Source organism: Pecten maximus, chromosome 7, assembly GCF_902652985.1.
Source record: "Pecten maximus chromosome 7, xPecMax1.1, whole genome shotgun sequence".
Classification (NCBI taxonomy): Eukaryota; Metazoa; Mollusca; class Bivalvia; order Pectinida; family Pectinidae; genus Pecten; species Pecten maximus.
This window is the reverse complement of record NC_047021.1, coordinates 14,723,064-14,783,421: the sequence shown is the minus strand read 5'-3', so window position 1 is coordinate 14,783,421 and position 60,358 is coordinate 14,723,064. Positions and strand designations below refer to the sequence as shown.

Here is a 60,358-nt window from a genome sequence, read left to right as displayed (position 1 = left end):
CAATTGCCTTTTTATATTTAACAGGAAAAGGCTTACTTAAGTAACGTTGCAGACATACATAGTCAATAATATGTTTATACAATGTGCATTTGGACGATATATCAGCCCTCGGCTGACATAAATCGATCTCGAACGCATACTATTTTATTGAACGATATCATTTTTAAAAATCAGATATAATGACTCATCAAGTCCTGCACTTAATGTCGCCTAACTAATTTACAGATGAGATTTTTTTTTAAGATTTCGCATTTACTTAAAATATGTTCTGCTGAATCTTGATTTGCAATTAAGATTAAAAAAAATATAAACAAAAAGAAGTCACCATAAGAAATGTAAAACAATAATAGAGACATTTTATGCATGTAGCAAATTTTTAACTGCTCGTTCATTTAATCAAACTACACTGTAAATGAATTTAAACACAAAACTGAAACAACAATTAGTAGAAAACAATATGCAAAATATTCAGATATACTCAAGTATCTGTACGTTATCACAAAACTTAATCTGTACTCAGCCAACATGTTGTTTTTGCTATATAAACATTACCTGCGTTTACCTGTGGAGAATGTAGGTATAGTCTGTTTCAGTATACGTATACATGGGACTCGATTTCAATTTTTTCAATTTTTTTTTTTATTCACTTTAGGCCATGCAGCCTATCAGTATATACAGAATTCATTTGTAACATCGATAATACAAAATATGGCATGCAGTAACTATACTAATATGACTTACAAGAACGCAAAATATGACAAAAATTAGTTAAGTCAAATGTGTAGACTAATGTTACTTAGAGTTATTATCCGTACAAAAATTACATTCAATATTTTCTGTAATACATCTACATAATCAGAACATAAGGTATATAACCATGTAATAACAGAATCATAAACAACTAAACTATACATTTTTATTGTTAAGATTCCATAAATAGTGGTCTGTCCGGAACGGGAACATTAAATATTACTGATCGGTCAGAAAGCCGTGTCTATGTGAAATAAAATACAAATTGACGGATTAAGTTAAACAATTCTACGCTTGAAAGCTTCAATAATAAATTTACCTAACAAGTATTCCTTTAGATTGTTTGATTTTAATAATTCAATAACCTTCCAAACTGAAGGTTTATCCCAGAAATACTTTCTGATATATTTTTTCCTGATATCAGCGTAGCACTGGCATACAAGAAGAAAATGATATTCATCTTCACCATCTAAAACATTACAGTTTAAACAATATCTAAAACGTCTATCAATATTTCTGTATCTTCCGGATTCGATTGCTAAATTGTGTGATGTGTGTCGTAATTTGGTTATCATAATTCTTCGCTGTTTTGGAAGAGATTTAGTTAAATACGATTGTAACATTACCTTGTCAACCATGTGCTTATAAAGATCGCATTTGTTCGACATATTGATTGAATTGAACAAGGATTGATTAGCCTGATCCATAATCCTCTGTTTAATTAAAGGTAAAAGATTGACATCCATATGAGACTGACGAATCCAGACATATCCAAAGCCAAGCTCAAATAACTTCTGTTTTAGATAAACTAGCCATTTATGCTTTGGATGATCCTTTAAAGTTTCACTGTAAAGGAAATCATACGCCTCGTTTAGGATACAATTATCGGATTTTAATAATTTAAACCAATATTTAATCATTCTAAAAAGTTGGGTATTTAAGAGAGGTTGACGACCAAGTTCAATGTATACCATCGCGTTACAAGTAGATTTCTTAACCCCAAGTAGATGTTTACAAAATTCCAGATAAATTTTTTTTATTTCTACTGCTTTATGGCTTCCCCAAATTTCGCAGGCGTAAAAAACAATGCTGCCGACATAAGTATCAAAAAGATGAAGCATTGTAGGTGACTAACAATAAAAGTGAAGAAAATGTTTAAGAATACCTTTAAAAATATACATTCAATTTCAATTTCTTTATTGACTGTAGGCCATACGGCCCATAAGTACATATTATAAACAAAACAATACATGATAATGGCATAGAACAGCAATGCTACAGTACAAATACAAAGTGGAGTACGGATTAAAGATATAAAGATCGGATTTTGTTTGCTTCAAATATAAATTTGCCTAAGCGACTTAATTCTTTGATATTTTGTACACTTAATAACTGTATTAATTTGAACATTGAAGGCTTTTGCCAATAGTATTTCTTAATGAGGCGTCTTCTTAAATTGGCTCTGCAGACTCTCAAGATGAGACTACGAAACAACACGATGGATGTGATGCAGCTTCACATCTTATCCACTTGGAGTATTAAATCCAGGATAATGACAATTATATACCCTTGATCATATACTTGTGTTTCCTGAACATTAACATTCAATTTCATAATGTGAAATTTGTAACAATAAAAGATATAAAAAAATGAATTATATATGTATATTTAGTATACATTATCTACAAACTGTTAACAGCATGTAGCACAGGTAATACAGGTAACACAGGTAACCTGAGAATCAATTACTTCTCCAAAACAGGCTATAACTTACCTGTAATTAGTGCCTATTGTTCTCTATTGTTCCTACCCCCAATGTTAAAATAGGATATGTTGGCTGAGTGGGAAGACACCATGTATCTTACTTCATCATATTATATTCTCTTACCCTAGACAGAGATGTCCGCAGTTTTACCGGGGTGAGATTTTCTTATCTCACCCGACACCCGAGGGAAAAGACAAGCTACGTACACGTGCTCTTTGAACGTGCTCTTGTTCTCGAGAGGGTGACGTCACTATGACCCGACTCGGAAAGTTGGAATGTTAATATCAGTATTATTCATAAAAGAAATCAAAATAAGTATTAATTATCAGAGTTAACTGAGTGTTTGGTGTTCTTTTTGACAAGCATCAACATCGTAAGGTGTAAAGCGTCTGCTGCAGCCTTATCACAACAGTCATCCGCCGTCCACGTTTTGATGTTTGTACATACGTTTGGATTTGGTTCATACTACGATTGGAAAACAGGGTAAGAGAAAAAATAATCATTCACCCCTTTTTGGGATGAGATAGGGGATCTCACTCGGCAAGCCTCGTGTTTGGGAATTTAACAATCTGCCCCCTCGGGTTGAAATCCCCCTGTCTCATCCCAAAAGGGGTGAAAGATTATATTAGTCTCTCATGTAAGAGTTCGTCAAGATAAACAATAAACTATCCCTTTCAAATACATAATGTAGTTTTTAATCATTTGACCATTGATTATGTCCAAAGCTAGTCAAGAGTCATTTAATGCGTTAAACATACTAGTGAATAATGAGTTGAAGGTTTATTCAGCATTGAAAATGTTTTACTTAGCAATTTAAACGGTAGATATGTTCTTAGCATTTAACGCGTTATATGATAAAACAAACATGTAATAACGTGATAAACAGCTTCGTAAGTCTACGCGTTAAAATTGTAGGTATTGTGTCACGCGATAAAATGTCTTAAATAACAGACCAATCTAATTGTCACATAATCTACGTGTACATAATACTGAAAATGTTGGAAGAAATTAGAATTACATGTAACAACAAACCAAACTTCCCGTGGTACCGTTTACCTTCATACGCCTTACCACAGTACCGTCAAAACGGCCTTGTGGATTTCATGTTCTCAATTGGCCTATTATGAAAATTCATTGGATAAAAGGTTATACCGCAAGATTATGGTATAAATTTTTCAGAAATTTTGGCCAACAACTGCATAAAAATGAACACTTTTCAATATGACATTGCGTGCACGTGACAGCATTGCTAGGATCAGACTATGCCATGATGTTGCAGCCAAGGCAGTTATTTTTGTGTCTACTGTACTGTACAGTCGGTTACAGTATAGCACAAAATCATAAATTAGACTAAATCTGATCTGATGAAATTATATCAATGTATATATGTAACTTTGAACGAAGATATCGAGCAGGCTGTTTATCAACGATGATCGACAAGGTCAGGATCTATTATCTTGAATAAGTCAAAATTAACGACATGCTACAACCATTCAAGTTTACCTGAACGTGACGGAAAGGGACATTCGTTGGTTGTCTTCCAAATGCCCGGTCCTTAAATCTCGGTGAACATCTATCATCTTTTCAACCGCATGTTGTTTGTTATGAAGTTGTGTTGATTAAGCCTAAATCATTTTTTTTTAAAGTTACTTTAGTAGCTGGAATCGGATGATTCCGTTTTAGTGACGTCATAGTCACAATGGATTGACGTCACAAAACCACAATGCCAACGTTAGTAGATCTGCACTGAGCTGACATCACAGTTCATGACAAGATAATTTGACTTGCTGTGTTAGTCGGGTATGTGGAGCCCCAGTGTTGGAAGGTATTATGAAGTCCATGGTGAAATCAAGTGCGATTAATTTAAATACTCTGCTTGTAGGCATTCTATCTCAATACTGAAGTAGATCAGATGATAGACATAAATTTGGAGTAGGGATGCTCCTACCAAACCAAACCAAGCATGCTGTACTGTAACCGACAAAAAAAAAAGAAAATCAGTCATGAAATCAAACCCAGATATCTTTTCAGTACCGAGACTTAATTGCGATAATAATTGTTTAGAATGGATTGATTCGACGACTATATTGATATCTTTTCTCGGCGTTTTAATTAACAGACATGTATTTCTTTTCACTTTGCCGTTGTCCACAATAGTATTATGCCTATATAGATGCTTTCGATACTTGAACTAACTAGTGAACATTGCGCATGTGCATTCAGTTGTTTCTGCAGTTGGGCCTCCTTCATGATGTTTCGATACTATCTATATGTAACAACATAGCAATGACCGCCTCCATCCATTTGAAGAAGTCATGCGGTAGTTGAGTGTTAGGCCAAGAGAAGAGAAGATAAAAAAAAAATAGTAAAAAAGGTAGTTATACAAGTCTGAAATATAGACGTGCTTAATTGTCAGGCGAGGTAACAAGTGTTATACCTGGAGGTAGGTTATTCCAGTCTACTATGGTATGGGGAAACGGGATTGCTATCGTAACTGTATTCTACCCGTTGATAAGAGTTCTGATGTGGTTGTCATTGTGAAAAATAAAACCATTCCGGATATTTATGTCTGGGAGTTGCTGTGCAGGTTTGAAACTACGTCTCCCAAATAAGGTTGGTGTGTGTTTCTTTTGTTTAAGAACACAAAATAAATAATGATTTCTACAGTCTGGTTTGATTTCGTATTACTTGTTGAAAATCTGTTTTCAGAACTTCATAAACAAAAAGTTCAGCCCTACCTACCTACCCATATTAAGAACTCCTGGTCGGGTTACAGCAAACCAAGGTATTTTTAAGGATGGTCCGACATATTCTATAGATTGTCTGCCTGAATTTTATATGTATGTTCCTTGAGAGATGTAGAGATTATCTTTGGATTTAGTCCAAGTTGGGTTTCCCAAAGATGTTTATTGATACAGTCCCACATGAGATTTTTCCTATACTATACCCATACAACTAACTTGTCTAAATCTTGTTCTAGCTGGGCACCACATGGTAAATAAGACGGACAATGACGTCATCTGCAATAGACGTACATTGGAGGCCAACAGGGGTGTCATTTACAATGTATATAAAATAGAAAGAGGGATGCTTCAATATAACTGGGTTTGAGGATACCAGATATATGATAATGACCTCCGTCAACAATGACAGCCTGTTTTCTATTACCCAGAAAGTTTCCAGTGTGTTTACCTTCTCATTTACACCATAATACCGAAGCTTACGGTAAAGAAGTGAATTGCTAACCTTGACATATTCTTTGGGAAAAATCATAATCAAAACGTTGTTTTCCCTCATCAATGCTGGAGCTGCCATCATAACATCAACAAATTTGATGTGCCGACTCTCACATGCTAGATATATACTCAATTTGGAACCGTGTTGGACTGGGTAAAATATGTTATGTTTATCGGCGTAGTTCATAATGTTACTTACCACTATGTGTTCTAAGAGGATAACAACAAATACACGTGAATTAAAGAGACTGGCCTTTACCTTCCGAGTTTAATATACAGCCATTTTAGTGACAGGAGAGACGTGTGCTAACTAACCTTCAATCGGGGGAACTGAAAAGAGGTTCGTTCAAGATGATAAAGAGAACGGGTAATTTCAGAATAAAGTTCTCTCGAAAGCAAGGGCTTCAACTCTAGCTGATGCGTTTTGTTTTCGTCATTTCTGGTTTCATTGGGCGTAGATTCGACGTAGTTATCGCCCTTTGAGAACTCTTCTACGGCGGCCTGTAGATGCCATACATTTTGCTGCAATTTTTATCATTTTAAATCGCTAAATTTTACATTTTTATATATTGATAGGTATGATATCTAGTTTATTTCAAAGCAAAAATTCTCTCTTGCTATTCCTTTGTGCCAAAACTGTAGACTGACTAGACTATAAGGCTTTCAGCCTTGTCAAGATGGTCACTTAACGAGTTTACCATGTGGTTATATAATTTCATCCGTTTTACGAAATTAGGATGAAATTAATTTCTCCTTGTTATGTTACGCCAATAGGTGGCGCTGTGGGCGTATTTACACGTGCGAGTGGTGCAAATACGGGCCTACACGTGGTTAATACCTGGGTTCGTCATTCAGGCGACACAGGTAGCGTACGTGGTACACACGTATATTTTTATTTTTTTAATAATGAAATTTAAATTTGCTGTCGACCGTTCGATCGTATAACTCATCGAATGAGAATATATTCATGTGTTTGCATTCTATTAATCCTATTGGATAAGTTAAAGGAGAATTAGAGATACCATATATCGTTGAAGTCGATAGTCTTATACTTTACGTATGACCAGAACGATACGTAGATACATTAAACGTATCACTATGGTCACATGATATAGGCTATGTCAGTTTGATCAATATTTAAAGGAGCCTGTGTATCAAGGGAAGCAACTCTTACTTTTTTGAAAATACATTGTGAAACTTCCTCCATATAATTATATGAAATATAGAAAACACATTTCTCATTCATCCATACAGGAATATATTGTTTTAATTTTTATATTTATATCTTAAATATAATCAGTCACATAAATACAGTTTTTGTTTGTATGTCATGATATATCACTCTTCTTTTCTGCCAATTTTCTCTCACAATATTTGTTGAAATCTTCTCTGATCTTCTCTTTTTCTTTTTCAACTTGTTCCTCAAAGCCCTGCAAATATAAAATGATAAATCAATTTTGATGACAAAAATTTGTATTTCTGTGGATGAAAATTGGAACAAATTAACACATACAAGAGATCTCAAAGGGACGTACATGTACACTTTTTATTTTACAACAATTGTGAAATAAGTTGTATCAACTTATAATTAAATCACTCTTGTTTGCCAGGAGGGAAGTGTGCAATGGGTGTTCCTGTCGAAAGAAACTGGAGCACCTTTAGGAAAACCTGTGTGGTTGGGCAGGTGACCCCATACCTTTTTTGCCATCACACCACCCTGATCTAAACGTTCCAAATCTGGTGGTGATTGTTGAGGAATGGTTGATGGACCAAGGTCTTAAAGAGCAATTTGAACAGTCCATCATCTGATGAAGATAGACTTTAAAATTCAAGGACATGTAAAAGAAGCCTGAAGCCATCTACTTGTAGCAGATGAACAGCCAGTCAGTTCATAGACTCTCCAGGTCCTAAACAAAATGTAGATAGTATTTAACTCATCATTTGACTGTCATTTTGCACTGCGATAATTCCAGTTAACCATCTCTCAGTATTCAGCAATTTCTTGGTAAAATTACACTACGGATTTGAAGTGTTGAAACTTGTCAATTCTGGACATCCTTTCCAACCCAATTGACAAAGCTGATTTGAAGGAGTCAAAAACATACTTAAGAGTCAAATGTTACAGGTAAATGGTTGTCTTTTCAATTTATCATTTGATGACCATTTACACATTATTACATTGCACCATATTGATTTGCAACAAATCCCCCCCCCCCCCCCCCCCCCCCCCCACACACACACACTCCCTCTCTCTATATTTGCAAAATCATCATGTTCAATATACATATATGCCCTCCCCAAACTTTATTTCTGGCTGAATTAGTATCTATAACTAGTTGCTGATTTGTTGAAGCCCTTTATGAAAATACAGCACTTAAATGCCCCCAATGTATAGCTAGAATCTCTAATGTAACAAGTCAAGATTTCTAATAAATCATCATGTTCCAATATTATGTTGGACAGCTTTTGTCACGTGTAAAGGCCACTTATTTATAATCAATAGGGATGTTGCAAAAACATTTACTTACTTCAAAAGGATTGTAAAATTTGAAGACAATTGTTGAACCAGCCATTGCAGTCGACATGAATGCTGCCAAAGCCGTTAAATATTGTGTCATAGAGACACCTGCCGGCATATTTGTTCCTTCCTATTTTGAACCACCACAAAACAAATATGGACCAAATACAGTTAATCAGCACCTCTCACTCTGGTCTCCGTTTTTCCATGAGATAGTCCAATGTAATTTCTCTGCTACTCATCAATTCTGAGATGGCTTGTTTTTTGGCTTGATTTTTCCTGTATGTTATATCTACAAAATAAAGGTAAAAGAATTGCCATTAGATCATAAAACACAATAATCAGTCACTGAATTAAAACACAACTGTTTCTTAACAGAAGTTATGTGTAGTACTGAAACAATTTAGCACAAATTCCTGACAAGAAAATTAAAAAGGTCCTTGTTTATTAATTGCATGTTTTTCTACCATTAAGTGTGTCTGATGTTTATAGTTCAGGTGAAAAATATCTATTGCTCAAAGTAAATGCACAGAGGTCACTACTGTTATTGTCTAAAATGATTGACCATGGAATGTGTAGAGGACTTTTATTGTGCACGTACAATTTAATTAATAATATCAACAGGGTTGGCTTCATCAGTATACACACAGTTCATACATACATACTTTAGGATTATTGGAATCACCCAGGGATAATAACCCAACACCCCACCCCCTTCCCAAACTACTTTATAAAGTGTGTAGGACTACAGGATACTGGTCAATTACAAGACAACAAAATTTTTATGATAAGCATCATCAGAGCTACGATTGGGTCCCATGCAGGCCTGGCAATGTAGCAATGTTGCAATAGTGCAAAAACATACAAATGTAATTATTATTGGCAAAAATAGTTTCCCCCACTAGTCTATGATACAATATATATCACAAATATTAAATACATCGAGAAATGACCTGCACCTGTGTTATTTACAGTTTTATTAACGTTTCCAGACATAACAGGTGGTGTTTGGGACATGCTGTCAAACATGAACTACAGTGGTGAATGCTTGTGATAGTTAAGGTACAGAAATTAAAATATTAATGCATTTAAGAACAATTAAGGCCGATTAATATAGTGCCAGAATGAATTGTACCAGAGTGATTCATTCTAGCAATTGCTACACTAGAGCATGACATGCCTCCATGGCCGAGGCGTTGGCTAAGATTAACAATCGTACAAATTAACGTAGCATAATAAAAAATCTGGTTCTATTTTTTTATTCTCATTCATACCGTACGTAGAGCACATCTTAGTATACAGGTGCTTATATTAGGATTAGAAATTATGTACTTTATATATAATCCCAAACACCTGTGTTTTAAAGGGGCATTCCTTCACTTGAATAAAGTTTAGGTCGTCATTACTGGGAAATATGTATTTTTTCCGATATATTCTTTACATTAATAAGGCAGTTTTACTCTCAAGATAAACCAAAGTTCCTCGTGTAGTAAGTCCTGAAAATTCTAATTCAACCAGAAGTATCACTAATTACGGCAACGACATACAGTATTTGTATGATACGCCTTTTTTCCTGTAGATTTTGGCATTAATTTCATTACTTGTAAGGACTAACGTTAGGCATAAACACTCATCATCATGTAATCATTGTTCAGACATAGATTTCATCAATAAAATTGTAGCTAAGTTAGTTTGTACGAAAAATGTATGTACATGAATTATCACGAAACAAATTTTGACAATATTTGATGCTCACGAAATTGTTTTTATAGCAGTCTAGATCACCATATTAAAAATATGACTCTGACACGGGGAAACTGAGACTGAATTAATATACAAATGATAGTAAACACCAGGGTAAAAATAATATTAAAATACAATATCGTATATACACATACTTGGTTAAAAGAATCTGTTGAATCAAGTTTTAGTTATGGAATATATATTATAAGCTTCAGTGTATACAAACATTGATATTAAAAAATCTCTATACTATATACGATCAAGTTGTAGTCATGGAAACAGACCATAAATATATTTACAAATAAATGCAACATACAAGTATATGAATGCATAAATTTACGCAAGGTTAAAATGATAATAAAGATATCTTCCAATTTATGTATATGCACTAAAAAACTTCATCAAGTTCATCAAGTCTGGTTCCAAATTGTGGGAACAGCAATATTTACACATAAATTACTGCATACATTTATGTAAAACACTAGTTAATAAATGCAACATACAAGTATATGTATGCATAATTATACGCAAGGTTAAAATGATAATAAAAATATCTTCCAATTTATGTATACACTAAAAAACTTCATCAAGTTCATCAAGTTTGGTTCCAAATTGTGGAAACAGCAATATTTACACATAAATTACTGCATACATTTATGTAAAACACTAGTTAATAAATGCAACATACAAGTATATGTATGCATAATTATACGCAAGGTTAAAATGATAATAAAAATATCTTCAAATTTATGTATATACACTTTTGGACAAAAATGTCAAGATCAAATAAAATGTAAGATTTATATAATAGTTTGACAACTACCCTCCTCGTGGATCCGCCTTCCAGACCCATGTGTTAACATGGACAGACAAAGTGATTAAAGCGACCGGGGGTGTAAATATGTGTATGGACAAGTTTTACCTCACAGACAGCTGGTATCGATTATATTGTAAGACAAATATGACCAGTTCACATTTTAGTTCACAAACAATATGATGTGTACATAGCGAAAGTGAATAATCATTCAATTAATTAAATCCCTAATACAATATCGTAGTTTAGGAAGTAGACAATTTTTTTTTTAAATCTAATTTTAATGTGATAATGCGTTTATCTCGACATTTCAGGGTGTTTTTGGGTAGGTTTATGGGGGCGGGTTTATGGTGTTTTTGAGTGTTTTGGGGTAGTTTTGGGTGTTTTAGGGTAAATCGTCCTACCGGAAATTGTGCATGTTTCTGATGTCAGAACGAAGGAATGCCCCTTTCAATCGCATTTTCAAATTTGAGTGTTTCTGCATTATCTAAAAGTTTCTGATGTACCTTTTCGGAAATATCTGCACATAACAAGAAACACGGTTAACACGGGAGAGCTATACTTTACAGTATGACAATCTGTTTTAAAAGCTTTCATCTTAAGTAAAATAAATGCAATTTTTCAACTTCTAAAATCTCTGTCGGCTTGCATGGCACGTTTCTATGCTGCTTTCAATCTTACTCAAGTCATGAACTTTTTTTTAATACATTTTTTTCTAAACTGCTTACAAAAATTTGTCGAACCCGCCGTCCAATGGATCATTGCATATTCTAACACTGCGCCTGCAACGAACATAAAAGGTAGTAGTCTGTAAACTCCAAAAGTTTTTTCCCCTGGAATTGCGTCTAATATTCTCGACACAACCTTGAGTCTCATCCTCTGCGGCTCTGTATGCTTCTACCATTCGTGTTGATTTGTTTATAAGAAACTATATTCTATTGGTGTGACTAAATATATACACCAATCAAATAATTCGTACTATGTTTATTTCGATCGATACCACTTTTCTAAATAATGACTTCTCCCTTGAATATATTTTTAGATCATATCCGAACGGCGATTGGCTAATACGGTAACCTTTGAACTGAGTTGACCAATGAAATTAAAGGTTCCACAGACAACAAAGCATCAAGCACCTGCAGGTAATGGTTCTGTTTACGTTGAGATTTTTTTTTGCATTAGTATATTCTCGATTGGGAAGGCATTGGAATTATGATATGTTGTAAGAATAGATGATTAAGGTACGGTATTTTGTATAGCAATTGCGTTGATTTGGAATGATTGATAAATGATTTATCATGGCTTCCAACATGTGGCATTGTGGTTCTCGGCTCAAAATGGAGGGGGTAAGAGGTACTACGTTGGCTTCAACCAGGACAGTGTGTGGGATGTGTTGGATTTCGTTCTAGTCCAGATATAGTTTTATTTTATTCAGAATGTTCCTGGTATATTGCAGGCAACCTCGCATGTATGTTTATGTCTACCATAGCCTTTTCGCCGATGACAGGTCCCGTACTGTCATCACAGTCTTGGCCCAGGGCTAGCTGCCTTGTCCAGCCCAGGGTCGTTCTGATCTATGACGTAATCAATATGTTTACAAACGATTGGAGGCATTTGAACATAATGACTGACTATGTTATACACACAATCATATTATAAAATGATTTTAGTACAATCGAAAAACTAACCTGTCAGATTAGCTGTGTGTAAACAATGTACACTTGTTTAACATGTACAACACGAATTCTGGTTATATCACAGGGGTTCGTTATAAAAAAATCATTTTGCCACATCTGGTAGTGGAACCATTTTCTTAAATTGGAAACCACTGCCACAAGATACAAGAATTTTTATTTAACGTCGCATATTTAAAACAGTAAACATTAGCGCTGTAGCGTTATTCTTGCGGTAAAATAAGATAAAAGATAATAAGATAAAATTACAAGTATAAACATAGAACTAAGAAATGCAATATTATAAGCTAGTTAAGATATACATGTAGCATACAGGAATCACAGAAGAAACGATACCGAGTTACAAACAGCTAAATAAAGAATATAGAAATACACAAATCACAGAAGGCATATAAAAGCAAAGGAACAAACGAGTTACAAGCAAGCATACAAGATACAACAAACAAAGCAGCATATTAAGTAGTTAATTATCACAGAAAAAGTATAGTGTTATAAAAGATTATAATATAAATTTCATAAGTTTCATAATATAGAAATAATATTGAACACCTGCATATCACACAAGTATTACTAACGGATCAGGTTAAGGCAGTGTGATAGTCTGCTAATGTACATACCATGCTAATATTAAATATAGCAAAGGGTAAAAATTGACATAATATACACTAATATAGTGTGAATTAAAACAAGAGACAATGAAGTTGGTTGAAATAGAATTACTATGGTTATATTCATACCATAAAAAGTTTGGTTAGGAAAATATGCTGCTGCTAAGTAAATAAAGTAAAAACAAACGAAGAAGCAAAAAAGCAAAAATAAAACGTACAGGTTGGCCACATGTACAGTATATCAGGACACCAAAAGCAAGTACACAGGACTGGACATGGCAGAAGGACTGATATGATATATGTCTGTTCTATATCAAAACATGCTTCCCTTCTGGCCACTCCATCCGTTCCATTTCATCATCAGACACTACAGTTGATTATACACTTATCACTGATAATTATATATATATAGGTGTAGCATACTGAAGTGCAAACAACTGTTGGTATATATCCAACAATGCTTCCATTTGAGACACTGGGGAAACTTAACTGGACTAACCTTGTCTATTGAACGTAATCTAGTTGATTGATTGACCACGCACGCAGCATCATGATCAGAGACCATGATTTGATTATATAATTAGAACCACTTGGACTATTATCAATGTGTACAATAAACAGTTAATTTAGTGACCACAGTTTTTTTTGCCTCCAGCATGAAATATTGCAGTTTGCACACACATGGCATGTACAATTACCATGCAAGTCCTATATAGTCAAGGAGTAAATTCCTGTCTAAATTTGTAAATTCAAAGTTATTACATATATCTAGGCTGAAAGTCAAATGCTGGCAGTTAACATTGGGTTTCCAAGCTAAAAATGTACCATAAAGCAAAGATCTGTCTCAAGTGTAAATAGATATCATTGAAAATAATGACATTATTAATTGATATTAATCTGCTATTTGTTTTTTGTTTTCAGATTTATAACAGATTTATTTGCCGAGAAAGGATGGAACAAAATTATTTGTAAGTACATGTACCGGTAATTTGATGGAGTTGCTATATGTTTAATTATATTTATTACACATTTGAGCACTATTGATTTCCAAAAGTACATGTAGATTGTTTCACTATTTAAACATTTACTTTACTGCATGTATGTAAAAGCTGAAATATGTAATGTATTTGCTTTTCAAAAATAAAAAGTATTAGTATAACTTCATTCACACAAGAACAGCAACAACTGATATAAATTATATGGCCCTCTATGTGGAGGGATAAAATATATGTACTTCTAGAATCAATTCTGTGTTAAGTGAAATATTAACATCTCTCCCTTCTTCAGCTTAGTAAACTCTGACTGTGAATAAATTAGCATATACACAGTGAAAAAATGACTCAACAGATTAATAAGTGCAGGAATTGGTAACATAATTATGACATCGTCTATTTGTGACGTTAGCGAAACGTCAACTAGACGGCGCCGTTTTGAAAGGACTGATCAACACAATTTTTGCATTTTCTCCTGTTATTCGATTATTTCTAACAAAAAGCTAACGTCAAATGAGTATTTTGTCAAGAACTAAATTGAATATTGCGGAAATTAATGCATATTTAACTTCTCGACAAGGTAAGCTAACAACAAAAAGCTGAAGCGTACAGCTCCTACAGAACATTCGACCACATCACAACTAAATCTGTTTCATTACACACTGTACTTAACGACCATAGTTAATCTGAGACGGAAATAGTGGATTGTGAATATATTGATAACTTAAAAACGTAAAAGATATTGAACAAAAATGTTAAGTTCTTTCTTTTAATCTTATTAATAATATACTGGTGTCTTTTCGTAGATTCACTGGAACTACATTATCTTAGCAACCACGACTGCTGTAGCTACCAACGACTGCTGTAGCTACCAACGTCGCAACATACCTTGAATTTTTTTTCTTTGTACTGTATTAAAACAATTTGTTTGATGTAAATTTAATTATATATATGATTGTATCTTGTATAAGGTAGTATACCCGCAGTTGGCAACAAAAATATCCTACGGAGCTCTCACGCACTAACCATAGGAAATGTTCGTTGCTAACTGCGGGCATACTACCGTATACACTGTCGAAATAAAGTACAATCCTTAAATAATTCTTGAAGTCATTTTATTTCCTGTTGCAGATAGAGGAACATCATAACTTCTTTCCTTTTTTTTCTTTTTTTTTTACCTTTTTTTTTTTTATTAAACAGAAACAACCTTCAATTGCTCTAGGCTATAACACCTTTTGTCAGTATTTGTTATTTTTAAACAATATTTGACATAATCAAAATTGTGTGGATGATAAATGGCTTTTTGTGTGCTAAAATCTTTTATCCCATAAAGAGTAGTTTCCAACGTTAACTATTTAAAATGATTATGTGACCACATCCATTCCTCGGATCCCTTCCAACCATTTACACCACAGTTACACATGATCCTATAATGATGGTAAAAATACTTGAATCAGTAAATTATCTCCAATTTTTTTTTCTTTTTTTTTTTTATACATGAAGTGACATATGTGCTACATCAATTTTAGACATATTCATCATATTGAATGTAATGACGATCATCATAATATTTTTTTTATGTGCTACCTAGTGGAACTATAGGTTATATTTTGCAGGGTTTTTATTATTTTGCTATATTCATGTTTCCACTAAGATCCACAGATTCTATAAACACCAGTGGAAAATTTAGCACAACACTGATGTTTAAAACATATTCCAATAATGGATAAATGATATCCCTGACCTGCTCAGATATGTCCTTTTTATAATGCATCAGTATTTGTCAAATACGGTATTAGGGATGATGATTATTACCGTATACCAAGTATTGATAATCAGAATGACCAAATGACAAAATCAATATGTCTAATGACCATAAGCTGTATACATGTATTTCCATGCATTAATTAGTTACCGGTGGATGTGTCTGATTAACACCCAACTTTTACCATTTCAGTCCTATGGGGCCCATGAGTCATGCAGGGCTACAGCACCCTGCTATGGGACTAGCCAACAATTTCAACATCAAGACAGAACCTCAGTTAGATATTAAGCCTGAGCCACAGGATATGTTTCAAAGGTAGGTCTACACTAAACTTTCTGTAGATGGCCTGTATATGTTGAGTTGTATACATAGATGTGTGTAACATTAGTCTTAGAATGATATAATTAAAAAAATATAAAAATATAAAGTCAAACATTGTACAACATGTTTTACAACAATTGCAAAACAAAGTATAATCACTCTTCTTGGTCCAGATTGAGGTATACTTATCGAAAGTGATCTTGTATAATTACCTTTGGAGGAAACTGGAGTACCCAGAGAAAATTCATGTGGTCAGGTAGATGATTATACTATAATTTTGTCTATGTAATCGTTCATCACTTTTGTATTACCACATGTACAGTAGTCAGTCAGTACAAGCTTTAAAATTCCCATCTGTGAGAATATTATAAGTATTACAGGGAAGATATTGTTTTAATAACAATTTGTTTGTGTCTGTCTTCAGTGTTACCAGCAGTACAGGGAAGGGTAAACCTAAGGCCAAGAAAAGAAAAACTGAGAAAGTGAAACAGGAGAAGATAACTGATCACATGCCCGTGAAAAAGAAGAAACATGACCGCTTCAAGGGTATGCCTGAAGAGGAGGTGATGAAGCGCCTACTGCCAGATCATCTGGCTCAGGATCTGGACATTGTAATCGTAAGATCAATACTGGTGTCTAAGGTCTTGCCAGTTTTTAGATTATTTTTGTATGCCATTACAGTTTTAAAATTCATTGGAAATCCATCGAGAGCCAGTACATGGTTTAAGCCAATGCATGATAGGTAACTGATTTCACTGAAAAAAAGATAATTCACCAGAAATAGTCACTTTTTTTGTTTTGTTTTTGTTTTTTTTGGTTTTTTGTTTGTTTTTTGTTTAGGTGCTATGAAACAGCCACCTTAAGCGGTTGTCATCACCTTATTTCACTAGAACATATTCATTTGGAACTCTCGAAGGAATCTGAATGTCGCTTATTCAATGATAAATCCTGATGAGTTCAGGATGGGACCAGAAATAATTCTTTCCAAAAACCGCTAACAACACACTAGACAATCTTGTCTCCTTCCACGAAGTATTTGTTTGTGATTAAGTAATATGATTCACGGTTTATATGTTTGAAGACATTTGTTGAATTGAGATAAATTGTAGAAGAACAGCTTAAATCATACACAATGAAAATGGAGTTATTTCCCCTTCATTGTGATATTTTTACCTCCAACATGTAACATTAGTGTAACAGTGTACTACCTGTATGTGTTTTAGGTTGGCATCAATCCAGGATTGATGGCAGCTTATATTGGACATCACTATGCAGGACCAGGAAATCATTTCTGTAAGTATACATGCCAAAGGAAAAAATGTTGTGTATTTCTGATAGGCCATATTGGTTGTTATATACTGGACTCTGGTCACATGGTTCCAATGGTCTCAATGTGTGTACAGGCTATACATCAATATTATAAAAAGATTCTGGAACCAAAGTACTTGATGGTAACTTGCAATGAAGATTTGCACAATTCACTGATGGTAGAAAAAATCTGGTGATTGATTATTTTTTCAGGGAAGTGTATGTATCTGTCGGGCCTCATTCCAGAGCCATTGACTGCTTATGATGACACCAAACTCCTCAACTATGGAATAGGATTTACTAATATAGTCGCACGGACAACCAGAGGAAGTGCAGATCTGACAAGGTTGGTAACAATGTGAACCTGAATGATCAATGACTAAACAACATTTATTTATAAAATAACTGTCTATCATAGGGTATACCTTCACACCAGGCATTTGGCAGATTAAGGGAAATGATTGCTATATATCAAGACGTTTATAATAAGTGTAAAGAATAATTCTAGAAATCCATTTAGATCAAATCAGTTAATATAAATAGTGCTTTTATTTTTAATCATAAAACATTTAAAAAAAAAAAAGAACAACAAAATGTGAAAATGTGTAAGACATTATTTCACATATTAAATTAAAAGATATGGTAATGGATTAAAATCAGTAAATAATATTAGAAAACCTCATCTTCATTAAAAAACACGTCTTTATCAGAAATAATTAAATATTCTTGTTTAAATGAAGGAATGCAAATGAAGATAATCATAAATTATTTGTAATTATTGGTACAGAATGGTGTGATATTTTTCATCTTTCAAAATTAACATTTATTATTTTTCAAGAAATGAACAGGTAGATCTCATATGACTTGTTGCAATGTACAAGCTTATATTTTTTCATTTGGTCAATTACAGAAAGGAAATCAAAGAAGGTGCCAAATTTCTGTCAGAGAAACTGAATAAATACAAACCAAAAATAGCTGTTTTCAATGGAAAGGGTAAGTTACCCAAACACAGCTGTCATTGTTTTTTTACTGTAATAGCTGTATAAAATGTATGGCTCTATATTGGGGTCTGAGGGCATGACCTAATCTATAGAGGATATGTAACAGTGTCCGTAGCATGAGTGAAAAATACCACAAATATTAGCCACACTTGTGAAATATATTTAGTATTACTGAAGATACTATTAGATACTGTTTATTACATTTAATAGCAAAATATACTGAGGCAGCTCAATCTCTCCCAGAATTCATTGCGGTCCCCTGTCAACTGCTCACAAATGTACACCAAGTTGTGACGTTATGTATTCTATCTTGCATTATGACGTATAACATGACAGAGAGCTATATTCAAATCTTAATTTTCCCCATTGTCGTTTGTATATAGTGTTCTGATTGGTCAAATCAGAAAAAGTGATATTCTCACTAGTGAAAGATATCAGAAAAAGTGATATTTTTCACTAAATGAAATATATCAGAAAAAGTGATATTTGCTTACTAGTGAAAAATATCACTTTTATATAATGAATAATTTTCAATATTTCACGGGTAAAAATGTAATAAATATCTACCTGGTATATCTTTACATTTATAGGGAAAATTCTATTATTGAATATCTTCTATTAGAGAGAATTCTGAATCAGTGACTTATATAATTAGGTAAACAAACAATAAATAGTTTTAAGTCTGCAATTGAATTCATGTGGGTGTCATGGATGGGCTTTGAAATTTCCTTCAGAGATGTCATGATCTCTGTCCATATTGAAATTTGCAGCTGTATATTGTTAAATCTTATATCTGTAAACTATTAGACATAAAACTTTTTTGCCTGTAGGCAGTTCAGCTTTTTGGCTATCACTTGTCAAAAATAAGTGTGATCGTGAAGACTAAACTATTATGATATTATCATGTATATTTAAAGGAATCTGTCCTTGCAAAGGTTAACATATAAAAGATAATAAAAAAACAAGACTTTGCCACTAAGCCTTTCTGCCCTTTCAGGCTTCTCCTGTGAGGACAAAGGCCTAGCACGTGTCAAAGTCTTGTTTTTTGTTTATTTTATATATATGGTATGTAAAATTTTCAAAATACACAGTCACGGGTTAATCTAGACCAATTTTACTACCGAAATTAGGTAGTATTCCCCACTGATAGTGTTTTCCACTTTGAATAAAAACAAATTCCTCATCAAGAAAAACTTCCATAAAACAGGGGGAAATTCTCCAAAATGGTGAAATCCCCCAAATTTTGATGAAATATGTAAGAATTATATAGCTTAGAATAGCTGTACAATTTTAAAGAATAATTCAAAACACTGTGGCCCTTCATTTCCCCTAAATTTCATAATGGATAGCATTAATTCCACAAATCCTAGATTAACCCCTGATAATGGGTACATATCTTGGAAAGACTGCAACCTGATTGTTTCAGAGCAAACATCTGTGTTGTAACATCAACAACATCTGTGTTGTAACATAAAAAACATCCGTGTTGTAACATAAACAACATCTGTACATGTGTTGTAACATTAACAACATCTGTATTGTAACATAAACAACATCTGTGTTGTAACATAAACAACATCTGTGTTGTAACATAAACAACACCTGTGTTGTAACATAAACAACATCTGTGTTGTAACATAAACAACAGCTGTGTTGTAACATCAACAACATCTGTATTGTAACATAAACAACACCTGTGTTGTAACATAAACAACATCTGTGTTGTAACATTAACAACACCTGTGTTGTAACATAAACAACATCTGTGTTGTAACATAAACAACATCTGTGTTGTAACATAAACAACATCTGAGTTGTAACATAAACAACATCTGTGTTGTAACATTAACAACATCTGTGTTGTAACATTAACAACTTCTGTGTTGTAACATAAACAACATCTGTGTTGTAACATTAACAACAGCCGTGTTGTAACATTAACAACATCTGTGTTGTAACATAAACAACATCTGAGTTGTAACATAAACAACATCTGTGTTGTAACATTAACAACATCTGTGTTGTAACATTAACAACTTCTGTGTTGTAACATAAACAACATCTGTGTTGTAACATTAACAACAGCCGTGTTGTAACATTAACAACATCTGTGTTGTAACATAAACAACATCTGTGTTGTAACATTAACAACATCTGTATTGTAACATAAACAACATCTGTGTTGTAACATTAACAACATCTGTGTTGTAACATTAACAACATCTGTGTTGTAACATTAACAACTTCTGTGTTGTAACATAAACAACATCTGTGTTGTAACATTAACAACAGCCGTGTTGTAACATTAACAACATCTGTGTTGTAACATAAACAACAGCCGTGTTGTAACATAAACAACATCTGTGTTGTAACATAAACAACATCTGTATTGTAACATTAACAACATCTGTGTTGTAACATTAACAACATCTGTGTTGTAACATAAACAACAGCTGTGTTGTAACATAAACAACAGCTGTGTTGTAACATAAACAACATCTGTGTTGTAACATAAACAACATCTGTGTTGTAACATAAACAACATCTGTATTGTAACATCAACAACATCTGTGTTGTAACATAAACAACATCTGTGTTGTAACATTAACAACATCTGTGTTGTAACATAAACAACATCTGTGTTGTAACATTAACAACATCTGTGTTGTAACATCAACAACATCTGTGTTGTAACATAAACAACATCTGTGTTGTAACATCAACAACATCTGTGTTGTAACATAAACAACATCTGTGTTGTTACATTAACAACATCTGTGTTGTAACATCAACAACATCTGTGTTGTAACATTAACAACATCTGTGTTGTAACATAAACAACATCTGTATTGTAACATTAACAACATCTGTGTTGTAACATTAACAACATCTGTATTGTAACATAAACAACATCTGTATTGTAACATAAACAACAGCTGTGTTGTAACATAAACAACATCTGTGTTGTAACATAAACAACATCTGTGTTGTAACATAAACAACATCTGTGTTGTAACATTAACAACATCTGTGTTGTAACATAAACAACATCTGTGTTGTAACATTAACAACATCTGTGTTGTAACATAAACAACATCTGTGTTGTAACATAAACAACATCTGTATTGTAACATCAACAACATCTGTGTTGTAACATAAATAACATCTGTGTTGTAACATTAACAACACCTGTGTTGTAACATAAACAACATCTGTACATGTGTTGTAACATTTACAACAGCTGTGTTGTAACATAAACAACAGCTGTATTGTAACATCAACAACATCTGTGTTGTAACATAAACAACATCTGTGTTGTAACATCAAGAACATCTGTGTTGTAACATAAACAACAGCTGTGTTGTAACATAAACAACAGCTGTGTTGTAACATAAACAACATCTGTGTTGTAACATTTCATTTGGGATTTTTAAAATTTACATGTGGACACATGTTTGGGCAGAAAGTAAATACCTCAAACACATCACTGAATGATTATTTTGACCTTTATTTAGATGTTAACTAAGGTGACCTCATAGGACATACAACATTTCTCAAGAAATATAACATGACAAATTTCACATTGTATGAAATAGCATTATTTTCCTTAAGTTTTATTTTATCATTATATGTTCAAATTAGAACATTTAAAAAAAAATAATAGTCTGGTAGTAGGTTTTAAATAACGTGGACTGAATCTAAACAATGACTTTTGTTTCTAACAGGTATTTATGAAGTATTTGTGGGACACAAGAATTTTGCTATAGGGAAACAACCAGAACCACTGGAAGGCACAGAGACGGTAATTATATACAGAACTTCTGTCATTAGTTAAGATTTTTCTTCTCTAAAATATCTTAAAGCAACATTGATGAAATTTTGCAGAAACCTTCCTGGATCAGAGATCAACCAAAATTGTAAATCGTATGGCCTGAGGGGCGGGCCAATAAGAGTCAAATTGACTGAAATTTCAAAAATCTTCTCAAGACCCAGTAATGATACATGTATAATCAAATATATACTCTTCATAGATAAAAGGTTCTAAAGATGTTTTATCAAAATTTTAAATCTAATGACCCCAGTGTTCCACATCTCCCCCTGGGAAAGGGCTAAGCATTACTGTTGTTTATATAGGAACTGACCTGAGTGTGTAGATTTACATTGTAGATACATAGAAAATAGTTACATGTTTAACACGCTTTCAAATTATATATATTATGCTACTATCCACATCTGCTTACCATTATACATCATTGACTTGTTTTCAGATTGTGTATGTGATGCCCTCTTCTAGTGCACGCTGTTCACAGCTGCCTAGAGCAGTAGATAAAGTCCCATTTTATGCAGCCCTGAAAAAACTGAGGGACCATTGTCGAGGGGACCTAAAAGAACTGGATGATTCAGAGGTGTGTTTCCCTGACCTTGAGCTCAAAGTCATAAAAAAGGAAGATCGACTGAAGGCAGAGGGCTACCCTGATGAGGACAACAAGGCCCAAATCAACCTTGGTAACGGGAATGTTCCTGCTCCCTTCACAAATAGCCAACCAATGAATGGGGCTGTAGGTCCTCCTGGTATGAATCATCCCGGGAACTTTATGTCCATCAAGCAGGAAACTCCCTATAACTCGCAGGATTATGGAGGCAGTGCCAACATGTTCCACCAACAGATGCCTGCGATCAGCTTTCCCTGTCCCTCTTATCCAATCTCAACTATGGCATTTTCAGGAGGAGGTAACTCCCATCCCCATGGAACACAAGGAATGATGCCTTTACCAGCAACAACATATCCTTCCTCCCAGGTGGGTGGACCATCAATGTTTCGGGGACAGGGGTCTCAGGGACCTCATCCGTCACAATTTCCTACTAGTCAGGGTTCTTACATTCCGCAGATAAACTGTCATGGTAACTCCCCTCAAAGTCAGGGCCAGTTTTTACCACCAAGTCAAGGTCAAAGTCAAACAAGCATGTTCTCATCCCAGGGTCCATCTCAAAGTCTACCTCAACACGTGGACCTGACTGTCCCGGGATCCTACCAGTCTGTGGGAGTCAACATGTCTAATGCCATGCACAGCTGGCCTGGTATGCAAGGTCAAGGACAATCACCTCAAGCACAGCAGGGATTTGATCATATGCAAAATCCTGTGTTCATCAAGCCAGAACCACAAGACTTTGGATCATCATCAGCATCATCAACCTGTCCTTTTCAAAACGTAGGATAAGTAACATATTATAATTGTAGTCCTGTATCTGATATATGTGTTCATATAGTGACAACTTTTAGTTCTTCATTTTCTGTATTCATGTCTTATATCTGCATTAATTTCCATTATTTATGTGAATTATATATATCAAACATGTATATTCTGCAAACTATCATTGTCTCAAATTTTGAAAAAGCAAGTATATTGAAGTTTGTTTTCTTGAGGTAAATGTTGCTTAAGTTAATTGTCAATTAGCAGGGTTGTTTCTAACGTGTCTGATGAAATCTGAGACAATTATCATGTTTATGTAAATCAAATAGAATTTAATACACAATTTATGACAAAAATGGATGATGAAATAATTTTAAACAAACTGGATTGGTTTTTTAGAATAAGAAAAGTACCATATTTTCATCAGTAAATGACCAGTCTATAGAATGTACAGTAGTATGGTAATGTACAGAAGTATATATAGTTCAATAGATCCCACATTTTCGAATGACAACTTCATGATCAAGGGTTTTCATTACTCCAACAATGTTAGAGGTTTTACACGGCGAGATACTTTTGACAGGCGCCGTGTAACCTCGCAGTCGGCAAAATAATAACCGATAGAAAAAGAGCCGACCAGCGGCCTCTTATGTTATAGGAGTCGGGTTTTCATCAGATGTAAAATAATCTACTGTATATTATATTTAATAGTCAAAAAGATTTGATTGATATTTTCAAATACTGTTGTTCCACACTTATTAAGATGCTTCCAAACTATTGCATTTATGTGACATATATTTATTGTTGTAATTATGTATCATGTACATATTGGCTGAAGCAATACACAAGTATTTAATTATACATAATGTAAAATGTTTTGTGTTAAGTATAATTTATATTTGATATTGAAATATATTACTGCCATTCTGTGTGTTTGAAGATTGATAACTATATAATTTTATGTGACTTTTTCATTATATGAGTACATTCATATTTGATATGTCTTTTATTATAATTGTTTCTAATGATAAATTATTATTGCTGTAAATTACCAGTATTCAAATGTGAAATTGACTTATTTTGCGCTTCTATTTTAATTTGAAAGCCAGTGTTCTAAATGGATGTTAGTGCACTACGATAGGACATAGAACATTTTTAGTTCTGAGAAGAATATATAGCTGGACTGGGCTTAGTGCTGGTGGACAGTTTCTCTCAAATGGTTAGAGCATCTGTCTAGAGTTTAGAGGTCCTGGTCTGGCCGTTCATTTTCCTTCTCCTGTTACATTAGTCCTATAAACAAATGAAAAAGATGATAAAAAAAGATTGAATTTGGTTGTCTTGGTGACAACAATAGTTTAATTAATAAAAAAATTGTTATTTACCAAAAAAATGTGTAGAATTATAGAATGATACCTAAATTTAAAGACTCCACAAGAAAAAACCTAGTACACTTCAGTTGTTAGGAGTTCAATAACGGATGCTGTGAATAAAACAGTATCAGAGTTATCTCCCCTATAACAATACATATCATAACTTTTTGTCAAAGGTTTTTTGGGGGGATCTGTTGTGGGCTGTGTTAATTCCATGGTGTGTTTATGTCATACTATTGTCTGATCCCTCTATTGTGTAATAATCATAATTTTAAACACTGATTTTGTTGTTTAACTTGTGAGTCAATCATTATGATTGTCATGTTATATAATTATCACGCCAAAGATCTGTATAACAGTACTCACATCTCAGGAAGTTACATTTCATATTATCTAAACTTTGACCTCACTGTCGCTTTACATACCTAATTTACATGTAACTGACTTCCACTATGTGATGGTTGTAATTGTGAAAGGCAGCAGACATTCTTATCTTCAAAAATCTGAATGTGTTGAGCTTCAAGTGTGTTTCTGAGAACATCTTTTAATTTGTCAGTTAGAGGATAAATATTATAGGAAAGTGAGAAATGCTATTTATACCCATATCCATGAAACCATTAAAGATGGTGCTGTTTAAGGCACCTATTACTGAGAATTATCATGTAAAGTTGATAAGATTTGTAAATTACTATTTATAACAACCAATATCCAGACTTTGATGTTACTAACATTACCCCTATCAGGGTTAAACCTCCCTCTCCTATAAACAAGGGCCAGTATGTTACCATGGTAACCTCCATAAGGAGCCAGTTAGTCACATCTTCATGAGTTTATAAATTAATCAGTCATGGAAAGAAGTTTCCTACCTACTATTGCTTTGAACAGCCAGGCTCTAATATGTACTGTTTACAGGATATTCTGTACTACAATACTGGTTACCAAAATAATCAGACTGGTGAAACAAAATCCCTGCTAGCGTCATGCTGAAGTGTTGGCCATATAACTAGTCGGACCTCCTGGTCCTGATCAAGAACAATTTTAGAACTAAATATTATTTTGATAATGTGTAATTTTGGAAAGTATCAAAGACTTGTTGTATTATAATGAATTTGTTGGAACACTCCATGTCAAAATACCTCAGTATGTTTCTATGCCGAATTGAACTTAGCATTAAAAGCTTGTCCTGAATATGTGTTTTGTGCATGTACTGAATATTCTCAATATGTTGATGTACTATGTGAATATGTTCTGTGAGAATGAAATGTGAATGAAGAGATAAGATGGTTATTTTGTTTCTATTTTGTCACTTATAGTGCAATGTTGACAATTGTTTGATCTTTTTCTTATTTTCATTATTTTCAGCAAAACTATACATTTATTTAAATTTGCAAGTGTTAAACAATGTTTAATGAATTGAACAATGTTACACTGTTTTATAATTGTCATCTTAATTTATTTCTATTTTTATAAAAACAAATATATATATAATAAGTATATGTATATGGTTTGATTTTTATACCATTTGAAATTAAAATAAGATTTTTTGACTAGTGCCTATACACGGAATCAATTTCAAGGCAAATACGTTTGTTTAGTTAATGAGTTTACAATACATTTCTTTATTCAATTAAGTGATTATTTAATTTGATATTTGTATACTATTTTAATGATGGAATGAATTAAAATGCGTCTGAAACATCACCTTGTATTGAATTATTACTTGAATGCTCCACCTTCAGGGTGAGAATTGTCGTTTTAGGTCACCTGACTAGGATGACATGTATAATGTACCTGGTCATTGAATTGGTCATTGTTCTCCTTCTGCTGTGTAAAAGCTTTTCACATTCTGAACTTCTCAAATTTTATCTATGGAATTTACCATAAACTTACCAGAAAACAGATCTGGAGATGACCATGACCCATATGTTGTTTTTACAATTGGACTGAAATCAAACTTCTAAAATTGTAAGTTCAATTTAGCGAAAACTTTTCTGGAAATTGACGTATATGACTAACATGTTTGAAAGTTCAACATGATAGCATGTCCTGTTTGGTTATTTTCATGCGAACTCTTTGATATTATCATGGGAAAGTCTTGTGTACTTTTATGTGCCTCCTTTTGCCAAGATCAGTATGGGATGTTAGTGACATTGTGGGAAGATTAGAATTTGTGGTAAACATTTTGGGAAGATAATTATTGATGGTAGACATTATGGGTAGTTTAGTATTGGTGGTGAACATTGTGGGTAGATTAGTGTTGGTGGTGGACATTGTGGGTAGATAGTATTGGTGGTGGACATTGTGGGTAGATAGTATTGGTGGTGGACATTGTGGGTAGATAGTATTGATGGTAGACATTGTGGGTAGATTAGTATTGGTGGTGGACATTGTGGGTAGATTAGTATTGGTGGTGGACATTGTGGGTAGATTAGTATTGGTGGTGGACATTGTGGGTAGATTAGTATTGGTGGTGGATATTGCCGGTAGATTAGTATTGGTGGTGGACATTGTGGGTAGATTAGTATTGGTGGTAGACATTGTGGGTAGATAGTATTGGTGGTGGACATTGTGGGTAGATAGTATTGGTGGTGGACATTGTGGGTAGATAGTATTGGTGGTGGACATTGTGGGTAGATAGTATTGGTGGTGGACATTGTGGGTAGATAGTATTGGTGGTGGACATTGTGGGTAGATAGTATTGGTGGTGGACATTGTGGGTAGATTAGTATTGGTGGTGGATATTGCCGGTAGATTAGTATTGGTGGTGGACATTGTGGGTAGATTAGTATTGGTGGTGGACATTGTGGGTAGATAGTATTTGTGGTGGACATTGTGGGTAGATTAGTATTGGTGGTGGACATTGTGGGTAGAGATTAGTATTGGTAGTGGACATTGTGGGTAGATAGTGTTGGTGGTAGACATTGTGGGTAGATTAGTATTGGTGGTGGACATTGTGGGTAGAGATTAGTATTGGTGGTGGACATTGTGGGTAGATTAGTGTTGGTGGTAGACATTGTGGGAGTATTGGTGGTGGACATTGTGGGTAGATAGTGTTGGTGGTAGACATTGTGGGAGTATTGGTGGTGGACATTGTGGGTAGATAGTGTTGGTGGTAGACATTGTGGGTAGATTAGTATTGGTGGTGGACATTGTGGGTAGATTAGTATTGGTGGTGGACATTGTGGGTAGATTAGTGTTGGTGGTGGACATTGTGGGTAGATAGTATTGGTGGTGGACATTGTGGGTAGATAGTGTTGGTGGTAGACATTGTGGGTAGATAGTATTGGTGGTGGACATTGTGGGTAGATAGTATTGGTGGTGGACATTGTGGGTAGATAGTATTGGTGGTGGACATTGTGGGTAGATAGTGTTGGTGGTAGACATTGTGGGTAGATAGTATTGGTGGTGGACATTGTGGGTAGATAGTATTGGTGGTGGACATTGTGGGTAGATTAGTATTTGTGGTGGACATTGTGGGTAGATAGTATTGGTGGTGGACATTGTGGGTAGATTAGTATTGGTGGTGGACATTGTGGGTAGATAGTATTGGTGGTGGACATTGTGGGTAGATTAGTATTTGTGGTGGACATTGTGGGTAGATAGTATTGGTGGTGGACATTGTGGGTAGATTAGTATTGGTGGTGGACATTGTGGGTAGATTAGTATTGGTGGTGGACATTGTGGGTAGATAGTATTGGTGGTGGACATTGTGGGTAGATAGTATTGGTGGTGGACATTATGGGTAGATAGTATTGGTGGTGGACATTATGGGTAGATTAGTATTGGTGGTGGACATTGTGGGTAGATAGTATTGGTGGTAGACATTGTGGGTAGATAGTATTGGTGGTGGACATTGTGGGTAGATTAGTATTGGTGGTGGACATTGTGGGTAGATAGTATTGGTAGTGGACATTGTGGGTAGATTAGTATTGGTGGTGGACATTGTGGGTAGATAGTATTGGTAGTGGACATTGTGGGTAGATTAGTATTGGTAGTGGACATTGTGGGTAGATTAGTATTGGTGGTGGACATTGTGGGTAGATAGTATTGGTAGTGGACATTGTGGGTAGATTAGTATTGGTGGTGGACATTGTGGGTAGATAGTATTGGTAGTGGACATTGTGGGTAGATTAGTATTGGTAGTGGACATTGTGGGTAGATTAGTATTGGTGGTGGACATTGTGGGTAGATAGTATTGGTAGTGGACATTGTGGGTAGATTAGTATTGGTGGTGGACATTGTGGGTAGATTAGTATTGGTGGTGGACATTGTGGGTAGATAGTATTGGTGGTGGACATTGTGGGTAGATAGTATTGGTGGTGGACATTGTGGGTAGATTAGTGTTGGTGGTGGACATTGTGGGTAGATAGTATTGGTAGTGGACATTGTGGGTAGATTAGTATTGGTGGTGGACATTGTGGGTAGATAGTATTGGTGGTGGACATTGTGGGTAGATAGTATTGGTGGTGGACATTGTGGGTAGATTAGTATTGGTGGTGGACATTGTGGGTAGATTAGTGTTGGTGGTGGACATTGTGGGTAGATTAGTATTGGTGGTGGACATTGTGGGTAGATAGTATTGGTGGTGGACATTGTGGGTAGATTAGTATTGGTGGTGGACATTGTGGGTAGATAGTATTGGTGGTGGACATTGTGGGTAGATAGTATTGGTGGTGGACATTGTGGGTAGATAGTATTGGTGGTAGACATTGTGGGTAGATTAGTATTGGTGGTGGACATTGTGGGTAGAGATTAGTATTGGTAGTGGACATTGTGGGTAGATAGTATTGGTGGTGGACATTGTGGGTAGATTAGTATTGGTGGTGGATATTGCCGGTTGATTAGTATTGGTGGTGGACATTGTGGGTAGATAGTATTGGTGGTGGACATTGTGGGTAGATAGTATTGGTGGTGGACATTGTGGGTAGATTAGTATTGGTGGTGGACATTGTGGGTAGATTAGTATTGGTGGTGGACATTGTGGGTAGTTTAGTATTGGTGGTGGACATTGTGGGTAGATTAGTATTGTTGGTGGACATTGTGGGTAGATTAGTATTGGTGGTGGACATTGTGGGTAGATAGTATTGGTGGTGGACATTGTGGGTAGATAGTATTGGTGGTGGACATTGTGGGTAGATTAGTATTGGTGGTGGATATTGCGGTTAGATTAGTATTGGTGGTAGACATTGTGGGTAGATAGTATTGGTGGTGGACATTGTGGGTAGATTAGTATTGGTGGTGGACATTGTGGGTAGATAGTATTGGTGGTGGACATTGTGGGTAGATTAGTATTGGTGGTAGACATTGTGGGTAGATTAGTATTGGTGGTGGACATTGTGGGTAGATAGTATTGGTGGTGGATATTGCCGGTTGATTAGTATTGGTGGTGGACATTGTGGGTAGATAGTATTGGTGGTGGACATTGTGGGTAGATTAGTATTGGTGGTGGACATTGTGGGTAGAGATTAGTGTTGGTGGTGGACATTGTGGGTAGATAGTATTGGTGGTGGACATTGTGGGTAGATTAGTATTGGTGGTGGACATTGTGGGTAGATAGTATTGGTGGTGGACATTGTGGGTAGATAGTATTGGTGGTGGACATTGTGGGTAGATTAGTATTGGTGGTAGACATTGTGGGTAGATAGTATTGGTGGTGGATATTGCCGGTTGATTAGTATTGGTGGTGGACATTGTGGGTAGATAGTATTGGTGGTGGACATTGTGGGTAGATTAGTATTGGTGGTGGACATTGTGGGTAGATTAGTGTTGGTGGTGGACATTGTGGGTAGATTAGTGTTGGTGGTGGACATTGTGGGTAGATTAGTATTGGTGGTGGATATTGCCGGTTGATTAGTATTGGTGGTGGACATTGTGGGTAGATAGTATTGGTGGTGGACATTGTGGGTAGATTAGTATTGGTGGTGGACATTGTGGGTAGATTAGTATTGGTGGTGGACATTGTGGGTAGATTAGTGTTGGTGGTGGACATTGTGGGTAGATAGTATTGGTGGTGGACATTGTGGGTAGATAGTATTGGTGGTGGACATTGTGGGTAGATAGTATTGGTGGTGGACATTGTGGGTAGATAGTATTGGTGGTGGACATTGTGGGTAGATTAGTATTGGTGGTGGACATTGTGGGTAGATTAGTATTGGTGGTGGACATTGTGGGTAGATTAGTGTTGGTGGTGGACATTGTGGGTAGATAGTATTGGTGGTGGACATTGTGGGTAGATTAGTGTTGGTGGTGGACATTGTGGGTAGATTAGTATTGGTGGTGGACATTGTGGGTAGATTAGTATTGGTGGTGGACATTGTGGGTAGATTAGTGTTGGTGGTGGACATTGTGGGTAGATTAGTATTGGTGGTGGACATTGTGGGTAGATTAGTATTGGTGGTGGACATTGTGGGTAGATTAGTGTTGGTGGTGGACATTGTGGGTAGATTAGTATTGGTGGTGGACATTGTGGGTAGATTAGTATTGGTGGTGGACATTGTGGGTAGATTAGTATTGGTGGTGGACATTGTGGGTAGATTAGTATTGGTGGTGGACATTGTGGGTAGATTAGTATTGGTGGTGGACATTGTGGGTAGATTAGTATTGGTGGTGGACATTGTGGGTAGATTAGTATTGGTGGTGGACATTGTGGGTAGATAGTATTGGTGGTGGACATTGTGGGTAGATAGTATTGGTGGTGGACATTGTGGGTAGATAGTATTGGTGGTGGACATTGTGGGTAGATAGTATTGGTGGTGGACATTGTGGGTAGATAGTATTGGTGGTGGACATTGTGGGTAGATTAGTATTGGTGGTGGACATTGTGGGTAGATTAGTATTGGTGGTGGACATTGTGGGTAGATTAGTGTTGGTGGTGGACATTGTGGGTAGATAGTATTGGTGGTGGACATTGTGGGTAGATAGTATTGGTGGTGGACATTGTGGGTAGATTAGTATTGGTGGTGGACATTGTGGGTAGATTAGTATTGGTGGTGGACATTGTGGGTAGATTAGTATTGGTGGTGGACATTGTGGGTAGATAGTATTGGTGGTGGACATTGTGGGTAGATAGTATTGGTGGTGGACATTGTGGGTAGATTAGTATTGGTGGTGGACATTGTGGGTAGATAGTATTGGTGGTGGACATTGTGGGTAGATAGTATTGGTGGTGGACATTGTGGGTAGATTAGTGTTGGTGGTGGACATTGTGGGTAGATAGTATTGGTGGTGGACATTGTGGGTAGATTAGTATTGGTGGTGGACATTGTGGGTAGATAGTATTGGTGGTGGACATTGTGGGTAGATAGTATTGGTGGTGGACATTGTGGGTAGATAGTATTGGTGGTGGACATTGTGGGTAGATTAGTATTGGTGGTGGACATTGTGGGTAGATAGTATTGGTGGTGGACATTGTGGGTAGATAGTATTGGTGGTGGACATTGTGGGTAGATTAGTGTTGGTGGTGGACATTGTGGGTAGATTAGTATTGATGGTGGACATTGTGGGTAGATTAGTATTGGTGGTGGACATTGTGGGTAGATAGTATTGGTGGTGGACATTGTGGGTAGATTAGTATTGGTGGTGGACATTGTGGGTAGATTAGTATTGGTGGTGGACATTGTGGGTAGATTAGTGTTGGTGGTGGACATTGTGGGTAGATAGTATTGGTGGTGGACATTGTGGGTAGATAGTATTGGTGGTGGACATTGTGGGTAGATAGTATTGGTGGTGGACATTGTGGGTAGATAGTATTGGTGGTGGACATTGTGGGTAGATTAGTATTGGTGGTGGACATTGTGGGTAGATTAGTATTGGTGGTGGACATTGTGGGTAGATTAGTAGTTGGTGGTGGACATTGTGGGTAGATAGTATTGGTGGTGGACATTGTGGGTAGATTAGTGTTGGTGGTGGACATTGTGGGTAGATTAGTATTGGTGGTGGACATTGTGGGTAGATTAGTATTGGTGGTGGACATTGTGGGTAGATTAGTGTTGGTGGTGGACATTGTGGGTAGATTAGTATTGGTGGTGGACATTGTGGGTAGATTAGTATTGGTGGTGGACATTGTGGGTAGATTAGTATTGGTGGTGGACATTGTGGGTAGATTAGTATTGGTGGTGGACATTGTGGGTAGATTAGTATTGGTGGTGGACATTGTGGGTAGATTAGTATTGGTGGTGGACATTGTGGGTAGATTAGTATTGGTGGTGGACATTGTGGGTAGATAGTATTGGTGGTGGACATTGTGGGTAGATTAGTATTGGTGGTGGACATTGTGGGTAGATTAGTATTGGTGGTAGACATTGTGGGTAGATAGTATTGGTGGTGGACATTGTGGGTAGATTAGTATTGGTGGTAGACATTGTGGGTAGATTAGTATTGGTGGTGGACATTGTGGGTAGATAGTATTGGTGGTGGACATTGTGGGTAGATTAGTATTGGTGGTGGACATTGTGGGTAGATTAGTATTGGTGGTGGACATTGTGGGTAGATAGTATTGGTGGTGGACATTGTGGGTAGATTAGTGTTGGTGGTGGACATTGTGGGTAGATTAGTATTGGTGGTAGACATTGTGGGTAGATAGTATTGGTGGTGGACATTGTGGGTAGATTAGTATTGGTGGTGGACATTGTGGGTAGATTAGTATTGGTGGTGGACATTGTGGGTAGATAGTATTGGTGGTGGACATTGTGGGTAGATAGTATTGGTGGTGGACATTGTGGGTAGATTAGTATTGGTGGTGGACATTGTGGGTAGATAGTATTGGTGGTGGACATTGTGGGTAGATAGTATTGGTGGTGGACATTGTGGGTAGATAGTATTGGTGGTGGACATTGTGGGTAGATTAGTATTGGTGGTGGACATTGTGGGTAGATAGTATTGGTGGTGGACATTGTGGGTAGATTAGTATTGGTGGTGGACATTGTGGGTAGATTAGTATTGGTGGTGGACATTGTGGGTAGATTAGTATTGGTGGTGGACATTGTGGGTAGATAGTATTGGTGGTGGACATTGTGGGTAGATAGTATTGGTGGTGGACATTGTGGGTAGATAGTATTGGTGGTGGACATTGTGGGTAGATTAGTATTGGTGGTGGACATTGTGGGTAGATAGTATTGGTGGTGGACATTGTGGGTAGATTAGTATTGGTGGTGGACATTGTGGGTAGATTAGTATTGATGGTGGACATTGTGGGTAGATTAGTATTGGTGGTAGACATTGTGGGTAGATTAGTGTTGGTGGTGGACATTGTGGGTAGATTAGTATTGGTGGTGGACATTGTGGGTAGATTAGTATTGGTGGTGGACATTGTGGGTAGATTAGTGTTGGTGGTGGACATTGTGGGTAGATAGTATTGGTGGTGGACATTGTGGTAGATAGTATTGGTGGTGGACATTGTGGGTAGATTAGTATTGGTGGTGGACATTGTGGGTAGATTAGTATTGGTGGTGGACATTGTGGGTAGATTAGTATTGGTGGTGGACATTGTGGGTAGATTAGTATTGGTGGTGGACATTGTGGGTAGATTAGTATTGGTGGTGGACATTGTGGGTAGATAGTATTGGTGGTGGACATTGTGGGTAGATAGTATTGGTGGTGGACATTGTGGGTAGATTAGTATTGGTGGTGGACATTGTGGGTAGATTAGTGTTAGTGGTGGACATTGTGGGTAGATAGTATTGGTGGTGGACATTGTGGGTAGATAGTATTGGTGGTGGACATTGTGGGTAGATAGTATTGGTGGTGGACATTGTGGGTAGATAGTATTGATGGTAGACATTGTGGGTAGATAGTATTGGTGGTGGACATTGTGGGTAGATAGTATTGGTGGTGGACATTGTGGGTAGATAGTATTGGTGGTGGACATTGTGGGTAGATAGTATTGATGGTAGACATTGTGGGTAGATTAGTGTTGGTAGTGGACATTGGGTAGATTAGTGTTGGTGGTGGACATTGTGGGTAGATAGTATTGGTGGTGGACATTGTGGGTAGATAGTATTGGTGGTGGACATTGTGGGTAGATTAGTATTGGTGGTGGACATTGTGGGTAGATAGTATTGGTGGTGGACATTGTGGGTAGATTAGTATTGGTGGTGGACATTGTGGGTAGATTAGTATTGGTGGTGGACATTGTGGGTAGATAGTATTGGTGGTGGACATTGTGGGTAGATTAGTGTTGGTGGTGGACATTGTGGGTAGATAGTATTGGTGGTGGACATTGTGGGTAGATTAGTATTGGTGGTGGACATTGTGGGTAGATTAGTGTTGGTGGTGGACATTGTGGGTAGATTAGTGTTGGTGGTGGACATTGTGGGTAGATTAGTGTTGGTGGTGGACATTGTGGGTAGATAGTATTGGTGGTGGACATTGTGGGTAGATTAGTGTTGGTGGTAGACATTGTGGGTAGATAGTATTGGTGGTGGACATTGTGGGTAGATTAGTATTGGTGGTGGACATTGTGGGTAGATTAGTATTGGTGGTGGACATTGTGGGTAGATTAGTGTTGGTGGTGGACATTGTGGGTAGATAGTATTGGTGGTGGACATTGTGGGTAGATAGTATTGATGGTGGACATTGTGGGTAGATTAGTATTGGTGGTGGACATTGTGGGTAGATTAGTATTGGTGGTGGACATTGTGGGTAGATTAGTATTGGTGGTGGACATTGTGGGTAGATTAGTATTGGTGGTGGACATTGTGGGTAGATAGTATTGGTGGTGGACATTGTGGGTAGATTAGTGTTGGTGGTGGACATTGTGGGTAGATAGTATTGGTGGTGGACATTGTGGGTAGATAGTATTGATGGTAGACATTGTGGGTAGATTAGTATTGGTGGTGGACATTGAGGGTAGATTAGTATTGGTGGTGGACATTGTGGGTAGATTAGTATTGGTGGTGGACATTGTGGGTAGATTAGTATTGGTGGTGGACATTGTGGGTAGATTAGTATTGGTGGTGGACATTGTGGGTAGATAGTATTGATGGTGGACATTGTGGGTAGATTAGTATTGGTGGTGGACATTGTGGGTAGATTAGTATTGATGGTGGACATTGTGGGTAGATTAGTGTTGGTGGTGGACATTGTGGGTAGATAGTATTGGTAGTGGACATTGTGGTAGATTAGTGTTGGTGGTGGACATTGTGGGTAGATAGTATTGGTGGTGGACATTGTGGGTAGATTAGTGTTGGTGGTGGACATTGTGGGTAGATTAGTATTGGTGGTAGACATTGTGGGTAGATAGTATTGGTAGTGGACATTGTGGTAGATTAGTATTGGTGGTGGACATTGTGGGTAGATTAGTATTGGTGGTGGACATTGTGGGTAGATTAGTATTGGTGGTAGACATTGTGGGTAGATTAGTATTGGTAGTGGACATTGTGGGTAGATTAGTATTGGTGGTGGACATTGTGGGAGTATTGGTGGTGGACATTGTGAGTAGATTAGTATTGGTGGTGGACATTGTGGGTAGATTAGTATTGGTGGTGGACATTGTGGGTAGATTAGTATTGGTGGTGGACATTGTGGGTAGATAGTATTGGTGGTGGACATTGTGGGTAGATAGTATTGGTGGTGGACATTGTGGGTAGATTAGTATTGGTGGTGGACATTGTGGGTAGATAGTATTGGTGGTGGACATTGTGGGTAGATAGTATTGGTGGTGGACATTGTGGGTAGATAGTATTGGTGGTGGACATTGTGGGTAGATAGTATTGGTGGTGGACATTGTGGGTAGATTAGTATTGGTGGTGGATATTGTGGGTAGATTAGTATTGGTGGTGGACATTGTGTGAAGATTAGTATTGGTAGTGGACATTGTGGGTAGATTAGTATTGGTGGTGGACATTGTGGGTAGATTAGTATTGGTGGTGGACATTGTGGGTACATTAGTATTTGTGGTGGACATTGTGGGTACATTAGTATTGGTGGTGGATATTGTGGGTAGATTAGTATTGGTGGTGGACATTGTGGGTAGATTAGTGTTGGTGGTGGACATTGTGGGTAGATTAGTATTGGTGGTGGACATTGTGGTAGATAGTATTGGTGGTGGACATTGTGGGTAGATAGTATTGGTGGTGGACATTGTGGGTAGATTAGTATTGGTGGTGGACATTGTGGGTAGATTAGTATTGGTGGTGGACATTGTGGGAGTATTGGTGGTGGACATTGTGGGTAGATTAGTATTGGTGGTGGACATTGTGGGAGTATTGGTGGTGGACATTGTGAGTAGATTAGTATTGGTGGTGGACATTGTGGGAGTATTGGTGGTGGACATTGTGGGTAGATAGTATTGATGGTAGACATTGTGGGTAGATTAGTATTGGTGGTGGACATTGTGAGTAGATTAGTATTGGTGGTGGACATTGTGGGAGTATTGGTGGTGGACATTGTGGGTAGATTAGTATTGGTGTTGGACATTGTGGAAGTATTGGTGGTGGACATTGTGAGTAGATTAGTATTGGTGGTGGACATTGTGGGAGTATTGGTGGTGGGCATTGTGAGTAGATTAGTATTGGTGGTGGACATTGTGGGTAGATAAGTATTATAATTGTATTAAACAAAAGAAGCACAAATCTGATAACTTGTTTCACTGTTCCCTCCACAGTACTGTGAGTATCATGTGCCTGAACAGCCATCCGACATTAAAGACCCTAGTATTATTGTACTACACATAATCTGTAGCAAGTATAGTGATACTTATAGGCATGGCAACCTTCTTTGATTTCTTTCCAACCTGGAAAATAACACTTGGTCAGTACCATATCAGGATCTTGGATTTTGAAGAGAAACCTAAAAATAACAACACTTGGTCAGGATCATATCAGGAAATTTTTTGCTGAAACACATTTAATTTGGTGGAACTTCAGAAGTTTGAAATAGGGTATTGAAGAAAACAATGGTTGCACAATCATGTTACAAAATGGCCACTGTACATATATATGTAACTGCTGTGTCAAAGTCTTTATGAGGCTATAAAATAACAACAGTCTGTTGGCACCAGTGGACTGTCTAGAAGTCTAAAATTTGTTTTTCCAGATGGCTGTCATGGTGGCCATCTTGAATTTTGGACATACCCGAAAAATAACAACACTTAATCAGGACCATCTCGGGATCATTTCAGACTAGTTAACCTGAATCCTACTGGTGGAACTTGGTGATTTTTTTAATTTTTATCTAAAGTACATATGCATAACTAGAAAGGCAGAAACAGAATAAGGGTCATCTGACTCTAAAAACCCTTGTTCTATTGTAGTATATATACTCAGCAGCAAGTATAGTGGCACTGTTGGCTATGGCGGACATTGTGGATTTTGGACCGACCAGAAAATAAACAACACTTGGTCAGAACCATCTCAGGATCATTTCAGGTAAGTTAGTGCTGAATCCCAGTGATGGAACTTGAGAAGAAGTTTAAAATAGGTGTTGTTCAGGAAAACCATGATTGCGCAATCATGTTACAAAATGGCCATCGTGGCTGCCAAGTCAAAGTTTTTACAAGGCTGAAAAATAATGACACTTTGTTGGCTCCCTTCCCTTAACATCCTCACCAATTTCCAGTTCAATGGCACCAGTGGAACTGGAGAAGTTAAAATGTGTTTTTCAAGATGGCTACCATGGCGGCCATCTTGGATTTCGTACTGACCCTAAAAATAACAACACTTGGTCAGGACCTTCTAAGGATCATTTCAGGCAAGTTTCAGCTAAATCCCACCAGTGGAATTTGAAAAGAAGTTTGAAATGTGAAAAGTTTACGCACAGTGCACGACAACGGACGAAGCATGATGACTATAGGTCATCCTGACCCTTTGAGTCAGATGACTAAAAAAAATAAAAACAAAAACATCATGTTCAAATTTTGCATACATTTATTGTTAACCAGTATTTTCAAATATTTTCAGTGATCACACAGCATTAAAAGTAATAAATATTAAAGTTCTGAAAGCGTTATCAATCTTAAGAACTGATCAATATTATGTAAATGATTTATTTTGACAGTAGCAACAGATCTCATATGCTCTCACTACATGTTCAAATAATTTTCCAATTATATAAAGACGATTTCTAATACAGATGGTAATATAACAGAAGACAGCAGTCTATTAGTACCAAGAGCAGTACTATTTACGTGCATATACAAATAAGGCACATGTTAGAAAAGAGTACAAGTAATCCATCATTAAAGGCCTATTTCAAATTCATATTGTGCTATTCATAAGTGCTATGAAATTCTGCAGAAATTAAAATTCAAAATTCATTGCAGAATACAAGGAAGAACAACATGATTCAATATGAAACCAATTTTCGATATATAATAATGTAGTTTGATCACATTTTAGAGTTAGCAAGAAAAATCAACAAACACAGGCTTATAATTATGTATATATGTTCATAATTACTGAGGCAGTATAAATTTTACATTGCTATTTGGTGTCTGAAGGTGTTCAACCTTCATATTTATTGAAACTGACCTTATTCTATCACACTATACATACACAAAATAAAATCTTGAGCATAGAAAACAAATTTTAAAAATCTAAGTCCCTGAATTTTAAATAAATCTAACGTATATCCTGGAAATAGTTTTGGCAAAAGTGATAACTTGATAAACTTTTGGGGGGAAAACTGTTTCATATTTTGGGGTTAATAACAGAAGGTGAATTTAATTGCAAAATATGTTAGTCTGTGGACATTGCTATTTTACCAACAGTATATATTGGCCATCAGGTGTGTTTGCTTCAATGGTATTCACTTGTCAATCTGCTTATCAATTTACAAATACATGTTTCACGTAAACTGGTTGGTGTGATAATTTTAACCTGTCTATAAAGGGAACCTTTCTATAGTGACCATTTGTCTGCCACCTCTTGGGTGGTCTTTACAGACAGGTTCAACTGTACAGAATTGGCAAAAAATAAACAATACTACAACTGTTACAGCTCATATAGTATTTTAACAGGAAATTGAACAATGATTATACATGTGAATATCTGTTTTCATTTCACATACATAACAATTTATCTAAAACACATTCAAATCAAGTTTTCTTTCTAATAATATACACTATTGTCAACATCAGGGATACAATCATTTAATAGAAAGGAAATTAATTTTGCTGTGTAGCTAAACACAAAGATTGTAAAAATAAGAAACTTGAGTACATGTATATATAGCTCGATAGGAACATCTTTAACACATCAGACCAACAAACATTTGTCAACAATTGGATAACAGAGTCAGTTTTACTTCAACACATGTATACTTCTCAACAACTTTGATAGGACCCAGCCATGATGTCTAATTTCAACAAAAGTCCATTTTAACTTAGTAATCATCACCGCTAATTGACCCTCAACACCTCTAGAACATGGGTATTGTCCTATTATAATGTCTACTATTAATCTCTAGATGTGCACAAACCAGACCACTCACAAGATTCCCAATGAAAGTGTTCAAACACATCTCATTAGGTGCCTTCTGGACAAACATGTCCGCGACATCAACTGTCCTCTACAACTCTGGCACCAGTAAAACCTACCACTTACTGTTACAGTAGTAAACACTCTGGCACCAGTAAAACCTACCACTTACTGTTACAGTAGTAAACACTCTGGCACCAGTAAAACCTACCACTTACTGTTACAGTAGTAAACAAATCACTCCATGTGATCACTACATCCCTTAGACTACTACCAAATATGACCTATTACCTGTCGCCAAAATAATCTGTAAGATAAAACTAGACCCTTCACATGATGCATCCTATATCTGTATATAACTTGACCCTTCACCAGCAGTATAAAATACACTATTGATCTACATACAGGTAAATGTTCATCTTGTGATTATGTGCTGTGCTATGTACAAGTTAGTTGATCAGGATGAGCATAGCTAATTACCTGTGATATGTAATGCTACGAATAACAAGGATAGCTAGTTGATTACATTTCACAACCATACTGACACTCCCCTACAGCAGTGTTATCTCCCCTTGACTATATAAATTGTAGTGCTGCTTTAACAATGTGAAAATTATACTTTATAGCCTAGCAACAAAACTGAAAGTTCCACAGCCACACCATTTCTTCTGAGTAACAATGAACATCACAGGTCTCGCCCATATATATATACTAAACCAAGGTTTACATAACATTAAGTTTGTAGAAATGTAAACAATTATCTGGTTAACTGGACGAAGTTTATCAAGTACATCAGATACAACATACATGTACTGACATGAACTTTCACTTGATATTTACATTCCTGGTTTACAATGGAATAGTAAATACTGCAAAATGAATAATATCAACTTCAATATCAGGAGTCAGCTCAATTTGGGTCTAAGTCCATATAAGTAAAGTGCTTATTTCTAAAGACTGATGAAACATAGTTTCATGTTGGTTAATATAACATATCATTTTATTATTTGTTTATCATGACAAAATATCAAATAACATGATACCAACTATCAGTAAATTAAGCAAAAGCAGGATTTTCAAATATGCCAGAAGTTTGTATTAATAAATTTTCTAGTACCTTCAAGCTCTTTCATAAAATAATATGTAGGTTTGTATTGAAAATCAGATTTTGTAAAATTTACTCCAATTAACTGTGTAGTTAATGTTGGCTACCTTTTACTTTAACTCCTGTGAATGTTAGCTCAGTCGGAAATATTTTCTAATGTGATTATAAAAATGGCTATAAATACGGAGCAATTTTGCAACCTCTTCACAGGATGATGCTTTTGGACTTTAAATCTTAATATAATTTACTTCATTGATTTCCAATCCTAAGTTGATAAGATTCTGCTTTATAAAAGATCATTTACATGAAGTGATAATGTATATGTAGTTCATCAGTCAGACAATTAAACATCAACAACATTTGGTATATCTTGGGGTGTGAATTTCTGCGTTACGCTTGATTGTCATTTGTTTATATATTAAAACTAAAATAATTTGTTCATTACAAACCTGATAAATTAAGGGGATCCCAAGTCAAAAGGTAGTTATCTCATAGGTGCTTTACACCCCAAGACCAACAATCTTATCCCCTCACTATATCATCATTTAAAATTAGATACAGTCCTGCTGCACAATCTAACGGGTATTTCATCAGCATTTGACTACTTTGGAGTATTTCCAACTGATTTTGCATAATAATCAAAAACTATATTTCATGAAAAAATATTTCACTGCTTAATTTTCCATTTGAACAGAACCACGATCACCTTTAAATTTGGTATTACTCCATTTGAAAGTTTAAATGAACCTACTTCACATAAGCTATAATAATCTCATTTGCAAGTCTTCTGACCTTTTCTGTATATATGAAGAGGTTATAGCCAAAATTCATGGAATTAACAAAGTCACATGTTTTCATAACATGTGCACATTATGAGGGATTATTATTATAACACCTATAGATGCTCTGAGGATCAGAAATCTGGTTTGTTGAGGTCATATATGGTGTCCAGAGATATTCATAGTTATGTGGTTAAGTCTGCACATAGTGTAACCATTATGTCTACAACAGATCTGTTTGTAGTTGAGTATAACACACACATCAATAACCAGTCCACTGATTTTACTTGTATGTTTGTACTACAATTAGTACACAGCCTTATATTTGGTAATTTGCAGATGGAAGATGCAATATAGTCAATCTTCCACGTCAGCTACCGGAAAACTCTGAGGCAACACATTGAATGAGGTCTATGATCTGCCGTCGTTTATCTTTCATTGTAGTGCTGTTGACAGTGTCCGTTAGGGACACACAGAAACCCTCACACAGTTCTTTACACTTGTGTTCCGCAGTAGCTATCACATATAAGCCACAGTCATAACCTGGAAGAGAACCATTCATAATAAATATAATAGCAGGGTTTTTTTCGTGGCCAATTTTGGGCCGAAATTCGGCCCCATTCCCCACAGCAAAATTGGATATTTTTCCCAATCGGACCAGTTAAAATTCCCAATAGAATGATTTATAAAAAAATTATGTCCTTAAAAATCCGGATGGTGCTGTCCCGTCAACGTTTTATTGATTATTCTGGCCTGATAAAGGGAGATAATGCTCTAGTCTAAATAAATATAGCATAGATCCATATTTGTGTCTACTTGTTATTTTTAGCATTATGTCCATTTTTTCCCAATTTATCTGTTGCCACGCATTTTTTCCCAATCCCAAAGCCATAGGCCCCATTCCCAAAGTTGTGAAAAAAAGCCCTGAATAGTCTTGTGATCTTTTAAGCCATTAAATCATTGTTCATATTCGAAATGAAAGCAAATGCATTTTTGCTATACTATACCAGGAGCTACATGTAACACAGAATTAACAGATTCCTAAGGTGGCAGACCGGTAAACCACACCAATAAAGACATGGAAACCAGTCCCTAGTTTGTTGTGATTATGTACCCTTTTAGAAGAAACAAGAGGCCCAGAGGGCCTGTATCGCTCACCTGGTTTCATGATATATGAAACAAGAACTATGCTTAAGTATATTTGCCACTGGTATTGCTATGTCAGTATATCATAGGCATTTCATATGGTTACATGAACATTGTTTTTATTGTAATTCTAAAAATGTCAATTTAGCCAAATTGATCCCTTTTGGCCCCCCGGGGGTCAGCCCCACCAATTGTACAATTTTGAATCTCTACCTCAAGGGGATGCTACCAGGCGAATATGAGCGATATATATTAATCCATTGCTTAGTTTCAGAGAAGAAGTTGTTTATATCAATTTAGGCAAATTGACCCCTTCTGGCCCGCCCCTCAGCCCTCGGGGGGGTCAGCCCTATCATTTGTACAATTTTGAATCCCTACCCCAAGGGGATATTACCAGTCAAATATGTGAGATATCCATTGCTTAGTTTCAGAGGAGAAGTTGTTTATATCAATTTAGCCAAATTGACCCTGTTTGGCCCCGCCCCTCAGCGCCCCGGGGTGTCAGCCCCACCACTTATACAATTTTGAGTTCCCACTCAATGGTGATGCTACCAGGCAAATATGAGCGATATCCATTGCTCAGTTTCAGAGAAGAAGTCGTTTATATCAATAGAGCCCAATTGACCACATTTGGCCCCACCCCTCAGGCCCCTGGGGGTTCAGCCCCATCATTTGTACAATTTTGAATCCCCACCACATAGTGATGCTACCAGGCAAATATGAGCCATATCCAATGCTCGGTTTCAGAGAAGAAGTCGTTTATATCAATATAGCCCGATTGACCTCATTTGGCCCCGCCCCAGAGGCCCCCAGGGGGTCAGCCCCATCATTTGTACAATTTTGAATCCCCACCCCATAGTGATGCTACCAAGCAAATATGAGCGATATCCATTGCTCGGTTTCAGAGAAGAAGTCGTTTATATCAAAATAGCTAAATTGACCCCTTTTGGCCCCGCCCCAGAGGCCCCCAGGGGATCAGCCCCATCATTTGTACAATTTTGAGTCCCCTACCCATAGGGATGCTTCTGACCAAATTTGGTGAAATTCCAATCAGCGGTTATGAAGAAGAAGTCAAATAATTCAATTGTTGACGGACGGACGGACGGACGACAGACGGACGACAGACGGACGACGGACGGACGGACGACGGAGGACGCCACGGTATGGCATAAGCTCACCTTGGTCCTTCGGACCAGGTGAGCTAATAATATGTGCAATGAATAAAGGAGTAACATTAACACAATCTCCTATCTCTGTGTTAGAATGATGTACAGTAGGTATACTATTTCACACCTACAGAGGAATGTACAGGTAATTAAAGCTTTGTGCTAATGTTAAATATCTTATCCCAAGGGGTTGGATATAACATTAAAATCACACATGGGACAATTACACAATGTATTTTTCATACATTCATGATCATGACACTATAGATACCATAATATAAGTACAAATGTAGTAATATTTTCACCATCACACATCATCAATGCAGCAAGAAATGAGCAACAAAATTGATGATGTTTCCCAGTTGTGATATGGTTATGCTGCATGTAATGATGTCATCCCATTGTCAGTTACGGCATTTTTTTGTACACAGATATACTGTCATATGGAAATATTATTTTAAAGAATGCACAGTGTATATGTTTTACACTTTCTAATTAGTTTTTATGTTAATTAATACATTGACCAATGGGTATGACTAATATGGCATATAACATTAATACATCGACCTTACCATTTTGCTGCTGGGGGCTATCTGCTTCAATAACTTTCATTCTTCCCCTAGGAGCTGCAACAATATAAAATGTACATGTATACTGTTTTAATTTTAAATTTAAATGAACTTCAACAAACTGATGCCAAATGCATGTGCACCTAGTATTGATGGACCACTTTGTAATTTCTTTTGTGATAAGCCTACACAAGTTATTAATTGTAAAATAAGTACACCTGCACAGTACATGTGCACCACATATTGAACCATTTTACAAGTTCCTTTGTGATATCAAGTTAACTGTAAAATAGTACACATTCATCTGTGTGTGTGCACAAAGTAAATATTCTGTATCCGTGAACCATTATACAACTTCCTTTTTGATAAGGCTGTGTATATACCCAGGGTATAGTGTATACAATCCCCATTTACTGTCCATGATTTACAAGAGCATGTTTATTGAAATAACAATGAAAGTTGGACCTGTATGTATGATAAAATGATGATGTCCTAGACTTCCTATCAATGTATATAAATAATAATATGATAAGTGTCTATATATAATTGTTGGTTGGGTTCTGTGTAAATATATTTGTTTGTATGAACTTTTCTACATTTAATGACCCATAATATGTCATAAACCCAGCTTCTGTGACTGGAGCTGTTTACTTTTTATTTTCATGGGACACCCCAGATAGAGGTCGAGAGGTCAGTAGTACAGCAATGTGTCAAGGCTATATCAGACAAGTCTGACACTCATGTTACAGAACAGGTTTAAATTTACTGGCAACAGTTATTTACACTTTGTAAATTACAAAAGACCCAAAATAAAAAGGATCCTTATTTGGATATTGATCTGACACAGACTTATTGACACTTGTACCACAATAAATCTTGAAAGACAAGGCTACAGACATGAGAGGCTATATAGTGATCACTCCGGTCCCCTGTACACAATGTCTTTATCCTGTGCCCTATACTGTAACACTAATGACAAGTTACCTGAGTATTAATAGGGGCAGGTTTTACACCTAGAGTACACCTGCAGTATAAAATGCCCATTGAAATATTCGACATCCACCCTTCCCTCAGAATGCAGCCTAACATTCCAGCTAGAGCTAACTTTATTATACAGACACATACAACTATTAAGGTCTCTTGTGAAGTACACCTTGTCACATTATTATGTATGTGTCCCATTTACGTGACTAGGTCAAACTTATAATAAATAAAATATTAATCAAGACCCTGTCACATTCTATTGCCAAGTAACTGTATACTATCTGAAAATTATATTTTAGTTCTGATTTACATAATAATGTTAAGCTCACTATACCATATCTGGTTAGAGTATCAGAACCATTAGATTCATATTTATATTTAAAGTGAATTTCGGTTTCTCATATCATCATACACTAGCTAGGTATAATGTGCAACTAGGCAATGGGTTCAAACTTTTCATGCTCAGGTTTCTTCAACTATTAACCAGGGTGGTAATCTATCAGATTTTTTTAATATTAAACGCGGTTGTAGACAAGGGGACCCAATTGCACCGTATATCTTCTTACTTTGCGTAGAAATACTAGCGATTTGAATAAAAAATAACAAAAAAATATTAGGTATAAACGTTGATAACATTCCGATACTTCTATCTCAGTATGCAGACGATACATCTCTTATTCTTGATGGATCTGAGAGGTCCTTGCTAAAATCTATTAAAGAATTAAACGTTTTTGCACAAATATCTGGGCTCATGATCAATACATATAAAACACAGGTAATCTGGATTGGGAGTAAAAAATATAGTAATGAAACATATCTGCCTGATCTAAACCTACAATGGGGGAGGGAGAAATTTACACTGTTAGGAATAGATTTTAGTGTCAATTAACCTACATGAAATACCTAGACTTAATTTTGATAAAAAACTTATTAAACTAAAATCCATAATTAAAATTTGGAATAGAAGGATATTGACCCCTATAGGTAAAATACACATTATTAAATCCCTCCTTATTTCTCTATTTAACCATTTGTTTATTTCACTCCCAAATCCCAGTACGGCCTTTTTGAAACAACTCAATACCATTATTTTTAATTTCTTATGGAATGGTAAAGCTGATAAGGTGAAGAGAAAAATAATAACTAAGGATTCTTCAGAGGGTGGGTTAAAAATGATAAATATCTATGCCTTTGTTGATTCCCTTAAACTAGGATGGTTAAAAAGATTACTTCATAATACATGTATAAGAAAACGGCAGGTTTTATTCAACAATCTGTTTAACTGGAACTATTGCATAAATGTTGGGATTGATTATTTACGTTTATGTCAAAAACAATGTAAAAATGAATTCTGGGCAGATGTTTTCAAAGCTTGGGAAAGATTATTGACATCAGAAATTAATACAAAACATCAACAACTCTCTTTTCTAAAACGTCCACTATGGCATAATCCACATATAAGTATTGGTGGACACTCTGTTTTCTATAAAGACTGGTTTAGGAAGGGTGTTCAAGTAGTTAATGATGTGTTAAAAGATTCGAATACTCTTTCTTTTCATACATTCAACGAATTTACTCAGAAATACAATATACAAACAAACTTTCTTAAATATCAGGGTGTTATTAATTCTATCCGTAAAATCTTCCATATACAGGAGATCAAAGATAAAGACCTGATATTAATTACCATATATTCCACATAATATATATTTATTCCTCAAATCACAACAGGACAATAAAATTATATATAAAAGTCTTTCAAAAAATACGGAAATTGCTACAGGAAAAAAAAGTGGAATGAAGTATTTGATTTTACAGATTCAACATGGGCAAATATCTTTTCCATACCTTTTAAAGTAACAAATAATTCAAAACTTCAGTGGTTTCAATTTAGAATCTTGGACAATATTTTAACTCTAAATTCAGTTCTTTTTAAAGCAACTCTCTCTCTCTCTCTCATAAAAAATCAATGTGTTTGGATGATGATGATGATGATGATGATGATGTATTTGGAAGAAATATGATGATGATGTGTTTTGATGATGATGATGATGATGATGTATTTGGATGAAATATGATGATGATGTGTTTGGACAATGATAATGATTATGATGATGTGTTTGGATAATGATGATGATGTGTTTTTTGGATGATGATGATGTGTCCGGATAAAAGAGGATGATGATGATGATGTGTCTGGATAATGATGATGATAAAGATGATGATTTGTTTTGCTGGATAATGATGATGATGATGATGATGATGATGATGATGATGATGAACGGAAGGGAATTTGAATGAATTATTTTATTATGTACATCATATGTTGTTGATGAAAATGCTTTAAAAGTAAAAAATTACAAAAAAAAAATAATGTGCAACTAATCAAGCTCTACTGAATCCAGAATCACAGGTTATACATATGTATATGTATATTCACACATATATGTAATTACTATTAAGGTCAGAAAGAAGTACCTGGCAAGCAATGTTTCTGGCACAACCAAATTTTCTATGTGCACCTCTACTTGGCCAATGGATATAGAATGACTGTTAATTGTAAATAGATCAAGATAAATTGTCAGAATTGATTAAATAAAAATCTTCCTAATAATGGTTTATGAAACAAGAGGCCCAGAGGGAATGTTTCCCTCATCTGGTTGATTTGATCATGAGCGAACATCAAAATAATGTTCATATTATATTTGTTAATGTCTAACAATGCTATATCTATGATTATGGGGTGGGGATCTCAACTGCTTCAAAGATATAACCCAGAAATTAAGTCAAGACTCAATATGATTGTGTTTAAAGAAAATTAAAGTCTCTTGGGGGTGGGGAAAGACCCATGAGCTTATTTTTACATCATGAGCTTATTTTTACATCAGGACTGTGTTCATCTCTTGATGCCCAGCAATGTAATATATGATAACGGGGATCTGATGAATGGTTTCAAAGACATAACAAAATAAATAAGTCTTTAAGGGTGGGAAAAGACCTCAGGACCTATTTTTACAACATGAAAGTGTCTATCTTTTGATGCCCAGCTATATGGTTAGGGGTTGGGGATCTCAATAGTTTCAAAAATACAAGAAGTCGGATAGTTTATATCAATATAGTCAAATTAATTGATCCCTTTTGCCCTGTCCCTAAGGCCCCTAGGGGTGGCAGCCCCATCATTTGTTAAAGACTGAATCCCAGCCACCTGGGGATGTTACCACTGAAATATCAATGTCATACATTGCTTAGATCCAGAGAAGAAGTTGTTAATATACACCTTTTGACCCCGCCCTTCGGACCCCTGGAGATCAGCCCCATCAGATGCATAAATTTGATTCCCAGCCACCTAGGAATGCTTCATACCAAATTTGGTTAAATTCTAATCAGCGGTTAAGAAGAAGAAGTAAATTGTTGACGGCCGCACAAAGGATGTCGGATGACGGAGGCCGGACCTCACAGTATGGCATATAAGCTCACCTTGGTCCTTCGGACCAGGTGAGCTAAAACCACATATTTCAAATTATTTTGAATGGTTACTTCCACAAAATATTAAACATGTAGGCATCTAACATGTATATTCAATATACTGTACATGTTTTCAGAGAAACCAGAAAATAAAACCCTTCATCAGCTATGCATTGCAAATATGCGCAGAGTTTATCATTTCAACCTTCACTGTTTAAAATAAGAAAACAAAGTTTACTCTTTACAGTGTTCTAATTTAAGGCTGTTTGCTGGCAAAAAGAGCCTCTTCAAATTCTATTTCAGAAATAAGTTTTAATTTTAAACATCAATTTAAAAGTGGTTTGGATATTCAACAAGCTCTGAAAAAAATGTCTGTGTTGATAGGTACCTATGTTGAGGGTTTCTTAAAAAATGTGAGCCTTGACATTAAACCTTGACTGATGACCACCAGAAAATCATCAGATGTGGGACTTTGCTTGATATTATGATAATGGTGAATTATATGAACCTACATGATACTATGGTATAATTGCATGTATGAACCAAATCTGTTGAGAGGTTCTAATGATATATACCGATATGACAGTGATTCAGAACAGAATTTAGTTTAGTCAGTTTTGTTTAACCTATTAACAGCCAGGGTGCTCCCCACTCACCACAGGACAGGACGGAAGGATATGGACAACACAATATGCTCCTAGGCCATTCACCACAAGACAGGACGGAAGGACATGGATAACACAATATGTTCCCCACTCACCAAAGGACAGGACGGAAGGATATGGACAACACAATATGCTCCTAGGCCATTCACCACAGGACAGGACGGAAGGACATGGATAACACAATATGCTCCCAGGCCATTCACCACAGGACAGGACGGAAGGACATGAATAACACAATATGTTCCTCACTCACCACAGGGCAGGACGGAAGGACATGGATAATACAATATGCTCCCCACTCACCACAGGACAGGACGGAAGGACACTGATAACACAATATGCTCCCCACTCATCCCAGGACAGGACAGGAAAGAAAGGACATGGATAATACAATATTCTCCCCACTCACCAGAGGACAGGATGGAAGGACATGGATAATACAATAAGCTCCCCACTCACCACAGGACAGGACAGAAGGACATGGATAATAAAATAAGCTCCCCACTTACCACAGGACAGGACGGAAGGACATTGATAATAAAATAAGCTCCCCACTTACCACAGGACAGGACGGAAGGACATTGATAATAAAATAAGCTCCCCACTTACCACAGGACAGGACGGAAGGACATGGATAATACAATATTCTCCCCACTCACCACAGGACAGGACGGAAGAACATGGATAACACAATATGCTCCCCACTCATCACAGGACAGGACAGGAAGGAAGGACATGGATAATACAATATTCTCCCAACTCACCAGAGGACAGGATGAAAGAACATGGATACTACAATAAGCTCCCCACTCACCACAGGACAGGACGGAAGGATATGGATAACACAATATGTTCCCCACTCACCACAGGACAGGACGGAAGGATATGGATAACACAATATGTTCCCCATTCACCACAGGACAGGACGGAAGGATATGGATAACACAATATGTTCCCCACTCACCACAGGACAGGACAGAAGGACATGGATAACACAATATGCTCCCCACTCACCATACACTGCCACACACAAAATGGCAAGTTGCTAAATATCACCTGTTATATAAACTTCATAACCATGGATACTCTACATGTATACGTATATACCCTGGTAGTTTCAACCAATATCACTTTACAGTAATCCAGGTAATGTGTGGCTGTTCTCAGCAAAAATGGATCAACCAATTGTAGAAAGTGATGATTACTTATTAATTACAATGAATACATGATAATGCTTAGAGTTATGCAATTGATACTTATACAGTAGTAGAGAATTCAGGGAATTTCAGAAAGTTGTTACAGACTACTTACAGGTATTCTAATTCATCATTGGGATATCTAACTGTAATAACTGCTAGAACATTAAATATCCAACTGCCCATCATTGGAAGAAAAACTATTCATCAAGAGAACAGATGATGCCATAGGATTTTTTAATAATTATCAAAGTATTCATCCTTTAAAGCCACATACTCCCAAATAACCTAAAATTCTAGTTAAACACATGTGTTAATGGCAATCCCAGATACTCATTCACACTCTTCTGTTATCAAAATGACAGTTGGACTGGAACGCTTGACCTGGGGAATCCTTGATTGCGACATCAGTGTATAAAAATAACTTGACATATTTTATTTTTATGGCGAGATTTGTCACGGAACCGAGAATGAGGCTACATCAATGTACACTACACATAACTACACACATGGCTGTTGTTTACATATTTGAGTATGCATGAACTTGCCAATTAATGCTTTCATTTGAACAAATTAGCAAAATATTATCATTATAACTGATCATTATCAACAAACATACAACTAAATATTTATTTTAAATTATAGCAATATCAATACAACAAAACATAGATAAAAATCAGATCGGCATATTTGACAATGTATGAGGAATACGGAAAAAGCTAACCAGCAATCCAATAGACGTCCTGCAAAATCGGAATTCGAGTCTATACCCTTTTCTTCTCTTACTAAGTTCTAACCAATCAATTCTTCTCCTAGGGAAATCCTGGGGTTTGCCAATTCCAGTCCCTTTTGTTTCTTTTTGGCAAAATCTGTCTGCGTTTTGGAAGGCACATGCTTTCGGCATTCCGCCATTGTTGTTCTTGACTGATAACCTGTTCGTTACATTGTGGTACTAATTTGGATAGAAACTTGGTCCGTCGGACCCAGATAATGTTTTTGGAATTTCCCCTATACTTTCATAAATGCACAATTGCCTCCAGTTTATGGTTCGCGATAATTTGTTAGGTATATATTAAGCCTGAAATATGTAAAGAGGTCATGTATATCATTGGGAGTATGGCTTTAAAGTATTCAGTGTAATTAATTCACTTTCAATGGTTAATTCATCTTGCTGAGAAGGCGGCGGCATATGTAAAAAAAGGTAAAATATGAGACCACGGTTATACATGTAGCATCTATACACCCATGTGTTCATCCAGCTATAAAACAAAGTTTACCTGTAGGATCATTTAAGCCTTCTTTATCTATTCAGCTGTAGGATAGCTGAATAGTGTGTAACGTACATCATCGGGGGGCTGAAGGGGTGTGTATCTTTATTAGGATTTCTATAAACCACTTGTTGGTGTAGAATAGTCCAGAGAAAGTACCCCATCTATGGCCTATATCAATATGTATTCTGTACACCAACCAGTGGTTTATTGAATATTCCACACTATTTTCGTTTATAGTGTTCACTTAGCAACATGTCATACACTATCCTGAACAATTTTACTAACTTAAAAATTATTCAAGGTTATAACATTAAAAAAAAAGGAAAAAAAACACCTTTGACAGATATTCAGGTCCATTAGTCTGCTGCTTTGAATTATCAATACCATCTTTATAAAAGTACCATGCAATGATGTAAACAATTTCAAACAAATGCATACTATGTACAAGTTTACACTCATCAGCATGATGAAGGATAAAAGGTTTAACCAAGTGTATAAGGTACAGTATGAGTAGGATTGAAATCTGGCTATAATTGCAGTCTTAAGCATTAGAAACACTCACCTGTAGTGTAAATGTAAACTAAGAGTATTTTTGGCTAATAACATTAACAGTTTTGTGGAAGTTTGATACATTTTTTTGTATAACAAAATGAGATCGGAGACGAAACAGAACTGACTCTGTGAGAGTGAAGCATACACACTGTATATTACCTGGTATACATTTGTTTTGTTTTAACTGGTTTTGATGTGAATGAAAAAGTTATTTAACTTATCACAGTGGCAATATTTACACAAGAAACAGTACAATATATCATGCTTTACCTAAGACAAAGGGTTGTATCTTGTAGGCCAACTGCTTAGCGATTTCCTTGTTAGCACTCCCACAGGAATCATAATGGCGGAACTCCTGACGACATCTGATGTACACCAACAGACTCCTGAAACAAGGAATCAGAAGTTTATCATTCGGGTTACTAATAGCGGAAGTGTTAAATTCAGTATAGGGCAATCTATCTAAAAATCTCGAAAGTATCATAACTTCCAGGATATATTAGATGAGGAATAATTTCAAAGAAAATTGTCATTTACCACCGACATCAAAATACTTACCAGTGTGTGCCACCAGCATCCTCAGGGTTACTGTTGTCATTGACAGGCATAAACACATACTCCTTCACCTTGAGATTCAGGGGTTCCAGAAAGATCCTCACCTCCTCGGCTGAAGCAGAGTAAATAATTCTTAGTATGCAGCAACACACAGCTCCAAAATAAACTGCAGATATATTGTTCCTTGTTAATTTATTTTAAAACTATCAACTTGGTGTTGTGATCAGTCATGGACATCCAATCTGCCAATCTTCCCCCATTTTGGAGAGATGCTATTTAATTAAGGATTAACTTGAATATATCTTTTTTGATATGGAGTTATCATCCAAAAAACTGGAGTGTACTCTCATCATAAACCGCTTTTCAAAATCTTTACAATTCAACGTATTACCTGCAAAAATTCACTTTATTGATGGACTCTTTTCTTACAAATCATCACACGGCATCATCCACCAAACAAAACCAATGTTATAAATGGAGACATCATTTTTTACGTTATGGACTGATAACATCAACTTCGATTTCTAAGCCAATGAAAATGCTTGTTACAAAAAAGATTAAATCATACGTTTATACATCAAATTGTAATTTGTATGGCTTACCTACAAAATTTGGCAAGTACTATAGACATCCATTGGAAAAGAATATATATACCCAATAGGTATTTACTAATAACTGTAAATTGGTTATATAGAGGTTACACAACGAGTGGTTGTTGGATATGGAATTTAATTCACACGAGTAAGTTATTTTTTAAAAGTTACAAAAGACACGAGCTTTAGCGAGTGTTTTTTGCAACTTTTAAAAAATAACTTACGAGTGTGAAATAAATTCCATATCCAACAATTTCGAGTCGTGTGACCTGTTTCTACCACAATAATATCGGCTTGAATCAAAGGGAAACGTGGCCAAGTATAATTTCACGTATGCAAATAAAGTGTACCGGCGACATCCGGGACCCGGTGATGTGACATCATTAGATTATTGATGACGTCAATAACAATTGCAGCTTGGGTCAAAGTTCACCGTGTTAGCCAATCAAAATGCGTACAGAGTTTATACCACGTGTGGTATAAACAGATTGTTAATCAACAGCTGTAATGATTAACTGATGGTCTGAGAGTTGAATAACACAGGGTATTGTGGTAGAAAGATCTATTCAACATGGCATCATATTATCTAACACCTTGTTTATATAATGATCCAATAAATTAAGTTAATTTTAATTTGCTATGAAAGATTTTAAAAGTCAAATCTTAATAACCTACCTGGAGAAAGCTTTATAAATTGTGTCACATCAGGGCTAATAAGACATAGCTTATCTGCAGAATGGCTGAACTTCTCTCTCTCAAAATATCTAAAAAGTACCAAATCACAATCACATAACAATTCATCTAAGTGAAATTAGTTCAGATTCAATGAATTTCAGAGCCATGCGCATCGCGCATATGACCCTGGCTGTAACAATGAACTTCAGATCAGAGAGCACAATTGTTCAAATGGTGATTAGCTATAGGCTACCGATTATAGCTATTCAACAACAATTTTAAATACATCATTTCTGGTAAAAGTAACTTTTACAGAATACCCTTGTCTCTTCCTACCTGCCTGATATACCCACAATTTTGAAGTAATTGAAGGAGAAATGAGTTTTTTTTTTACTAATCAAGTGATTAAACATAACATATTTTGAACAACTGGACCCAGGTTAGAAATAAAAAAAAATATAAGTATTAGAAAACTTGTTTTTAATACAGTTTTAATTAACCAGAATATACCGGATAAACAATGTGTATGTGTATTTTATATATTTGTGACTGAAGACACAGTCAAGTGCAACAGAGCTGAACTGGTTTAATTGAATTCTAGTGCAGTTTGATAGTTCATCATTCAGTTTATTTGCTCAATGCCAATTAAAAATATTCTCTAAAAGTCGTTTGTTTAAATGTTTGTTAACTTCATTTTATTGAATGTCATTGTGGTTTTTCATATTGAGATTTGATGTAAAATGCTGACATTTTCGACATGACACTACAAGGAATCAGTACATAAGACAATAATAGCAACATGTCAATTTGGTGTTAATAAAATTTTAAGAGCAATGTTGTATTTTCTCATGTGCACAGTAGCCCGAGTTTCCTCTGGCCCTGACACCATGTCTGGTCAGGGCCAGAGGAAACTCGGGCTAGTGCACAAGGACTCTGGAAATGACATTACACGTGCCGTACATTAGATTTGCACCGATACGATTGTTATAGCATTAAACTGGCATCTTATTAAGACCATAATTGCAAACTACACTTGCACAGGATACAAATATCTGTTTGACTTGCGCTGTGACCGTGTCATGCGCGAATGGTCATGATCGCCGCATAAAGTGACCCATGTCCGCAGTGTCCGAAGGCTGGAGCAGTGCGCATGTTATGCAAAATTTGATGGTTTCACATGCGATGAAGAAAGCAAACTTACTCAAAACAAAATCCAATAAGTTTATCGTTTAACCAGTGTTCACCTTCAAGGAGTTGCAAGTCCGATTTCCGTAATAAGCTGTCATTAAAACTCAGGACTATATCGTTGTCTCCATCTGCCATGGTCACAATCCATATTATTTGACGTCACTTCCGGTGTCTTAAGGTCAAACTCTTCAACAAATTTTTTAAGGTTTCCTGCACCGACTATTTTTATGTATAATTCTTAAAGGTAATATTATCAAAAAATAAATACATAAATAATTATAATTATAACAACAATAATAATATAGGAAAATTACGGAAGATTTATTTGCATTTCGTGAACAGACCTGGCCCTGTCTGTTCGCCTAACATACTGACATGTACATGTAGGTTTAACTGACAGTAAGATGTGAACATACATGCAATTACATGTTTTACAGGTAAAATAAATATACAGTCGGATCAGGCATATTCACATGTAAAATGAATATATACAGACTTATTTTACCTGTACAATGTCTTCATATCCTGCATGACCGTGCAGGGACGTATAATACAGGATAGTAATATGCATACGATGTAATTAACAATTCCATAAAGCAAAGAAAGAACAGGAAAGAAAAAAATAAGTGTGTACTATATCCGTTTGATTTAGCTCTCCACATTTTGACTTTAAAACCTGTCAAAATGTAAGTTTTCTGAGTAATGTGCTGAAAATTATCTTAGATTTGTTCATTTTAATTTTTATACCATTTAAGATCATATCTTAATGACACAGAATATGGAATAAAGGAGGTTTTTTTTAATCTATAATGAGGAATGCAAATTAACACATTGCAATAAATATAAACAAGATAACATATGTAAACGTAAACGTAAGGTTATGCTTTATCATAATCTACAACTGCAAGAAAGATAACATTTGTTTTTCAAAAAAATCTTCAAAGGTGGGGTTTCAAAATGGTCTAAGAAGCAAATACGATAGCTTGTATGTGTCATTGGTAGCCTGCGAAGTCCTACATTTACAAATAGGTATTCAATTTCAAACATGTAGATACGCAAGAATATAGCGTTGTTTTTGTGCCAAAAATGATTAAAAAAAGGATTTTGGGGGGAAATGCTAAAACAATTAACAAGTCTTCATTTTTTTTTCAAAAACTAAATATTAACATGTTGACATTAACATGTTAGATATATAAATCAAGAAGGTACAATTTTGAATATATATTAGGAACAGGATATAAAATAATTAGAATTGATTGACAATATTGCAATGTAATTGATAAAAGAAAAACGAATATATGGGGAAATCTGTATAGCATTGTACTGTTATAAAGTTAACTGAAATAAAAAAAAAATTAAAATGGTTTCATTAGTACAAAGGGACTGACACCTACAGTAATAACCAACTAAAGTGAAGTTCCACTTTCAAAATGGCCGCTATGTTTGGCTTCCTCGTCCTAGAATCCGATCGACCAGTATTGGTCTACATCATAGTTATAATTGTCCTAGTCGACCAAACCTAGTACAGGGAAGATGACGGTTGGTAGCGAAATCGACATTACTTGAGGTTTGTCTTAAACCTTTTGAATTTTGGATGCAAAGACATGTACAATCTTAAATAGTATAGGATTCTGGCTACGTAGACACATACTCATGGTTCTCTGTCCAGTTGGACGCTGGCAATAATAAGTCACAATTATCCTCAATCGTATCTAGGTTGACAAATAGCGATTTGCTCCTTCTGGTAAGATCTGGCTCATCTTTCACACCCTGAGTTAAGCCGTCGCTGTGAATACATCGGCGTTTTCATTTTGTCAGCCAGCAACCTATCCTTAAGTAGCGTCTTGCTCTGGTGTTCTAATATATATAAGTCATCGGATTCCATTGGGACAGGCCTTTACTATTCTAACGAGTGACTCGATGACATTAATAAAATAGTTGGAGGCAAGTTATGCTTTGAACAGCCATTGCTTGAATCGTGTGTGATATGACTCCGCTACTAATCTGGATTTAGTTTTGGATCTATCAGGGTAAGTCCAGGTTTTAGAAACGACGGCATCTTTGTTGTCAAGGTTCCAAATCTGGCAAAACATCCCTAAACCCTCGATCAACAACGACATCGCCATCTTTAGCCAGTCAGGGGAGACTATCCATGATGGCTTTTGCAATCTTCACATCATTAACGCTTCCCGATAAAGGTCCTGCTGCGTCCAGAATGTAACCATTAGACAGGGCTATGCTCATGAACTTTAAATATATTCGCTTGATCTCAGATGCTTCGAAGAACACTGTATTGTGCCCCAGGATGTTTTCTCCTCTCTTGTAAGATGTTCACGCTCAATGAACAATGGAACGATAGTTATGTCAAATGCTTTTACTATGGAATGAAATGTTTTTGATATAATGGAAACTGACATGTTTTAAAAAGAGAATACTGTTTCAAGGCAATGTCTGTCTTCACTTTTACCCAAAACATCCGCAGTTCATCCTCGCGGTTTTGAGTATAAATATCAATGTCAATAGAGGAAAAACGGTGTGAAAAATTTCTAGAAACTCGTGCATTAATAGCATATGTGATATTTCCAAAAGGTCAATGATGGTTTCCGTTGATCTTGAAGGTACAATGTAGCAGAGAAGTCAACATTTCTCTTTCATCAGTGCGAATTTTAATGTTATGGTTAAGATCTTTTCCTGTGAGACGATGTGAACAAATACGTGAGGACCACAGACGTGATTCGTGATGAAAATGAGATGGTGTTTTGCGCGCTTGGGCAAAACGGTCGGGGTTTGATTGAAACTCTTGATACATATTGAGCTTTGGCATGGGAAGACTGGTCATAAAAATTAATCCCCTAGGGATAATAATGGGATGTTTTGCTACGTATCATCATCACCACAAACGTTTTGATCTTTAGGTTGTGGCTTTCGTTTCTGATAATTCTTGAAACACTTCACATACATGTCAATCTCTTGATTATAAGTAAAGTTATTGCCATCTGCTTTAAAACATCAAGCAATCAATTGTGCTGGGGAAATCTTAAGTTCCTAGCAGATTTCTTAGTTTTAATGTCTCTCCTAAAGACAAAATTACAACCCTCACCAACACAAATATCTCTCATTATGAGAACGGTACTGTATTAGGTGATAAAAGTCTCTATCAGTCGCAATTTTATAAATAGGATAGCAGCTATTTGATATAATATTTCAAATCGTAGACATAGAAGCTATTTAATTGAAGAAAATATAGAATGGAGTGTATGGGGTATATTGTTGCAAGATTTGTTTTGTCACTATCAGTCGTGTATATCAGATATATCGTATCTAACGACATAAAACAAACCAGCGGTGGATGCGGCCTACACATGCCGGCATTACTTGTCGGTGAGCAGGTTGTTGCAACAACTAGGAATACTGGGAAAGGCCAAGTCATCGGCCTTGAGAAAACTTTGAGAGGCAGCAGAAAGAGCATCATGCTGGGTATGACACCGTCGGAACGATAAAGGCTGGAAGCCAGGATCCATCGAGTAGTAGCTTGGCCACCACTACTGACCCACCAACCGGAGGATGTCGTGGTTAAGGGTTGAAACATCCGAGGAAAGTTGGCGACCACCTGATGACGATGAAAACTGGTATTGAGCACCAAGGGGCAGGGAAACCAGGCATTTTCAGACGATGCCAGGAAAAGAAGCAGCATTAGATCAGCTGTAAGTTATCATTGCACTTTCTGGGCAACCAGTGACTTCCATGAAAGGCTGGACGGTGACTGGGGAAGACCGGTGACACTGGAAAGACAGTTGACTGTCAGGAAAGACTGGTGACGGGTACCAAGTGGCAGCTTCCCAAGGTACAGTTCCTGCGAGGGGACACAGAAGAAGCTACAGACAGACAAAACGAACAACACCCCTAGAGCCTCCCGAGAGGGGAGAGGATGAGAGGCTCGAACGGACAGATTTAATGGA

General features: G+C 36.1%; 2 protein-coding genes and 1 long non-coding RNA gene across 6 annotated transcripts; 1 reads left to right on the top strand and 2 right to left on the bottom strand.

The window, feature by feature from the left end:
• Nucleotides 1–6,996: 6,996 nt before the first annotated feature.
• LOC117331709 lies at nt 6,997–11,772 on the bottom strand. The gene is made up of 3 exons (XR_004533631.1): nt 11,555–11,772; nt 8,280–8,561; nt 6,997–7,181 (listed from the first exon to the last, which is right to left on the bottom strand). It is a non-coding gene; the product is annotated as an uncharacterized LOC117331709 (long non-coding RNA).
• A 114-nt stretch (nt 11,773–11,886) lies between these two features.
• On the top strand, nt 11,887–26,778 carry LOC117331708. Of its 2 annotated transcripts, none has more exons than XM_033890552.1 (9): nt 11,887–11,968; nt 14,050–14,096; nt 16,078–16,200; nt 16,631–16,823; nt 17,430–17,499; nt 17,728–17,860; nt 18,425–18,507; nt 22,241–22,317; nt 22,784–26,778. In XM_033890552.1, exons 2-9 carry the CDS (start codon nt 14,080–14,082, stop codon nt 23,732–23,734), a joined length of 1,647 nt encoding a protein of 548 aa, XP_033746443.1. In that variant the 5' UTR covers nt 11,887–11,968; nt 14,050–14,079; the 3' UTR covers nt 23,735–26,778. The 2 variants fall into 2 exon arrangements, with proteins under 2 accessions (XP_033746443.1, XP_033746442.1); XM_033890551.1 differs by lacking the exon at nt 11,887–11,968 and adding an exon at nt 12,044–12,067.
• A 12,143-nt stretch (nt 26,779–38,921) lies between these two features.
• On the bottom strand, nt 38,922–56,540 carry LOC117331707 (sentrin-specific protease 8-like). 3 transcript variants are annotated; one of them, XR_004533630.1, is made up of 7 exons: nt 56,413–56,540; nt 55,212–55,300; nt 53,947–54,055; nt 53,659–53,774; nt 45,259–45,312; nt 40,652–42,917; nt 38,922–40,605 (listed from the first exon to the last, which is right to left on the bottom strand). XR_004533630.1 is itself a non-coding variant. In XM_033890550.1 (6 exons), exons 1-6 carry the CDS (start codon nt 56,532–56,534, stop codon nt 42,745–42,747), a joined length of 663 nt encoding a protein of 220 aa, XP_033746441.1. In that variant the 5' UTR covers nt 56,535–56,540; the 3' UTR covers nt 38,922–42,744. The 3 variants fall into 3 exon arrangements, 1 of the variants encoding a protein (XP_033746441.1); XR_004533629.1 differs by having other exon boundaries at nt 38,922–40,651; nt 40,698–42,917; XM_033890550.1 differs by having other exon boundaries at nt 38,922–42,917.
• Between the last annotated feature and the right edge of the window lie 3,818 nt (nt 56,541–60,358).

Excerpts from the sequence above, each read along its gene's own strand:
- LOC117331707 (XM_033890550.1), bottom strand. The coding sequence starts at position 56,534 with ATGGCAGATGGAGACAACGATATAGTCCTGAGTTTTAATGACAGCTTA. Across the intron at positions 55,301-56,412 it reads CTTATTGGATTTTGTTTTGA|ATATTTTGAGAGAGAGAAGT; the intron begins GTAAGTTTGCTT and ends GGTACTTTTTAG. Across the intron at positions 54,056-55,211 it reads ATTTATAAAGCTTTCTCCAG|CCGAGGAGGTGAGGATCTTT; the intron begins GTAGGTTATTAA and ends ACTCTGCTTCAG.
- LOC117331708 (XM_033890551.1), top strand. Across the intron at positions 16,824-17,429 it reads AGGATCTGGACATTGTAATC|GTTGGCATCAATCCAGGATT; the intron begins GTAAGATCAATA and ends TATGTGTTTTAG. Across the intron at positions 17,861-18,424 it reads GGAAGTGCAGATCTGACAAG|AAAGGAAATCAAAGAAGGTG; the intron begins GTTGGTAACAAT and ends GGTCAATTACAG.